Raw genomic sequence first — 72,089 nt, forward strand, 5'->3', positions numbered from 1 at the left:
GGTTTGCCTCCCAATGCTTGTCACTCTAGCAACAGCTAATGCACGGGTCACCGACTTTTCGCATGCTAATGACATCCCGATTGTGGACGGTGAAGTATTGGTGTTCGAACAACTATACTGCTTCATGTACTCAAGCAACCTTTCAGAATTCATCAGTATGGTAGATGAGATAGAAAAATATTCCGATTCTTTTCGCCAGTCATATATGCGTATGTTACTAGATTTCGATACAGATCATCTGCTTCCTGTTGTCCGTACTCAAAGTGGACCACATATTTGCGAGAAGCTTAGACTTTTTAGGGACAGCCTTGAAGGTGATTGCAGGCAAACCCCATGCCGCAGATTTCCTGAAGACCAAAATCACAGAGGCTCAACTAGTGGAGTCAAACTCTAGCCCAATAAACTTAAGTTCCGAAACGCAGAAACAAAAAAACATAGTAGCTGATACCATTAATAAGATTATCAATGCCCGAAAAAGCGATTTGGTTGACACCCCATATCTATTTGAAACACTATTACTAGGAAATAAAATTTTAAGTACAGAGATTTAAAATGTAATCCTCACCATTACCTTGGCTAAATCTAACATAGTAAATCTCATTATCGTTGATCATGCCGATCTGAAATCACTTATCGAACAAGACATTCCAATAGTTAGCTTAGTTGATGCTTATGGAATCAGAGTCCTCCAGTTCGAAAACATCATTCACATGCTAATAGCTAATCCAAGAGCCAAATTCAGATGCAATGAGGTTAACAACTAAGTATAATCATACACAAGTAGCTTTGTGCGGCTTGCCGCCCATGACTTTGTGGCGTGATGCATTGACGCTTAGGGTATTCATATACTTTGATATAATTTATGTAATACAAGGCCTCCGTCTTGGGAAAACGCCGAAAACTAGCCAATGAGTTATATTTCTTAGAGGCGCAAGAGGGCAAATATAATGCACAAACTACTAAACCATCTCCTCACCCAATAAAAAGCTTATTAAACAAGGAAGAGGTGCAAGTCGGGGGCTCCCGACTGGGGAATACCCTGAACCCTCTTATTCCAACAGCAAATAAATTAAAAACAAGTAAGAGGTACTTGTCGGGAGCTCCCAACTATGAAATAACCTGAACCCTCTTATTCCAACACCAGATAAATTTAAAAAAAAAGTTCCCTTGGAAGGGTTCTAACTCGCAACTGACCGCATTACTTGCAGTCGACTCTACTCAGCAGCCACACCAGCAAAAAAAATACCTTTCACGGTAGGCTCGAACTTGCGACAAACAGACAGCTATGCCTCTACTTAGCAACCACACCAGTAGTTAAGTACTTATGATAAAAGAGGAACTAAAATAGCATTACAGAAAAAAGTCGCAAATACCATGCTGTTAGAATGCGATAGAATGCGAAGCAGACGTGCATGATTGTGTGTGTGTTCATGTATACAGAAATCTTTAAGGCTTCTGCCCCATCCAACTGCGCAGTTGCATATAACTTTGGTTTTTTCTTAACCGATCTTGATGAAATTTTTCATTTAAATTGTGGCTTAAATTGGTTGGCAATAAAAGTTGGGTTAGTAACTTGATTTATAGCTCTAGGGTAGTAGCGGGGAGGTGGCGATAGGTATAAAATGAAAGGTACTTGACATATATATAATATTTTAGAAGCAACATATCATGTATGGTGACTCTAATTACCCAATTTGCTCAAAAAACAGGATGTCGATATGGATTTTTATCGATTGCTTAAAAACGGAGTAAGTTATCGATTATCGGAAACAAGCTCGACCTGCGCGGGCCCTAGGAGTACCTACATCCAAAATTTCAGATCTCTAGTTCGTATAGGTTCTGAGATCCTTGCGTTCACGCATACGGACAGACGGACAGACAGACGGACATGGCTAGATCGACTCGGACTATTGGTGCTGATCAAGAATACATATACTTTATGAGGTCGGAGATGCTTCCTTCTGCCTGTTACATACATTTGGATTTTGCACAAATACATTATACCCTTTTTCAATGGGTTCAGGGTACAAAAAAGAAACAAGCAAAAACACACTGCGGCGATTTGCCGTCGGCATATTTGCGAATGCAGAACATTGTTGATTAATTAACTATAACGATAACCGCTTCGGCAATTTATTTGCGGGCGGCCATTATAACTATAAAAGTAAAAAAAAACTATGAAATATGGTTTGTGGCAGTTCCCTAGATACGCTAAGAGGTGTGGAATGCTTCCAAAAAAAAAAAAAAAGCCGCCTTGTGTTCTGTGTGCCCCCGTACCTTAGAAGGCTTTGTTGCTAAAACGGAAGGATACAAACGACCGCGCTCAAGCCTAAGTAGTTAAAGAATACAATTTTCTAAGCAGCATCACCGACCGATGGAGGTGTTTTATTTGCCAGTCCGGCCAGCTGTGCCCCTTTTCATAGCCAATTTTGTAAGTGACGCTATTAGAGCCTACATCGAAGCAGAAGGTTGTAAGTAGGAAAAAAGTGTTCTTAAGTAAAATTAAGAATAATCTTAATTTGCTATATTAATAAAGAAAATACAATAAATATGAAAAAAGAAAGTAAGAAGATTGTTAATAAAGTAAGCCAATGTAAGTTAGATAAAGAGTGTTAAGTAGATAGGACAAAGAGAACAGTAATGGGAATTCAACGACCCGGTGGGGGAAAAATTTGTTTAGCCTCTCCGGCAAGCTATGCCCCTGGTCATAGCTAGGAATGGTCAGCGATTTCCCGAAGGTATCCTTAAGGCAACAATTTTATTAGGGGTAGAGAAAGTTCGGTAAAGAATACGTGTTGCAAACTATTATAATTTTTACATAGCACGCGAAAAGGATTGTGCATAGCGTAGTCTGTTGTGCACGTAAATAGGAATAAGGGCCGATAATTTTTGGTTAGTCTAGCCGGAACAGAGAATTGAAGACGCCCTAGCAGAAAAGCAGAATCTATGTCACCAATAATCAACTTATGTAGGACAACACCGAGAATTGTCTTACGGTTGGTTAACGACGGAAGGTTGAGAAAAAGCAATCTGCTGGAGTAGGATGGCAACCGAAGATTATTGTCCCAAATTAAACGTACTACGGCAAAATATAGAAATTGCTTCTGAAAATATTCAATACGATCCTAGCTATTGCTATTTTGTGGAGACCAGATGCAAGAGCAGTATTCAAGGATAGGGCGAACAAGAGAGATGTACAGAAGTTTTGTTATAAAAGAATCGTTAAACTCTTTAGACCATCGTTTAATGAATCCAAATACACCTTTTGCCTTATAAACGATGGTATCTATGTGAAGATTGAAACAGAGTTTAGAATCAAAAATATCGCCTAGATCCTTAACTGTTAGTATACGTTGCAAAGGGATATTGTCGATTGTATAACTGACAAGATAAGGTGTAGTACGATTAAATGTCATAAACATACACTTTGAACAATTTAGATGCAATTTTGGCCGCACACCAAAGTTGCATAACGTTCAAATCGTCTTATAGAAGAGAATGAAGGAGGGGATTATTGTATGATAGAATAAGCTTCACATCGTCCGCGTTCTTGAGTACACCGGCTTATGAGGGGAGATCATTAATAAAACGAGGAAAAAATAAAGGTCCACGATGACTACATTGAAGAACCCCAGAAGTAACGTGAACCTGTTTAGAGGTAGTCAGCATCAGCATTACTCTTTGGATCCTACCTTTTAAATAAGAAGTAATCTTTGCATTTTCGAAAGGAAAGCATCATTTACCAAGGAAGTAAACTCAAGCAGATTGGTCGTAGTTTACCGATTCTTTACGAATCCATGTTGAACAGGGGAAAAAACTGATTTACAGAAATTCTGCAAATTCGAAGTGATTATTTTTTCAAATAATTTAGGAATAGCGGACAGTTTTGCAATGCCCCTGCAATTTTGTATATCAGACTTCCCATCTTTCTTGTAAAGAGGAATGATATAAGATTCTTTCCAAATAAATGGAAAGACAGAAGTTTCAAGGGGTAGATTAAAAAGCTTAAGCAATGGAATATGGATAGTAATATTGTCCGGCCCAGGAAAGTAAGAAGATTTTAAAGAGTTTATAGCTAATAGGAGAGAGGAGTGTGAAATAATGGGAGGAGGTATAGAACTAGCGGAAGAAATATTAAAAGGGTAAGAATTAGTTTAGGACAGACTGAAGAGTAAGTTGATTGGAAAAAATTAGCAAAATCAGTGTAAGCAGAATCAGTGTTGTTGCTAGCTTTATCCATCCCAACAGAGAAAGAAGATGGAAAAATGGAAGATTTAAGCTTCAAGTTTACAAAATTTTAAGACTGTTACGGATTTTGGGCAAATTGCCTTTTACAACGAGTTAGATAATTCTCATAGCATTGAGAATTATGAAGAAAGAAATTCGACTTGGCTATGGAATATTTAGCCAAGTCTGTACACGAACCAGACTTTGTTAGCTTTTAAATATATTTAAATTTTTCAATTTTTAGATGTGATAATCTGGCAGTAAAGCAGGGTGGTTTTGAAAAAGTAGTCGAAGTAGACTTAGGAATACACACATCTAAGAGGGAGTTTTAGGGTGATATAAAAAAAATTAATGGCAGTATTTATATCAACCAAGTCATGTAAGAAAGACCAATCGGTTGCATAAATAAGCTGATTCAGCAAAGAATAATTACCTTTGCGAAAGCAACAGCGGGGTTTATTGGCTGATGAGCACGAAATGAAAGGATTACAATTGAGCATTGCTATCTCTAAAGTAGGATGATAGACATCCTCAGGAAGAAATAAAGGAGGGGACCTAGACACATTAGAAATAAGGCAGTCGTTAACAAATACAAGGTCAAGTGTTCTATTCAAATGATTAGAAATTGAATTGATTTGAAACAACGAAAGATCAAAAATGCAGTCTATAAAATCGTGCTGTGCTGAGGGCAGTAAATAATGACCAATAGATATTCGGCAAATTAAAATCACCCAACACCATTAATAGGTCATTATCACGCACGTGTGAAAAAACTTCTTTAATACAAGTAATATGTTTCATATAAACTTGAATATCAGAAGAAGGAGGGACATAAGAGTATGTTATATAGATATTCCGTGCAGGAGAAGACACCTTAACTGAGACAATCTCAGCGTTAGTAGGTGTTCTAAAACAGAAAAGTTCAGACTAATACCCCACCACCTCGAGTCGGCCGATCATTTCTAAACAAAATAAAGTTATTCGGTAAAATCTCAAAATCAGATATGGTTGAGTTTAACCATGTTTCTGAAAATGCTATTATATCCGAATCGAAGGAAGTGCTGGCCATGAAAAGATTTTTAAGCTTTGAAACGAGACGTCTAACATTCTGAAAGTTAATAAAGATTTGGTCAGAAGATGAAGCTAGTTTTTTGGGGCAGAAATGGTACCTTGTATTAAAGGTACTGGAAGGGTGACAGGCTGGTTTCGCTTTTTAGGCTTGAACTCGTGTGGAGGCCAAAATTTGGGATCACAAATGATTAGGAACATATCATCTGAAACATTTATTTTGAATGATGATATTTCACGAGGGGTAGAGAAATTTAATTTGATTATTGACACGCTAGGAGAAGATTTGCTAGCAATATAGGCTGCCAATGACTCAGAAGTGGTGTCCGACGAAAGTCGAGACACAAAAACTTGCCTACGAGGGGCAACTACCGTTAAAGTAGGGGCTGATGGGGCTGAAGGTAATACAGGAGTTGGAGGAGCTAAAGAGGCACAATGATTGTTTTGGGACTACTACAGGGGTAAAAACAGGGGTAATTGGACAGTTGCTTGGAGAAGACAGTCGCTTGGGGAAGAAACGGTTTCATCCGCTACAATCCCTGTGTCTAACGAACATACTAAAGAATTTGCTCGATTCCTCACTAGTGTATACATAGAGTAACGTTCGAGAAATGGGGCTAAGTTACACTTTCTTATCGATACCTGTGCAAATAAAAATGTTGTTAGCCCAAAAATCTCTGCCAGTTGCACTCCACTACCTACTCCCTTCTTTGTCCAATCTGCTGCTGGCGGCGTTAAAATTACGCATCGCCTCGTAGGTCAATTCTTCAAATTAATCGGGAACGCTACCGTTCTCACCTTTCTTGACCTTCCTGGTCTAACTTACTTTAATGGGAACATCGGCAATGATACTTTGAAGACTCTTGAAGCACTGATTGATCGGTGATACTATAACCCGGAACAAAATTACCACTCTAGCCAGACGTTCTTTAAGTGTGCACCCGTTGCTCGACATTCAACACCCGGATTATGTTAGGCAATCGTTGAATGCACTTGTTTTAAGGAGATACTAGTTTGCACCCCACTTCGGCCACTTTTATGTTTTATAAATTTTAATAAAAATCAAAGGAGCCTTTAGACTGCTTGTAATGCGTGATATACTTCTCGAACTTTCAACAATAACTATCGATAGATTATTGATGAGCAATTTACAATGGCATTTTATGGTGGTTTAATAGTATGTGACTTCAATATCTCGATTTGAGAAGTAAAGATATATTGTATTTCAGATATAATACTATTCAGAGGGCGTTATGCTGCAAACATGCTCCCCCGGTGGAAGATACAAGCTTTCAGCCGATGTGGTCTCGATTGGCAGAACGGATATTTTGGCAATGGCTCTCTTGACCAGACCATTTTGTGTACGAATGACTGCTACTCTCACAATGCCGTCGTCACCGGTGATGACGCTGTCGACTCGACCAAGCGGCCACCTGAGTGGTGGTGCATTGTCCTCCTTGAGCAAGAAGCTAGGCAATTGCGAACAATCTCATTGCGCTGGGGATCGCATATAAACAGGTCGCGCAGTTCCTTCAGCTCATTTCGAGCACCCACGAAATTTGTGGCGTTGTCTGTCCATATGGTATGCGGTTTCCCTCGAAGGCTGATGAATCTCTTCAAGGCAGCGATAAACGATGACGTGGACAGGTCTTCTACCAACTCTAAATGCGTTGCTTTCGTTGCAAAGCATATAAAAATTGAGATGTAGCATTTCGTTGGTGAGCGATTCCTGACCTCTGATTTGACGTAGAAAGAACCGCAAAAGTCGATGCCAGTTACGTGAAACGTCGGACTTGGTTGCACACGCTCAGCTGGTAGCGGGGCCATGACTTGCTCCTGTTTAGGTCGCATTCGAAAGCAGCACACGCACCTGTTCATGATATTTAAGACAGCCTTGGGACCTCCAATGGGCCAGTATCGCTGGCGGAGTGTTGCTAGAAGAAATTGCGGACCAGCATGAAGAAATTCCAAATGATAATATGTGATCATAGCTGCGGTGACTGGGTGGCGTTTAGGCAACAATAACGGATGCTTTGGTTCATATTCCAAGTTTGTGTTCTGAAGGCGTCCGCCGATGCGCAAGAGTCCCTCAGCGTCCAAAAGTGGGCAACATAAACGAAGTTTGCTTCTTGTTGGAAGCGGCCTTTTTAAGCGGAGTGCTTTGTACTCTTCGGCGAAGTGTTTGAAGGTTTGAAGGTGAATCTCGAATCCATGCAAGCGCTACTGTTGAGTCGGTCCAGCAATGATATCTGCATTCGAACTGAATGCATTCGGCAATGTTTCCTATGAGCTCTGATAATAAAAGTGCAGCTGCCAGCTCAAGCTTTGGGATTGTCAACGTCTTTAATGGGGCGACCGTTGATTTAGAGCATAGCAAATGTGGTGAAAATACCCCTTGCATTTCGGATCTGACAAAGACGCAAGCACCATAAGCGGCTGTGCTGGTGTCGCAAAATCCATGCAGCTCATACGTAGCCAGCAGCATTAATACAAAACGGGAGAATTTCAAGCTGCTGACAAATGAGAGTTGCGATATGAGTTTGATCCCTTCGAAGTGTAGCGACTGCGACAGGCATTCGTCCCAATTGAGCCTTTCCTTCCACTGTGCTTGGAAAAATACCTTTAACCTGGTAACGATGGCCGCGATCAATCCGAGCGGATCGTAAAATCTCGCTATCATTGATAATATGCTCCGCTTTTTGACTGATCCTTCGGGTATGATCTCCGCAAAGTTGAAAAGCAGGCTAACAGAGCTAGGGCTCCAAGCTAAACCAAGCGCCTTGGCAATGTTGGTGCCATCCTTGGACTCCATTAGCTTCTCACAATCGGATTCGCTTTCTCCTTTTAATGCATCAGGCTCGTTTGAGCACCACTCTCTGATTGGAAAGTGACCTTTAGCCAGTAGCAGTTTTACTTGCTGTCAGATCTGAATGGCTTCTTCTATAGAGTTCCCTCCAGAAATTAAGTAGAAGTCACATAGAAGTCGCGACAAACTATCTTTGCAGCTAGTGGAAAGGTTGGCTCTTCGTCGTGGGCCAGCTGCTGCATCGCTCGAATTGCTAGAAACGCAGCGAGTTTGGTTCCATACATTACTGTATCCAAGGTGTAGGTCCTTATGCTTTCGTTTTGGTGATCACGCCATAAGATGCATTGCAGAAATTGATCTGAATGCGTTATTCGGACACAGCGGTACATCTTACAGATGTCACCGCACATGGCAACCTTCGAAAAACGAAAATGAATTAGAATGTTGAATAATTTGGGTTGAATTGCTGGGCCTGTATGCAAAAGATCATTCAGAGATGCGCCTGATGTGGATTTGGCTGATCCATCAAAAACGACGCGCAATATGGTGGTTGAGCTATCTGGCTTTTCTACGCAGTGGTGGGGTAAATAGAATTGTGGGACAAGCTGCTGCTTGGAAGCCAAAGACATGTGGCCCAAGTCGATGTATTCGCACAGAGTAGCTCCCTTCAGCTGGTGATTTTTGTTCAATTTGTTTTCGAGTGACTTGAAACGTCGTAGAGCACGTTGATATGAGTCTCCAAGCGTGTCGAAGCTGAGCTTTGCTGGAAGCCTAACTGAATACTGCCCTGACTTTAGTCGCGTGTAGCCTTGGAGAAATAGCTGCTCACATGGTGCGTCTTCATCAGAGAGCGCAAGGGTTGTACCGCAGCAATTGTCGACTTCCCAGAATCGTTTTACAATATCAGACAGTGGATCCTCCCATGGATTAGGTTCCTTTTAAAGGGCTGAAAGGGATGGGTGTTTGTTGTGTACGCGAGAGGGTCCGCCAGACGCAATCCATCCGAGCTTGGTCTTTTGGAGCCTTTGTAGGTTATCCGCCATTTGAATTTGGTCGATATTGATACGGCAGCATGATGAGCTTTGAGTTGGAGCGGCTTTACTAGACGAGCAGTACTCAAGTTGAGTTGAGACCCAAAATCCAGTAATGCGCGGCAGGGTATGAATATACCTGAGTGGCTCTTGGCATATAAGATGGCGGTTGGAAGCAGCACATAGTCTACAGGCTGGGCATTCGTGGCTTCAGGTTCGAATTCAAGAGCAGTGCTGACGAGAGCTGAAGATGGTGGATTACTTAAAGACGATGCCTGAGGCTGGATCGTGATTGCAGCCTGCAAGCTTGGTGTACACAGGGCAGATGATTGAGTTGTGATGGGGCTCATGTGCAGCAACGAATGATGTTTTTGTTGACAATGCCTGCAGTGACCTGAGCGACATTGCTGCAAGCCATGGCCTTTGCGCAAGCAGTTTAGGCAAAGATGCAATAGCTTGGCCTCCTTGTGGCGCAAACTTGGGGACAGATTCAAAAACAACGGGCATTTAACAAGAAAATGCTGTTTTGAGTCGCAAAAATTACAATTATGCTGGTAATTGTTAGATGAAGATGCAATGAATGTATTACGATTCAATTTTTGTACATTTCTGGTAACCTGGTGGCTAGGCGTAGGTGCCGTAGCGCCTTTCAAGTTTTCCATCATGCGGCATCTCTTCTCTAAAAGAACGCCGATATATCTGTCCACCTGGGTAGCTTATCCGTTGCAAGCGCCTCCTGCCACATTTCCTGGGTGTGTTGGTCGAGCTTGTGCGATATTGTGTGTATGAGTAATCCGTCAGCCAGCTCCTCAGTTGTTGACATGGTGCTAAGCGCCCGAAGATACGAGTTAATTTTGTCACTCAACTCACGCAACGCTTCTGCTGATCTCTTTTCAACACCTGGCAGCCCGACTATAGCCCGCACTTGGCCCTGAAAATGTCGCAACTTATTATCAAAACACTTTATGAGGAACTCCAACGCATTATCGTAATTCACGTCGATAGGCTCTACCGATTTAATTGTGGAATTTCTCAATCTTACTTAGGTCCTCAATGCTGCCAATGACAGTCTTGTACATGGCGTAAAAATCCGGCCAATCCTCGTAGGAGCCGCTGAACCTGGGCAGCTGCAATTCCGGTAGGCGTGACTTACCGTTGAACAAGTAAGCAAATGTGTGCGTTATTTCAGCAAAGCGTGGGATAGTTGTTGAATTCTTTCCTGGCTAATAGTTGGCGTTGAACAGAAACACATTTGGCTTGTCACCAAAATTTACTTATGGAGAAGAGCTTTGCCCTTGACCACTGCGAATGTCACAGAGTGAGCAGTTCGAGAATGCGATTACCGTTTTATGTGTGCAGCGGCTTGTGTATGTGTATGTATCTAGATCAATTGTAGCGGCACTTGCATTCACATTCATATGTATGTATGTAAGTATGTAGGTATCAGCTCGACGGCTTCTTTTCTAAGCAAACGGTTGTGCTTAGCACTGATATGCTGTTTGGTGCATATCTTGGTTGCTTGGTTATAATAGCCGATCTACTAAATAACGCGATAAGATCGTTAGAGAGAAGCGCGCACTCGAGCCGGTGTACATATGTACATATGTACATATGTCTGTACTTGAGTTTAGTGCAGCTGACATCAGGATTCCATCAAATTTTTATGAAGGAATCCTACATTCCGCGAACGGTGTTTTCTACGTCTAATGGAAAATTCGATTTCCTACGTTATCTTCAGTGTAGATTATGATAGCCATTGAATCAATCCCCGTGCTGTTTTTGACAAACTCACACAGGCAAAACTGCATGTCATTCTGGAAAAATTGCGGTCTCTTTCAACCCACGTTGAATTCGTGGTTAGTTCGTCAAAGCAGATAGCATCAAGGCCGACGAGAAGAAAGTAAATGTGGTTATTAAAAGGAAACCCCCTACAAGCGTGAATGAATAAAAAAGTTTCCTGGATATGTCTTTAGACTATCGGAAGTGTATTCGTGATTATGCCAAACAAACAAACCTGACCCGAGGAGAATTTTTTGGAATTAAATCGTCTCAGTCAAAAAAGTACCCATCGAACTCGATGAACAAGCATTACAGGCTTTTAACGATTTGAAAGCCATCATTGCTTCATCCGAGGTGTTTGCATTCCCTGATTTCAGCAAACCCTTCCATTCGATCACTGATGCATCAAACATCGCCATTGGGGCAGCACTTTCTCAAGTCGATCAAGGCAATGACCGCCCTATTGCTTACATCTCTCGTTCTTTGAACAGAACGGAGGAGGGTTATGCTACTAATGAGAAAGAAATGATGGCGATATTCTGGGCATTGGATAATCGAACATCATATTTGTACGAAGCAGGCTCAATAAGAATATACACTGACCATCACCCGTAACGTTTGCCTTCGGCAATAGGAATTTCAACGCAAAATTAAAGCGTTGGAAGTCACGCATTGAAGACTACAACTGCGAGCTAATTTATAAGCCAAGAAAATCTAATATCGTCGCAGATGCGTTTTCGCGAATCACAACTTTCGACAACCATTTGGCTCAGATACAGCTACTGCCTCCAAAGCAGATTCGATTGCCACTGTTAACAGCACCCTTGAAGACGCTTCATATTGATACCACTCGTAGACACGCCCATCAACGAGTTTAGGAACCAATTGATGTTTGACAAAAAGCGGGTGAAATATTCAAGCGAGTACCCGCACATGGGTTATGTTCGACATTTCATTCCAATCAACAACGAAACAATTCCCAAACTATCACATTAGGAAAGTGTTTAAAACCTTCCATAATAAACGGAGTATAAAATCCCACGGTCTAATTCCCATTCTTCCAGACCACCTGCTTTGAAAATTTTAAGTTGGATAAAATTCGAATAATTTTCCCCAAAGGGTCGAGCGCAAAACGTACTCAGGTGTCGACTTGTAAGTGTTGTAAGCTTTCCAAATACGGGCGACACTCCATAAAGCAGAACTACAGCCAACCCCTATTCCAAACTATCCGTGTGAAATACTTCATATTGACATATTCACACTGGAGAAAAAGGTGTATTTGAGTTGTATAGACAAGCTCACGAATGCTTGAATCAAAATCATCGGTTTAGTTGCGGGAAAAGTTATTAGAGGCTCTCCATTATTTCTCAGTCCCTAAGACAATGGTTTCTGATAACGATAGGGGCCTCTTAACTCCCACCGTTCTGAATTATTTGAGAACTTTGGAAATTGAGTTATTTAACACTCCGACTCTGAAGAGCGGGGTCTATGAGCAAATTGAGAAATTTCATTCCACATTTTTAGAAACTTACAGGTGTTTGAAAAGCGAATATCCTACTTTCAAGAATACTGACCTGGTGCCTATAACCGTGGACACGTACGACAACCCTGTTCACTCGGTGACAAATACGAAACCAGTGGATATATTCTTTAATCGTTCAGCAAGAATAAATTATCAAGGCTTAGCTAATTTTAAAGAAAAGCTAGAGTGTTAATTAAGCACAAACAATTATTGACTAATCTCTTTTGTAATAAGAAACGAGCGAAACCTATACAGGGTGATAAAGTTTTCAGCGCTAACAAACAAATAAAGTCAAAAGCAAAACAACGTTTCAGGCCTGGGGAGGTACAGAAAACGGGAAAGTGACAGTTAAGACGAAATCAGGGAAGGTATTTCACAAGTCCAATTTGGGAAATTAAAAACATATGAAGAATAAAGAGTAATGGAACCGTATAAAAAATCGCCTACACTTTTACACATTTTTGCACTACATATAAGAAATATTTAGAACAATTTAAAATTTACCTAATAGTAAAAACACATTCCTTTACAAATATACTTAAGTTAAGACATACCCAACACACAATTAAACATAAACATTTTTACAAAATAAGTGTTCTTAAAACATTGAATAAAAAAAATTATTTTCTAATTTCAGCGCTTTTACACGTTGCAAGCATATCCCTGATCAACACGATGGGAGCCGTGCACATCTTCAAATACGATGCGCCTATCGTTCCTCTCCAACAGGGACGTGTCTAGCGCGTCAATGGAATATTTAAACTGGCCCATGTCATCGATCTTGAGAACATTCAACGAGTCATCGGGGAGATAGTAAAAGAAGCAATACGCGTGGCCAACCCGGAAATCAGTACCCTGACATTGCACTACTTACGGGAGGCTACGGTGGACATTTGCGCCACTACGAAGGCCGCGATCCATAGACTGGCAGGGATCAGCTTGGAAATAAGTCGCAGAATCACCGGATACGTCAGATTGGGACGCCATTCTCAAGTCTCAGGAGAACATCGTTCAAAACAATAATTAACAAATCAGAGCCAATACGCTACTCTTCGACGCTACACACGAGTCACTCCAACGAGTCAAGTTATTGGAAAGGTCAACGCAATCGACTGTAATATGCATGCTACAACAGCAATTCTACATAAAGTGAACGAGAGCATAAGGACACATCAACTCTCAAAGGCCGGTGTTGTCAACTCAAACCTAGTTGATCACGAAGATATGTACAAACGATATTGACAGAAGTGGAATACTCGCCGTATTAAACGTCGTCGAAACGATAGAGTTCTCTCGTTCCTCAATTCCCATGAACAGAACATCACTCCTTCACGTCTTGCCAAAGGTCACAGAAGTGGAATAAAGCCTGATACACAGTTTTCCCCCAATAACCAATAAAATGCAAGCGGTGTTGAATTTCGACACATTGGCAATGGATAACCATGAGACATACGCCGTCATCGGACGCTGCCTATCCATCGGCAACACCTTAGTTTGCCAGGAAAAGGATCTGAAGAAACTGGAGGAAGATAGTTGCATTCCCAGAGGAGGACACGCTTCGCGCAATTATCTGGAAAATAAACAAGAGATAACTCTGGTGGATACGGGCCCACTAACCAACCTCAATGAGATAGTAATCGCCGCGACAAAAGAACACCACTTGGTGGGAACGTTTCTCATCCAACTTGATAACGACACCGTAACGATTCACGACAGGAACTACAGCAGCTATTCGTCAACCCATATGATTCACCAAAGTAACCGCCACGGGTTATGAGCCATCGCTAGGGAATGTCCACGACTTCACCATCAGAAACTTGAATAGACTAGCCGACATGTCTAGCAAGTTACTGGTATCCTTCTTTACGGAAGCAATGATAATCCTAATCGTTGCAGTTACCCTCTATCTCTTTTGGAAAAAAACACGTCAACAAAAGCCAACTCGAAACCAGACGACATCGCTACGCAGTTGGAGTCGCATACAGGACGTCAAAGACATAGTGATGCAGGACGCAGATCTTGTGGTACACCTAGCACTGCAGCCCCTCCCTCGCACCCAACACTGCCCTCCTTGACGACCCTGACTTCCAATGACGCCGTTCCTGAATGTACGGCGTCAGCTTCTGCGCCCGAGTCACATTGCCCACGAGCACGCAGCGCTGGCGTGGCTACATTGTTGCAGAATATCCTACGACGCCGAAGTTATGCCTACGCCGCAGATTTGCTCGCCCAACAACATAACGAACAATATCCACAACGCTGACGCTATGCCTGCGCTGCAGAATGGCTGGGCTGATTGCAAAACATCCGCAGCGCTGGCTCCACCGGAAATCTGACACCGCACGACGTTGGGTCAGTCGATCTCCAGCAGAGAGGCTTGCTGCCGTTCTGACAAGAGCCAGAATTTCATTCCATTTCCGGAGACGAATCTGACCAGATGATTATCAATAAATCTTCTTAAACTAAACCTCTAACTCAAACAATCGAGGCATATTTATTTCGTCACTAACTGTATCCCTAGGACGCTGTTCACATTAAAAAGGTGACCCTCATTGCCAGCATGAGGGTACTTAACTTATATACATAAAAGAATTGGTTTTCCATACGCAAAATAATTAACCAAGAACGAGGAGAAATAGAGCAGAGTAAAGAGACAAGAACCAGCAATGACCCACAATTTCAAGTAAGAGAACTTTAATACGAATACAAGTCCTTTGATTCACTGTTCGAAAACAGTAAAAGGCATTGTTCTGAGATCATTGCCATATGTTTCGGCTAGAATAGTCACCGAAGAAAACATAATACTGCGACCAACAACAACTCAATGGTGCGATTATATAGGTAAAAAAAAATGTAAGCATATTATTATAAAAAGTTATGGGATGATCAGCACTAGCGAGACAATTAAATAATTTTGAAGACAAATTTGAAAAGCCTCATAAATGCCTGTAAATATACATACAAACTTGAACGTGTTGTTATCCACTGCTCTGGATGGCCAAGAAATAAATTTTCTTAGTTTGCTAGCATGAACTATCCCAAATTTGTGTTAACATATGAATACAAGTTTTGTGCTGAGATTGGCTCCGTAAAAAATATGTATTTTAAAGTCCATGCAAATATTTACATATAAAATTCCTTTAAATTTAATTAATTTCCAATTCATATTCTTTCCCGTCAAATCTGGGTTTTTTGAAAATCTGACTGCGAGGAAAAAATATAAATACTTTTTAAAGTTCAGATTTTCGTTCAGATTTTGTTGAATAAAATTTAGCTGTTTTACACTTATTTTTAAAGCAGATCTAGGTTTTTTGGTTGCTCAATAAATGGCAACACTGGTCAGCATCAGCAAGCCGCGGCTTTGGCATTCGTAAGTAAAATATTGTAAGCTTGACATTTGCAAATGTAAACTACAGAGTGTTCCTTTTAATTTCATAAAATTTATTTATAACACAAATGGAAGAAGAAAGATGCATTTTTTATTTACATATCACAAGTTAATTATTTAAACTTTGAAACTTCAGGTCAATTATTCAATAATTTTTTATTTCAAGCCTTTAAAACGGAGGTATTATTCACACTCCATACTCATATCTCTTGGTCCACCATGGGAGTAATAGACACTAAGACGGCGGATTTCACTGCCAACCTTATTAATAAAGTTTAGGCGGAAAGAACAGACTTAAGAATAATAACAGTTCTCCTTGTAATTATCGTAGTGCTGATGTGCATTACCCTTTTCTTCAAATTATACAAAGTGCACAATAGGTGCCTAAATAAAAAGTATATGAATCGTGCAAACAATTGAGATAAAATATAGGAAAAAAAAAACGATTATTACTTTTTACTTTTGACCTCTCTTAACTACTCAATGACTACGAACAAAGCGATAGCTGAAGTTTATTTACGAGACTCACATTATAGGTTAAGAGTTCAGCAATAAGTAAGTGCAACTCCAATAAGTATATACGCAAAACGGAATAGAATTAAATAATTTTCCTGGTATACAAGTGAAATCAGTAATTAAAGAAACCCAATATTAGGTAGAACGTTAAATTTTGTAGCATTAAAAAAAACACACAACAATTAGAACACCCTATTTTAGGACCTACCGACATTATTATTGTGCGTTTGTACAGATAAATGAAAAATGTCTATAAATGGAATGGACGCAAATCGTTACCATTCTTTGGAAATAACGCGAGGAGCTTAATAAATCTTTCAAGTGTTTTAACAAAATTGCACTTGTCTCAAACGAGACAAACTGAAAACACGTTTAAATTTTTGTAGATTCCTACAATATCAGCCGTCAACTTATAAGTGACAATGCAACAAAACTAAAAGAAAACTAAACATTTAACACAGGCAGTTGAGGCATTAGGCACGTTAAGAGAAAAATATTAGATGAATTTCGGAAAGGCATAATATAACAATATTTGTTAGACTCACTAAAAGAAGATCATGAAGCGAGAGCTGTCAGTCTTATAGACAAAACTAAAATACCATGCACGAAACTTGAGAAGCAATGAAAAAACAATCACCAAAATAATAATATATCAAAATTATCAAGAACGGTAAAAAGAGAATCAGTTATCAGCTTATCAGAATCAGTATTATCGGCTAAACTCCTAAGCCTACAGCAAAATAGCAGAGCTGCCAACATTTATGCACATGAAGTTGAGCAACTGGCAAAATTTCTAGCAGGTGCTTATATTAATGATGGCTTTAATTCATATTAAGCCACAAAATATAGCAAAGCCCAAGCTGTGAAGGCCATGACCAGGAACTGAGCTATAGATAAAAACTTATCATGCAGGCAGACACATTCCATAACATATCCAAATTTGTCAATAGTTGCACAGACGCAACCGAAAAAAGTAAAACTGTCCTTTATTACCAAAATTACTCTTATCGTGGTGGAAACCGTGGTAGAGGTAATTATTATATAACTATACAACCATAGAGTAATAAGCAGATAAAGAGCGGAATATTCACTCCGAGCTTTTATTACCGCTTAAGACTGGCGCAAGGTGGTTAAGGTTGCTCAGGAAACTCAACAAATAAAACCCCTTTAACATTGGAAGCAACAACAAATCAGTTTCAAAACAACAACAGTGCGCATGAAACCCAATTTTTTCTAGTCGTCTGTTTTGATCGCTGTAAAGTTGGTGCAAGATTTCTAGAACATAGAAAACTCAGTGTTAAGAAAAGGGACAGATAATGCTACTGGTTAGTTGCTGCTTTCCATTGTTCCTACAAGGTAGTGCGTAGAAATAACAACAACTCAATTTGGGTACTAAATTGTTGTTGCAGAGCCTAGTCTCGCAAGTATCAAATCAAAGGGTTACGCGCACGGCGCACCAACATGTTATATTATGTATGTATATATAAGAAGGTTTCTGCTATTTAGTTGCATCACTTATGAATAGTTAAAATACCCTATTTTGGGAAAGGGTGCCTTGCTGGTCGAATAATGAAAAATGATTCAAATCTGCCGAGCTTGCAAGTTGAAAGCGAGTGGAGAAGACGAAGACATGCCTTTGCGAGTTATAGACATAGCAGTGCTTAGAAACCACAACAATGAGTAAGAAGGATGCAGAAGCTAAAATAAAGGGCTGTAGCTTCAAACAAAAAGGGATAGCAAGGACAGAATTTGTGATGTGCTTTTTTCATTTTAGATTCGTTTGTTTGGATTATGGTTGTTATTGGTTCTTATGGAAAATGTTTTTTGAAATTGAATTGTGTGCATCGGCAGAAGTAGCTGCAGACAGCCGTGTGTTGTGCTTGCAAATTTTGTTTGCAACCTCGTTTTCGCTTAGGAAAGATTTCTAAAAGGACCATTTGATCCAAACGACTGCCCTTTCTCTTTATTACTCAATGCCATACAACAGAGGCGGCTACAGAAATAACAATAAGAATGGTAACAGACACAATAATAACAGAGGCAATCCTCGAGGCGGCTCATATGGATGCGGTGCAAACAGAGGACCCAGACAGCAAAAGCAGATCCGACAATCCCCCTTAAGCAATAATGAATAAAGCTTTTGCATATAATCTAAGTCTGAGAAGTCTCATCAAAATACACAATGGAAAAAATAATATGCCATTAACTTTCCTAGTTGATACAGGAGCAAATGTTTTAATTTTAAAGAGCAAAAAAACAGATTCAAATATAAATCAAGACTACAAAACAATTATCACAGGAATTGGTCAAGAAATTTTAGAGTCAATTGGACAATCCAAAATTGATTTACATTTCGATTACTTCGTAATCAGTCACAATTTCCAAATAGTCCGCAATTAATTTCCCATACCTTGCAATAGATTCAATTGACATGGACTCGACTTCATCAAAAAATTCAATTGCATAAAAGATTTCATCATGAAACCAGAATTATTTAATTATGAAATACATGTGCCGCTTTAACACAATTATATTGACAGCTCAATCAGATTTAAAGAGAAAAATTACGCTTCCGGCAAATGAAGATACAGTTCTTATACCAAACGAGTGGGGTAATAATAAGTAGCAAACAGTATCGTAACAAGTAATATCGCAATAGTCCGGATTTTAAGTACAACTTGTCAACATATAAAAATTCAAAATCCCAAAATCCCATTTATGTATGTATGTACTAAATGCTGTGAGATATTTAGTCTAGAAACAGAAGCAATTTCAACCAATAATTTTTATAAATTTTATATATTTGCAATAAAGAATCCTTCTTCAAAGCTGACAAGAATGAGATTGGACTTAGAAGAGTATCAATTAAAAGTTGAATACCTAAAGGACAAAAAAGTAACCACGTTATGCATTATCTCGACTTAATACAAATAAATATAAACATTTTGATGGTCCAAATAAGATCGTCAAAAAGACAGGAAAACATCTGCGCAGATGAAAAAATTAAAATGAATGATAAAATATATGAGCCCAATGTCTAAAAGCAATAGCGACGTAAAGAAATTTCTAAACATAATAATGAATAATCTCAAATGTATACTCAAAAGAGGAAACCAGATTATTTCACTATTTTCAGTTAAAGATTTATAATCTAAAGAAAAATGCGATTTAGGTACATTTTTTCAAAGGCTTATTTCAGAAGCCAGGATACACAATATCATTAACTTACAGATGTCATCAATGGAACAAAATTTTGAATTTGTCACGCTAAATTAATTTCAAAATGAGGGCAACAAAAATTTACTAAATATAAAAATAGCAGCGATTACGCGTACCCTATCAGAAATAAAGAAACTCTACTGTCGGCCAAAAATGACACAAACCATAAAAAAAACTATGTAAATGTGAGCTTAGACTGTGAAAGAGCTAAAACTACAACACATACAAAAGCCCCAATGATTATAACCAACACCCCAAACACAGCTTTTTACACTGTTTTAATTGATACCATCAGCCCATTACCTCGAACTGAGAATGGCAATGAGTATGCAATAACTATAATATGCGACCTTACAAAATATCTAGTTGCAAATAAAAGCGCAAAGACAGTATCCAAAATAATATTTGAATCATTTGTACTAAACTACGGTCCTATGAAGATGTTAATATCAGACAAGGATACTGAGTATTAAAATTCACAAATTAATGACCTGTGCAAATTATCAACATCACATCAAAACCAGACTTTAAGAACAGTAGAACATACATACATCGAACATACAACGAATACATTCGATTGACAAAATTGATTGGGACGAATGGTTGAATTACTTTACACATTGTTTTAACACCACTCCATCAACGGTACATGATAACTATCCGTATGAGCTTGTTCACGGTAGATTACCAGACAATTCAAAGAACTCAATACTTTAACGAAAATAGAGACAGAGTATATACAATTTAGATGACTATGCAAAGTAGCTCAAATTTAAATTACAGTAAGCTTATAAAAGATATTCATGATAGAAATAGAAAAACAAAACCGTAAAATAGAATATCATAAAAAAGTTAATGCCTTACTTAAGAAAGTTTGAAAAAAACACGTTTGTTCGCTCGCAGGTTATTTTTTCTTCTGTTCTATATTTTCAGAGTACATTACAATGTATTAGTATAAGTGAGGTGAATTTCATGTTCCATGTACTGGTTCCGGAGTTACATGGCGGTTGGATGGCGACTGCCGAGTACACTTCTTGTGTGAACATGCCGCCCGCCTTGCAGTATTGCAAAAAGAAAAAGGGAGAGGGAAGTGGCTCTGTTCCTACTGGTGAGCGCAGGAGCCGGAAAGTATCCACCCGAAGACCGTGTTTTGGGCCAGTGGTGCGCCGCCATGGCTCGGGAGGACGCCTTGGAGAATTAAGTCTGGGTAGATATTCGAGCTTGAAACCAGATTGGAGATTTTCGGCTGGAACCAGCGATCGTCTGCCAATCGAACGTTGTTGAAAGGCTCGTTCAGTTTCTCGCTGACGAGCATCGTTGGAGTTCGATACCGGAGATTTGCCATCACCTGCAGGATGACATCTCGCTGAAAGCTAGAGGTCCTGAAACTTATAATGGCCGAGCAAGCGTTGTCTTTACCGACGCGGGTGACGGATAGCCCGGAGGCCTTAGCCAAGGATGCGTCGATAAGACTTTCCGGACAGCACGGGTCTAAAAGTGCCCGAGTGTCGTGGGTCGCCTTGCCATTTCCAAGTCGGATGAGTGCTCTCGGGAGCACGGTTGTTCTTTTGTGTTCCATTAAAGTCGACAAGGAGATGGAACCAGCGGATGAAGGCGGAGCGGAGCATCGCGCTTCGGCCTTGGTGCTGCGCATAGTTTGGGATCGCTCTGGAGATCGCGATGGCATGCGACGCGCTTCTTGGAAATGATGCAAGGTGTGATGGTCGCCCTGGCACTTGCGGCACTTGTCCTTGGACTGGACTCCCCGGAATGTTGGTGATCCAGGCAGTTTGGGCAGTATTTGTTGACCATAACTGCTCGGAGTCTCTTCTCTGGAGATAGTCGCATGAACCGCTGGCACTTTCGCAGCGCGTGGACTCGGCATACTCGGCATCGGAACGATATCGTTGCCGGTCGGCTCTTGGATCGGCCTTGTTGTTGGCGTGGAGCCATCGTGCTGTTACGTGAAGAAGGTTGAAAAAAAAAAAACATAATAGACATTACTGATGCGGCTTTATACGGATGGTCCGCAGACCTATGGATCTAGGATTCTAGTCTTTACTGGAGATTCTACTGGATGGAGAATGGAGAGTAGATTCTATCGGAAACAGGATTAGCTTAGAGATAGGTCTCTTGGAGACACCTCGGGCTGTTAACATGACATAACACGACCACTCGGACTCTTTGGTCGTCGCCAGTCATTAACTGGAAGATTATCTTCTTTAATGATGGCTTTATCGTCCCGTTGTAAGTCTCGCGTTGGAGTTTGCCATTTGTTTCTTTTGTGTAACTCTAAAAGATACTCATGTTTCCAACGGAGACAGAACTGTTGTTGCAAAGCCCTCAAGCGCTGCCAGCGGTTGATGATGGACGCGACGTTTTCCTTGATCTCTGGCTCTGTGGCGGAAAGTAGAGGACCGCCGACTAGAAAATGACCGGAAGTCAGAGCTAGGAGATCAGTAGGATCTTCTGACATTGGAGATATCGGTCTTGAATTCAGGCGTGCTTCAACTTTGGATAGGAGCGTGGAAAGCTCTTCGAAGGTGTATTTGGAGGTCGATGTAGACTTATAAAATAGATTTTTGACTGAAAGCCGTCATTCGTGAGCGGGGACTTGAAGACAATTGCCCTAGCTTCGCCGCTGGTTTTGGAATTTAGATGAAACAATTTTTCCACCGGCGTCAATCTTGGATTGTTAATATAAACCGCTGTAAACAAGTCTCGGAAAGTAGGTCAGCGTAGGTAATCCCCACTGAAAACTTCAGTGTCGCATGGCGGGAGACTGCAACCCCTGGACATGGAGAAGTTGTAGGGGGTTTGCTCAGCTTGTCTATTTAAAGCCGTGGCTCTTTCTATTTTTGCACTTAGTTTAGCCGCACGGAGTACGAGTAATCATATTTAGCTTGCATAGCCACCAGGTCACTGCTGCCGCAAGCGCCTTTGTTGAGAGCTTTGGAACATAACTCGTACTCGCGTTCTACCTTTTCCCATAAAGTCTTAATCTGATCTCGTCGGACTTGGAGAGTGAACAGTGACACGTCACTGTCCGCTGCGTCATTGATCTTCACTTCAAACTGGCCTAGTCGGTCAGTTATAGAAACGAAGTCGTTCAGTGCCATTTTGCTTGACTTCTGCATTTTTTGTCGAACGAGTAATTTTTGGGGTAATATCTCTTGTTGGAATCGGACTCACAGTCTTGCGGACGGTTGTGCTGGTACTCTTGACCTTGAGTTTCCCGAAAACTGCTCTAGGTGAGGTTAAAGGTCGCTTTGACTCCTTAACGGACGGTGCTGTGAGTCGCTTGTGGCTGTTTTGATTACCGCCGATTGGCATACTACTTCCCAGAACCAAAAATTGTAATAACCAGGTGAAATGTGATCAAATACAAATAATTTGAATCAGCCGAGCGAAAACGGAATAAGAAATGGCACAGGAACGATGGAATCGAGATATCAGAATAAAATGGAATGACCGAAATGGTGTTCCCTATTGTCTCCAACGAAATCGGAAAATTGTGTTAAATTAATTATTTTTCTAATAATTTACTAAATTGATGCTTATTTAGCTTCCTTTACTTGAGAAACAATCTTATTATTTCTTTATTGAAATACCAGAGAATTAATTCTCTTTTGACAAGGCCGCCGTGTAGGGGAAACGGATTACGCAAAAAAAATTGATGCTTATTGCCTATTACTTATTCTAAACGCAGCTCAATGGAAGGTTTTTTGTCATAGAATTATTTGTATAAATTGTTATTTTTAAGAAAAATCGCACGGATATTCGATTTATTACGCAACTTGGAAACGTCTTAACTTATTATTATGATTCATAAATTTTTATAAGCATAAGAAAAGTAATGCATATGTTTGTATTTTATTAAGTAAACGCAGCTCAATGGCAAAGTGGAAACATACAAATATATAAAAGTTTCTCAGAATCAGTTTATCGAAAACCGTTCTTGATACTTTACAACCCTGATGTTTGTTTACCTTTTGCACTTGCCAATTAATTGGTAAAATTAAATATATAAATTGATCTTGAAGCTGCTGTGGAGGAAAAATAGCAAACGATACACATATAATATGATGTGCGTGTGTGTGTATACATGCAGTTGAATTTGCACAGTGTGGTTTTAATTAACTAAATACCAATCAGAATTGTGTGTCTTTTTTTATATATAGGTATGTGATTATTTGGTGAAGGTTAGAATGGAGCAGCGCATACACTTGTTCGACGGAGCGAAAGCCTGTGTGCAGATATGTCTTGATGTACTTGCATACATCAATATGGCGATCGGTTAAATATTTGGGTATGCACTTGTACATATATGTATATACATACATATGTACAGACACCAATATGGCGACCATATCGGAGTCACTTTCTGTTTTATTTGTTTTAATATTTGTCACTTTTTAGATGCCCTTATGAATACGAACAATATTTTATTTGCAATTTTTAATTTTTTAAATACAATTGCCACTCGCTTTAACCACGGACAATGTGAAGCAAAAAAATATGTTCAGACGCACAAATATGAATTAATCGGCCTGGAGTTGCCGGAAATTTGGCAATGGACGAGTTGAGGTAGGTGCACTTCTACCTTGTTTGAATTTGTAGCTGTTCCTGGAACCTTTTATTGCAGATCCACCAATGCCTGCTGGGGCGAACTGGATATGCCAAATGTTGAGAGATCCGGCTCGAAGGACTAAATGATGTAGTAGGGCGTCCGCAGGGCTTCCAGATGAACTTTACGAATTTCTGTATCGTTGGGGGAGCGTTTCTGCGCTGCACAAATTTACTTAAAAAGGTTTGAAAAAAAAAACACATTTCTTCGCTTGCAGGTTATTTTTTCTTCTGTTCTATATTTTCAGAGTACATTACAATGTATTAGCAAAGACAATATAAACACTAAGATGAGTAACGCCCATACATTTGAATGCGACTCAAAATTTCTAGCCTGGCCTTTGAGGCTTCGTACGGCATGCCTGCCGACTGGTTGTTCGTTCTCCAAAGACCAGACGAACGAATGCCGAAGTCGCGGCTAGCTGATGCTGACTCGAGCTACGAAGTTTGTCGCCAGCCTGCATTCAGCAAAGCTGGACGATGCTACTTTGCGTCGCTTCGTTTTCGAAGTACATTGAGCGAAAAAGTTTAGAGCTTACGATCGACGCAATGTGCTTGTGCTTTATCCATGAAATGCATGATTTATTTAAATTATATATTTTCCTATATATTAACAAATAATTTTACAGGAAAATTTAAGAACTTTTATAATTTTTACACAAGGCGCTTCTTGCGCAATAACTATGTTAAGAAAATAGCACACATAGATTGATTTCACTTTTCTTTTTGGACAGTGTATGCTCAAAAAAAGTTCTTGTCTCAGCCAATAGCGTGCGTGCACCTTTCGTTGTATTCGTGAATTATACATGCATAAGAACTATAAAGTATTATGTATGTGTTGTTATTCATTGCTGTGGCTTTAGCTGGCAAGAAATTAATTTTGTTAGTTTTCTTACGCAATTTCATTACCTATCCCAAATTTGTGTTGATATATGAATGCATTTTGTGTACTGAGGTTGGCTCCGCAGAAAATATGTATTTCTAACCCGTTTTTGCCTCGATGCACGCAAGCTCAATAATTCGACGGTGAAAGACGCGTATCCACTACCTTGTATAGAAGGCATCCTATCAAGATTAGACCAGACCCACTACATCTCCAGTGTGGATCTGAAGTTCGCATATTAGCAGGTCGAACTAGACGAAAAAAGCAAGCCCCTAGTTTCGCGTCATGCCGTTTGGTTTATGCAATGCAGTCCAACGTCTAGTTCATCTGATGGACAAGGTAATTCCCAACGAGTTACGGTCCAACGTCTTCCTGTACTTGGACGACTTATTAGTTATTTCCCCTGATTTCCCCACGCAAATGCTTGAGCAGCCAAACTCTCTATTGGACTGCGAAAATCCAGATGTTGCTTCCGGGCATTAAAATACCTAGGATTCATTATTGGTGGTGGCACGCTTTGCATGGACCCCGAACGGGTTATAGCTATTAAACGAAGCCCCGTGCCTCGGTCACGCAGAGGTTCGCTTTTTTTTGGGTACAGCAGGTTGGTACCGGCGCTTTATGCGAGATTTCGCGGCAATGGCCGACCCACTGACTAAAATGTTAAAAATGGATAGCGGAGAGTTCGTATTGAGTGACGAGGCAACACGAGCCGTTGAACAATTGAAGATCGCCCTGATCACGGCCCCAGTACTGGTGCACGCGGATTTTTCCAAGCCGGAGCCGTGGGAAAGGTTACGGAAAACCTCCTCGAATTTGAGACCACGAGTACGTTCGAATCAGGACAAACTACCGGATCTGAAGGTTGAAGGGAATTTACTTTTCAAGCGTTTGGGGTTCGTCCACTTGGTAGACGAGTTAAAAGGCACCGTGTGGAAGTTATGGGTGCCAAGCTCGTTGACAGCTGGCTTAATAGGCTCAAGTAGATGAGACGGCTGGTCATGGGGGTGTCGTGAAAACGCTCGAAACTTTACGTAGGCGGCTTACTGGTCCGGCATGGGTAGTCAGGTAACAGATTGGGTGAGACAGTGTGTGACATGCAAGGAAGGGGTAATGACCGGTAAAGTATATATTGACTTTCTGGGAAAGTACCCACTTCGTAGTAGTCGCCCATTTTTCAAAATTCACTTTCTTGAAAGCGATGCGGGAGGCTACGGCTCTTAACGTGGTTGAGTTTTGGGTCAGCGAGGTTTTTTATAAGATTGGAGTACCCGAGGTCATCCACTCTGACAACGGATGACACTTGATGTCCAGTGCATTCCAAAACAAGACAACAACATCTCGCACATGCGCCCTGGAGGCTACGCACCACAGATCTATGCGAGCGAGCGAGTTAATCATACCGTGTGATCCCCTTCTTTGCTATTTTTATTATTGAATTGCAAAAAAAAATTCCTTAACTGTTAACGTATTGCAAAAAGCAATAGTACACAAGAACAATAATACACCGTCGTGCGGCGCTTAAAACAACAAGAAAAGGGGTACTCCATTAGAGCAACCGCAGCCATTTGGTGGCAGACAACGTCTAAATCCAGCGCCGGAGGACGTTGGCCAGATCAACCCAGATATTTGCGGGCCAGATTTTCCAAACACGGCCAGACATCGACGGCGAGACGAGCCATTACGGACGGGACTCTAACGACGAGAGGCGGCCATAGACGAGACCCCGCCTACTTCATCACTGAGTGAGTCCGTTCCACGTCGTTCTTCCCTCGCCCGAATAAAAGGGAGAGGCCGAAGCAGACCCATATTTGAGGGTCTCTGAAAGAACAGATTTTTTTAAAATTGTTAATTCTAGTCACGACTAGTCGCAATTAAGTAAATTTACGCATTATACGTATGTATATACGTATACGTATATATATATATATATATATATATATATATATATATATATATATAAATATATGTTATGCTCAGATGAAGAAGACACCTTATGATCGCCCCACCCAGAGAGCTCTTTAGGCAGGCACGGTAATCTAAACGCTTTTGACGAACATAACGCCTTTTGTTGGAAACAGATATGTATACATGCATTTATCTTAGCGGGTACTTGCTCCCTGTTGGTGTAATAATTACCTGTATTGATATGTCTCCCCTTGTTTTTCTTTCATTTGTTGACTGGCAATAAGTTTTGACCGTGTTTTTACCTCCTGTTCCGTACAAACGTTGTAAAACAATGCGTTCTGTACTAAATTTAAGATTTTAAAGATTAATATAAATTGTCACGAATATGAAATGATGCAACACGTTAAATGCACCTGTTGAAGGGAAGTTGCGAGAAATGTTATATATATATTCTGTAACAAAAAAAAAATTGGAATCAAAAATTAATATAACTTGTTCTAAATATAATAATATACCAACTTATCGTATGCACCTGTTTAAAATGCCCGATCTGTATCCTGCAGGGAAATAAGAAATAAGATTAAGTGTTAATCGCGATAAGGAATGCAAACAATTACATACCGTACCGTAATAGCCGGCACAGGCTGATGCAGGCCATATAATGGCCAAAATGTGGGAGACAAGTAGGTGATCGTCTCATGTTAGGGCGGGTACGCTGGGTCCGGAACCGGGACCCGATCTGGAAGAGTAAAATGGATTAATAGCGTTTTCATTATTTGTTAGTTTATTTTAACGTCTCACCGTTGTTGTTTACATTTACTTATCGTCACAGCTGTTTATGTTGTTTATCTGTAAGATGCTCCTATTGTTTAGTGTTATCGATTTGTGGTTCGTTTTGCATAGTGTTGTGTAAGTCTGTTTTGCTGTAGCTTTGTTGTTATCGATTGTACGGACTGCGGGCCAGGGTTGGGACTACACCCAGAGAAACCGAGGAGCCAGCCGGCGCGGCCCAACCAGAAACAAGCAGTTTCGTAACACTCTATTGAAATAAATGTACTCTCTATGAATAAAAACAAAACATTTATTAAAATACATAGATTAATAATAACTTTATAAATTTACGATATTTTTCAAAAAGAGGTAGGTGTGGTATGCACATATCGAGAGAACACTGTGCTCAGCAATATGTCCAATATATACTCTATATATACCAATAAACATAAATATTTGAATGCAACGACACTTATTCTCTGTTGCATAAACATATGTCATATTCAGTGCAGTGCATATTCAAGTACAGTACCGAAATATGATCGGCTACGCGTGTCTCGACTATAGACCAGCCGCGTCAGCATGTGTCCCATGCAGTGACCGCTTGCATAAGATATATATGTGCACAACACGCTCTATCCTACCAGCGAAGTTTTCGCTGTTGCATAAATGCTACATATATTCGTTTCATATGTTATATATAAAACGACTTATTTGCAAAGGGCAGCGCTGCCACCAGGGACTGCTTAGCCTTAGGCTTAGTAATAGTTAATACCAAAATGTAAAAGCAGATTGATAAAAGTGTCTGGAGCGATAAGAACAGTCGCTCCCTCTAAATCTCGTAACTATAACTGGATTCATTAATTGTACAACGGATATAACCGACAAAACCGAACAAAGGGAAATTGTTATCACCGAACACAACAGACCGCACCGCTCTGCCCAAAAAAAAAAAATGTCAAACAAATATTGCGTGACTATTTCTTTTCTAATATGAACAGACTAGCTACGGAAACTGACCTTTTGAACAAAGTATGACAGAAAGAAAACTGACGACACTATTGATCTAATCCTCCTATCTACCATTGCAGATAAAAGGAGCATTCATTCCGTCACTAATAGAAACCCGATAGAAATAGTGCAATATAGTTAGAATCTTAAGTAAGGGAAAAACTCTAAAGAGCCCAAGACAAGAGCCTTGAACAATCAAATAAAGATAGGCCACATGCGGAATTCCAAAGAGGAGAACGAGTATGGCTAAAAGCAAACAAACGACGGTACAAAATCACACCATTATGTACGAAAGAAACGATCATCACTGAACACGAAGGTTCTTATTAAAGAGGGGGTGGTCTATAAAGACAACCTCAAGTAACACGATTAAAGATACCTCTAATATTTAAGCAAAAACTTTTATTGCATTTCTTCCAAGATACATTTACTCCCTTTAGGCTTATGCGTTCTTTAATTCTGATACCAACTTACGACTACGACCCTATAAGAATAAGTATTCAACCAGGAACACATCGGTGATATACTGACTACAGATCTTTCATATATCGATACATTAATAACAACAAGTAAGAGGTTCTAGTTGGGAGCTCCCGACTAAGGAATACCCTGAACCCTCTTATTCCAACACCAAACAAATCAACAAAAAAAAGATGCCTTGGCAGGGTTCGAACTCGCAACTGACCACATTACTTGCTGTCGACTCTACTCAACAGCAACACCAACAGCTACTTGGTTTAACAGGGTACTACAGGAAATTTGTAAAAATCTACACGACTATAGTAAAACAACTCACTTAATTGTTACGGGGACATAACGGTATGGTTTCAAAACATGTGTCCAAAAAAACAGAAATATCTCTAGACGAAGAAGCAATCTCTGCGTTTGAAAACTTAAAATCAAACTTGATTGCAAACATCGAACTAACTCAGCCAGATTATACAAAAAAGTTCGTCCTCACCACAGACGCTTCCGACATCGCCTAGGCGCCGTCCTTTCACAGGAAAACAAACCAATCACCTTTGTTTCAAAAACCTTAAATAAAACAGAAATAAATTACGCCACAAATGAAAGGGAATCATACGCCATTGTATGGGCATTAAAAGACCTTAGGAACTACTTGTATGGTGTTATAAATTTAGAAATCCAAACAGACCATCAACCACTTTCTTTTGCAGTTTCTGCACGAAACCCTAACTCACAAATGAAAAGATGGTATGCTTTCATAGAAGAATTTTCCCCTAAAATATTTTACAAACCAGGATCTACCAATGTCCTCGCTGACACGTTATCAAGGGTAATGATCAATCATATTTCCAACGAAAGTAATCTCGTGTCCGAAGAAGAACCGTCGTCCGATAATGAAACTATTCATTCAGCCGACAGTAGTTATAAAAGCGTAATTGAAGAAACACACAAACCATTGAACCAATTTAAACAACAATTACTTGTTTCTAAAAACAACATAACAATTCATGAAAAATATGAAGTTTTCAACAAAACAAGACATATTATAGAATACGACACAGTACACAATTTAATAATCATACTTAAAGAATTTCTTCAACCAAACCAGAGTTCATTGCAGTCTCGAAGATTTACACGAAATCCAAAACTCATTAAAAAACACTTTTAACAAATTTTTATTTACTAAAAAGTTTGCCGTAGACATCGAAAACAAAAATAACCAAGAAATTATAATAGAAGAAACACATGCTCGTGCTCATAGAGGCTTACACGAAAATCGTAAGCAAATTCTCAAATACTATTATTGGCCAACACTAAATAAAACCCTTTAGCAACACATACGCTACTGCGAAATTTGTAATAAAAATAAATATAACAGAAACCCTAAGCAAATTCCTATTTCTAAAGCCCCTATTCCGGAGAGAGAAGGTGAACAATTACATATTGACATTTTTTATGCTCAAAAATTAACATTCTTGACATGCCTAGACGCATATTCTAAATTTTTAGTGATTAAGGAAATCAATGACAAATCAGATATGGCAAACAAAGTGTTGGAACTTATCCAAACTTTTCCTTTCGCTAAATCCATAATGATGGACAACGAACCTACGTTTTCCTCGACACAATTCAAATCGTCAGTGTCTCGTTCAGGTATAGCGATCTATTATGCAGACCCCAGACACAGTTTAAGCAACGGTCAGGTAGAAAGAGTTCATTCAACAATTATCGAAATTTCCCGTTGCATTCAAGAAGAATACAATATAATGGATCATTCCGAAGTCGTATACCGAGCAGTTAAAGAGTATTACAACACAATTCAATCGACAACTCAACAAAAACCATGTGACATATTATTTAACAAAATAGAACAAAAAACATTTGGGCTTGGGCTGATTTTAATTTTTCTGACAATTTAGGGTGTTCTATTTTGTTAAATAATATGTCACATGGTTTTTGTTGAGTTGTCGAGCCAAAATGTTTTTTGGCTTGGGCTGATTTTAATTTTTCTGACAATAGAGTACCATAACAAAAAGAGGTCTCCAAAAAATTGCCAAGTAGGTAAAATAATTTATGAAAAAAAAAAACATGGCGAACGAAACAAACTACAACCTAGATTTAAAAAACAGGTAGTTAAAGAAGACTTAGGAAATATAACCAAAATAAACAATAGGGATCGTATTATTCACAAAGACAATATCAAATTCTAACCTATTTTATGTTTTTTTTTAATGTATTTTTAAAATGCACATTTTATGTATCTTATCTCATTTACTGCCGTTTTGCGGTGCAGACATTATTAATTATTCAAATGATGACAATGTCCTACTTGAGGATACAGATAATCTTTTTTATACGAAGCATACGGAAGCATACTAACCTAAGTTTATATAACGATATTTTTGAAAAAGAATTAAATTTTCTTAAAAACAAAAACAATACAATTGATTGGGAAGTAACCTTGGAATTGAATTTAATCAAAACACTCCTTTCTGAACTTACACCTCACAAAATTGCCGAACGTAGTATCAATGAACTAGGCTCAATTTTTAAATGGATCACAGGAACACCAGACCATGATGACATAATAACTATTCAAACTAAAATCAATGAACTTGTTCAAAACAATAAAATGCAAAATCAAATCAATTCTGCAATTTTCAAAGAAGTCACTAAAATCACAAATCTTTTAAGAGTTATTAAATTTAATCAGGAATTATTTATGAAAAAATATCGACTTAAGTTGTTATCACTGTACCTACAAAATCTGCTTGATACTAACACATTTTCCAAAGCCGCAATATTGAATCCAAAAATCTTAAATAAACAAGACATGATAAATATATTATAAAATATCATAAATATCAATAAATACAAATAAAATATCAATATAAATATCACTCTAATCGATCTTGTAAAAATTTCCTCTTTTTCGATCGTTTCATACCAAGGTTTAATCATAGTTTTTATAAAATAGCCTACAATTAATTACAATTGTAAGTTATATCACGCTAATGCCATATCCCAAACAGATGGAAAATTGTTCGTTAACGACAAAATTGCTAAATGTAATAACACGTTTTACCTCATTGATAACTTTAAAAGAGAAATTTATAATAGTTTTGCCCACATTCATTTAAAGTTCTTAAGTTCTTAAGCATATGTAATTCACGCATACAACCAAAGGTGCTTGCACGCTATTGGGTGAGACAAAAACTTTTCTCGAGCATACACTGTTCAAAAACTAAAGTGAAATCAATCTAAGTGTGCTATTTTCTTATCGAAGTTATCGACAAGATGCGCCTTGTGTGAAAATTATTAATTCTGAAATCTTCCTGTTAAATTTATCGTTAGTATCAATGGTAATATATCATTTAAATAAAGCATGCATTTCATGGATAAAGCACAAGCATTTTGCGTCGATCGTAAGTTATAAACCTTTTCGCTGAAAGCAGGCTAGTCAAGCAAGTTAGTCGCCATAACTTCGTTGCTCGTGTCAGCAAGCCGCGACTTCGGCATTCGTTCGTCTGGTCTTTGGAGAACGAACAACCAGTCGGCAGGCATGCCGTACGAAGCCTCAAGGGCCAGATGAAAGGCCAGGCTAGAAATTTTGCGACGCATTCAAATGTATGGGCGTTACACATCTTAGTGTTTATATTGTCTTTGCTTTTGGTCTCTTGACAGTTGCTCAGTAACAGTCTTGTATCTTAACAGTTGCTCACTAACAGTCTGGTCTCGTAACAGTTGCTCAGTAACAGTCTTGTCTCTTAACTGTTGTTGACTACCAGTCTGGTCTCTTAACAATTTCTCACTAACAGGCTGGTCTCTTAACAGTTGTTGTTTATTGCAACCTTGTTGTATTTCATTATCCATCTTTTCGGTTTCTTTCGCCTCAACCAGGCTTAGGGTGTTTAGATTTTTGGTCAGACCACATGCACTCATGAAATCACTGCCCAATACTACATTATGACTCATCCGCAACAACAATTAATTCAAAATAAACTTTTATTGATTCTTTGAAAATATAGCACGACGTTTTTTCACTTACATTAAGTCGGCTTTTATTAAGTCCAAAATATAAATTGACAACTGCATTTAAGGGATTTCAGTAGGTATATATGCGCTGCCGGAGTCTATGAGGCATTCTGTTATAATTGATAGTTTAATGGTATGACTAAAGTACATTTTTAAACACCTAACGTAGTTGTTGTCGCACATTGAGCTACAAAATGGTCCATCTCACCGCATGCGTAACAAGATCCAGGGACCCTCTTTGGCTTGCGGCAATCCTTCATGAAATGACCACTGAAGTTGCAGTTTCTGAAACGTAGGCTATTGTTGACCAACACCTTTGTTGACGCCCGCTATTGCTTTGTAAGAATTATGTTGGCAAACGCCTGACGCATCTGCTCAGGATTAGCGAAACACTGTACCCGCGATTGGTAGCTGAACGTTTCGGACGGAACTCTCTTGATGATTTGATCCAGCAGTTCGTATTCGTTCATATTGATAGTCTGGGCTAGCATCATCTACTCTTCAAAATAAATTGAAAATTTTTCTTGTGGTTGCCACTTGCGCTGTTCAAACTTGCGTCGCATGTCCGATTTTGAAATTTTTTCTCCGAAAGCCACGATCAGCTAACGTCGCCTCTTTCGCGAGTGCAATTGTTGCAGATGATACGTGATTCGCTGTAGCTTTTTCTCTTTCACGCGCTTGTAGAGTCGTATTCTGCTGCTGCACGACAGTCACAGTCGAGTCACATCGTCGGCATTTAAACCTGGGCCACTGCCGCGTACAATCCGTGGAAACTTGTTTAGACGAGCTATCAATTCCACCTTGCTGCCTGTTGTCGGTGCTCCTAAGACAAATAGCCAATATTTTGATTGGATGACCGTGAAAATGTTCAAATCAATATTTTTTTAACGCTAGGTTGAGCCACCTCTGAATTTGTGGGAGAGAAATGTCGCTCGTATTTATTTCGGTACGTCTTCTTTTTTCAAGGAGAACTGACAATCAATCAATCAAACATGTACATGCGAGACAAGGAGTGATTAGACTTGTCGAGCTCTTCTTACAAGAATTAGAGTACAACAGGAATGTTAGAGATAAGCGAACTTAAGACAAACAGGAGATTTTTGCGTAAATGGCCTGACTATGTGTCTGACTGTATGTATGTCTGTCTGTATGGATGTATTTATCCTACTATCATATTCTTATCATCAATTAAGAAATTGAGGATCGAGGTCGCGAGGTGAACATTCGTAAAAAGGCACCGGCTTTGTTTCTCGTGTCCACGTTGTTGTTGGCTACAAAAGAAGAATCTGCAATAGGGGCAACGAATGCCAAGTTAATGGATGCCTGGAGAGACATCATCGACTTTTACATGATCATGATGCAATGAGTCACAATGCACCGCAGCCAGCAGGTGATAGAGTGATGAATACTGGACGGATGACGCAGACAGCGTATCCTCACACAAGGGCACCGCAGCTCAATCGTCGCAACAAATGAACTTTAGTTGTGTCGATTCGGAACTATTCCTATTCGCCTACTATTCCGCATACTGCCATTGACGTTGTCCGTGTCCAATCTGAGCTTACCAATGCAAAGCCTGCATCGACGTGACATCCAAATGTCGGGCAACGGCGTACGGCTTCCAATGAAACCGTATCTTGGGGCGGTACCAAAACTTCTGATTGGACTTGACCATGCGCATCTTGGACTACCAATGCAAACAAAAAGATTTGCACCACAGGGACCATATGCCGCAGCCACCGAACTTGGATGGGTGGTTTTTGGACCGGTAAGAGGTCAACCGACGGCAACGTCATCAAAGTCATGCCTCCAAGCAGTGCCGCAGGAGGATGCAATCCAAAAGATGGTAAACGACTATTTTGATATCGTAAGCTTCGGTGTGAAACTTACGCCATCAGTCGCAGGCAGCGACGATGCACGAGCACACTAGATACTCGAAGACACCACGGTGAAAATACGATAACGTTACCAGACAGGTTTATTATGGAACCGTGATAATGTTGAGTTGCCACGAAGCTATGGAGTTGCCACAAAGCTATGGAATGGATACAAAAGATTGATCAACATTGAGAGAAAGATGAAGCGTAACGATCGGATTAAACAAGCCTATATGAAAATTATGGACAATTATGTTCATAAAGGTTATGCTCGAAGAATGAAGTAACATGAGGTCGCTTTAGCTAACAGCGACAAATGTTGGTATCCTCCGCACTTTGGAGTTGAAAGGCCCACGCCCGGTAAGATATGACTGGTGTTCGACGCGGCAGCAAGAGTTGGTGATAGTTCATTGAATTCGGCATTATTCAAGGAGCAGCAACACTATAAGTCGTTGCTGGCTGTTCTCTTCCATTTTCGGGATGGTGCCGTTGGCGTTTGTGGAGACATCCGAGAGATGCTCCATCAAGTGTTAATTCGATCGCTGGTTAGATGCGCCCAGCGATTCTTGTGGCGAAACGGCGATGATCGCGCGGTTAAAGTTATTTTTGAATGACACTATGTGGACGACTATGTGAATAGTTTTGATAGTGAAGGTGACGCCATCACCATATTAACAAGAATACGAGAAATACATGCAAATGCTGGATTTGAATTGAGCTACTTTACTTCCAGTTCGCCTACTGTAGCTGACGTGCTGGGCCAACATGGGGCTGCTAGGAGCAACGGATGGGGCGAAGCTGAAGAAAAGATTCTGGGCATGTGTTGGCAACCAGCCACGGACAATTTCATATTCAACATGAAGTACCATAAAGTACCCCATAAAGTAAAAGGAAATTCTTGGGCTTGAACATGTCAACATTCGATCCTCTGGGATTTCTTACCCGCCTCATGATAACTGGAAAGTTACGTATGCGTGAGATTTGGCGACGGAATGTGCAATAAGATGAACCCTTGCCAGACGAGATCGCCCGGGCCTTTAGCAAATTACTTCAGGATATGAACAACGTGGAAGGATTTCGGAGCTGTGCGGGCAATACAGCTGCACGTTTTTGTCGATGCTAGACAGTCAGCATTTGCACCTGTGACTTACTTGAGGGTCACCTACGCTAACAAGGACGTGCAAGTATGCTTCGTATGTGCCAATACGAAGTGTGCCCCAATGAAGACGATGTCTATTCCACGACTGGAATTGCAAGCAGCCGTCTAGGAATGAGGCTGATGGGCACTCTCAAAAAGGAGCACAGTATAGCGATCAGCGATGCTATACTATGGACTCACTCCAAAACAGTGCTGCGTTGGATAGGCAGTACCCACCGTCGATATAAGCAGTTCGTCGGAAATCTTGTGGGAGAAATTTTGGAGTCAACAAAGGTTTCCCAATGGAGATGGGTACCTTCTGCTGAAAATGCAGCTGACGACGCAACGAGGCCGCATTGCCACGGAGACCTCAGCCAACGGTTACGATGGTTAGACGGGTCAACATTTTTGCTGGCCGCAGTCCGAACCGGGCATGGAACACTCATCCTACGAGGATGAACAACAGATGCCAAGTGAATTTGCCTTAGTTGGAGCAAATAATTTTTTCATTTAATTTCAGAGATTCTTTAGCTACAGTCGGCTGGTTAGGATGGCGGCTTGGTTTTCTGACGAGGCTCGAGCCTCATACAATGAAGAATCAGTATGTCATTGAAGCGACATAAGAGGTCTGGCGCCTTACTTGGATGACAATGAAATTCTTGCGTGCATATAGCACGATCGATGCCGCACTGTGTATACCGCATAGTGCGAGACGGCCAATAATCTTGTCACACCGACACGTGCTGACGGAACTGATTGTGTATTACTACCATGTGAAAATAAAGCATCAAAACGTGGATGCAACGATAGGCCAAATCAGGACCACATTTTGGATAACAAAGCTGCGTCGACTGTTGCGTACAGTAATATCTCGATGAAGTGTGTGCAAATTACATAGAGTGCAGCCAGCGTTACCTATAATGTATCCTCTGCCAGAGGACAGACTGGAGGCCAATGGATGGCCATTTTAGTTTACGGGTCTGGACTATTTTGAACCACTCCTTGTGACGATCGGACGTTGAAAAGAAAAGATATGGGTCGCCTAGCTTACGTGTTTAAAAACAAGGGCCATACATTTGGAGCTGGCACATGACCTGTCAATTGATTCCTGCATAATCGCGATCAGGAATTTTCTTTGCTATCGCGGACCTATACTGAGGTTGCGCAGTGACAACGGAAAGAACTTTGTTGGAGCCGACAGAGAAGCCAAAAGGCTTATAGATGTATTCGAGCCGGAAAAGATTCAGGGGGAGTTATCTTCTAGAGGCATTAAATGAATCTTCAACTGCCCAACGAACCCACCTGATGGAGGAGCCTGGGAAAGGATGGTGAAGTATGTCAAGAGAGTGCTACGCCACACAGTAAAGGAGGTGGCACCAAAGCAACACGTACGAAGAGTTTCCTGATTCAGGCCGGAAACGTTGTGAATTCTCGCCCGCTTACAGACTTGCCGGGGTCTGTGAACCAGGAAGCCCCCCTAACACCGAACGATCCACTCAAAGGAGTGGCCAATCTGCAATCTGCCTGCAACGCCCGCTATTCACGAGCAGCCGAACGAGAGATGTGCCACTCATTATTGTCGTGAGTTCGAAGGCCGTAGAAGGAAAGATTTTAAGGGAATATATATATTTAACTTCTAACATATGTAATCCGTTCAGATTAAAGCACTTGCACTAGCACGTTTTGCATTACGCCGGGGGCCAGGCGTACACCTTGCAGTATTCAAATTGCAATTCCACCTGCGTTTGGCACGCGACATGATCTTTTATTCACAGTTCTTATTGTAAGAATCTGCAGGGGCGACTTGCGCTGGAGACAAGACGTGGTGTAACTTTGGAGTTACAGTGTGTGTACATGGACACAGCACAGGCAGGGTCTACACCCAGTTAAAGAGTCAATATTGTTACGCAGCCAGCGTAAAATATAGTAGAAACCATCTCCGAGCTGAGTAGGATGTCACAACGGTCACCCAGGAAAAACCCACGCTTGAACGATGGCCAGCAAATAGCTACCACAGCGAGTGGGACGCACCCGATGTGGACAAGTAGAATGGTGAGCACTATATCACAAATGCAAGTTCCTGCTGTTAGTGCATCACAAAGCCCCAGCACCGAGGATGTAGGCACAAATGTACAACCTACCGGCACTGTGGCTGTGGGAGCCAGTGCACGAGCCAGCATATTGACATGAGCGGCAACCCCAAGCACCCAACTCTCAAGTACGCCAGTCATGGATTTGATAAAGAGAGTCGCTGCGCTAGAGCATGAGTTACAGAGGTCAAAAACTGGTCAAGCACATGTGAGTACAGTTACTGGAGCCATTGTCGAGTGGAAGTTTGAGTGAAACTGCAACTATGAGTGCAGTCCCAAATCCAAGAGTAAGTTTAAGTGAAAATGCAATTTTGAGTGGAACTGCTATTTTGAGCAGATCGCCGTCTTTAAGTGAGGCCTTGCCTACGTCAATGAGTGGAAATTTGGGAACACCGTTGTAAACGGTAGAGCGGGCTACAGCTATGGATAACTGCTCTACAACATCAAGCCTCTCGACTCCATATTGATCCGCAGGCATTGCACAGCTAACGCTCAGCCACACTCCGGCATAGGAGAACCAACAAGCGAAAATTTGGAGCCAACGCAGGAAACTGAGAACTTTGCATGGACGACTGCCAGGAACGATGTGAACAACGTAATGGAACAATTACGTTTCCGGTATGGCCGCCCAGAACAGCTAAATAAGCAGCCAGCTAGTTAGTATTCGAGAGTGCAGGCAATTCAGGAGCACAGTATTGCTAAAATCTTGCCATATGCTACACGCTTGGGTAACCTTGCCGCCTTTCTACAATCGGCTAACGGATAGCAGCATTTAGCGAATCCTACACTGATGGAGGATTTGGTCGCTAAGCTACCACCAAGCAAGAGGGTGGAATGGGCCAGATATGCAGCTACGATTAGGCTTTTCTCGACTGTCGTATATTTAAGCGCGTGGTTAACAGACTACGCCAATGTGGTATGTACGATTGTGGACGTCGATAGTAAGGAGAAAAGACGTAAACTGCTGCATGCCAACATTGACCAGAATAATGAAGGGCGTCGCCGAGGTCGCGCCAAACAGTGTCCAATCTGTAATGGACAACACGCAGTCAGCGACTGCAACGAGCTTAACTTAGCCTCTCCGCTAAAAAGGTGGACAGTGGTAAAAAGGCACCGGCTTTGTTTTTCGTGTTTACGAGGTGGCCACATGGCAAGAGGCTGCAATAGGGCCAACGAATGCCATGTTAATGGATGCCGGAAGAGACATCATTGACTTTTACATGATCATAATGCCATGAGTCAAAATGCACCGCAGCCAGCAGGTGATAGAGTGATGAATACTGGACAGATGCCGCAGACAGCGTATCCTCACACAAGGGCACCGCAGCCAGTGGATGCTCAATCGACGCAACAAAGGAACTTATGTTGTGTTGTTGCACGGGGCCAATAAGTGGATACGCTCTTCTATGAGGGCTCATCTGTTACGATGATCGCGCCGAGCTACTGCGCGATCTACATATCAAAGGGGAATGCAGGCAACTAAATATACAGTGGTTTGGTGGAAGACCAACCAGAGAGCCGACCACAGTGGTAAGCATGGAAGTTAGTGGAGCGGACAAACGCAAATGTCATGTGTTGCGAAATGTGTACGCCGTGTCCAATCTAAGCTTACCAATGCAAAGCCTGCATCGAAGTGACATCCAAATGTCGGGCAGAGCCGTGTTAGCCGGCTGATGGACACTGTCAAAAAGGACCACAGTATAGCGATCAGCGATTCTATACTATGGACCCACTCCAAAACAGTGCTGCGTTGGATAGGCGGCCCCCACCGTCGATATAAGCAGTTCGTCGGAAATCGAGTGTTAGAAATTTTGGAGTCAACAAAGGTTTCCCAATGGAGATGGGTACCTACTGCTGAAAATGCAGCTGACGACGCAACGAGGCCGCATTGCCACGGAGACCTCAGCCAACGGTTACGATGGTTGGACGGGCCAACATTTTTGCTGGCCGCAGTCCGAACCGGGCATGGAACACTCATCCTACGAGGATGAACAACAGATGCCAAGTGAATTTGCCTTAGTTGGAGCAAATAATTTTTTCATTTAATTTCAGAGATTCTTTAGCTACAGTCGGCTGGTTAGGATGGCGGCTTGGTTTTCTGACGAGGCTCGAGCCTCATACAATGAAGAATCAGTAGGTCATTGAAGCGACATAAGAGGTCTGGCGCTTTACTTGGATGACAATGAAATTCTTGCGTGCATATAGCACGATCGATGCCGCACTGTGTATACCGCATAGTGAAGAAGGCCAATAATCTTGTCACACCGACACGTGCTGACGGAACTGATTGTGTATCACTACCATGTGAAAATAAAGCATCAAAACGTGGATGCAACGATAGGCGACATCAGGACCACATTTTGGATAACAAAGCTGCGTTGACTGTTGCGTACAGTTATATCTGGATGTAGTATGTGCAAACTACATAGAGCGCAGCCAGCGCCACCTATAATGGGTCCTCTGCCAGAGAACAGACTGGGAGCCAATGGATGGCCATTTAAGTTTACGGGTCTGGGCTTTTTTAAACCACTCCTTGTGACGATCGGACGTTGAAAAGAAAAGAGATGGGTCGCCTTGTTTTCGTGTCAGATCAGGAACTTTCGTGATCAGGAACTTTCTTTGCCATCGCGAACCTGTTCTGATGTTGGGGCCGACAGAGAAGCCAAAATGCTTATAGATGTATTCGAGCCGCAAAAGATTCAGGGGGAGCTATCTTCTAGAGGCATTAAATGGATCTTCAGCTGCCCAGCGAACCCAGCTGATGGAGCAGCCTGGGAAAGGATGGTGCAGTATGTCAAGATAGTGCTACGCCACACAGTAAAGGAGGTGGCACCAAAGCAATACGTAGGGAGAGTTCCTGATTGAGGCCGGGAACGTTGTGAATTCTCGCCCGCTTACCCACTTGCCGGTGACTGTGGACCAGGAAGCCCCCCTAACACCGAACGCTCTACTTAATGGAGTGGCCAATCTGCCTGACACTTCCGCTATCCACGAGCAGCCAAGCGAGAGATGTGCCTCGAGGAAACAGTGGCACATAGTGCGGCTGTTACGAGACCGTTTTTGGAAGCGGTGGGTCTTTGAGTGCCCACCTACTTGTGCGACGCGTGAAATAGTGTACGTGCGTTGAGCAGATACGCCATGGTGATATGGTGTTTATATGTGACCCGGCCGTGCCACGCAGAGAGTGGCGAAGGGGCATAGTGGAGGAGCTCTACCCTGGACCAGATGGAGTTTCTCGAAGCGCCAGCGTGCGCATGGCGGACAGCAATCTAGTAGGACTGATAACTACTTCCCGTGGCTAAACTAGCCATACTGGATTAGAGTGAAGCAGGGCCTTCACGTTTCGCGGATGTGGAGGGAGGAATTAAGTCATCGATTGCTTAGTATTAAGTATATCTTAAAAGTATGTATTTTTGCCCTCTGAATGACGGGCACTTGAATGTTAAACTCATTATTGTCGTGAGTTCGAAGGCCGTATGAGGAAAGATTTTAAGGAAATATATATATTTAACTTCTAACATATGTAATCCGTTCAAAATAAAACACTTGCACTAGCACGTTTTGCATTACGCCGGGGGCCAGGCGTACACCTTGCAGTATTCAAATTGCTACTCCACCTGCGCTTGGCACGCGACATGATCTTTTATTCACAGTTCTTATTGTAAGAATCTGCAGGGGCCACTTTCGCTGGAGACAAGACGTGTTGTAACTTTGGAGTTACAGTGTGTGTACATAGACACAGCACAAGCAGCGTAAAATATAGTAGAAATCATCTCCGAGCTGAGTAGGGTGATACAACGGTCACCCAGGAAAAACCCACGCTTGAACGATGGCCAGCAGATAGCTACCACGGCGAGTGGGACGCAGCCGAAGCGGAAAAGTAGAATGGTGAGCACTATATCACAAATGCAAGTTCCCGCTGTTAGCGCATCACAAAGCCCCGGCACCGGGGATGTGGGCACAAATGTACAACCTGCCGGCACTGTGGCTGTGAGAGCCAGTGCACTAGCCAGCATATTGACACGAGCGCCAAGCCCAAGCACGCAACTCTCAAGTACGCAAGTTATGGATTTGATAGAGTCGCTGCGCTAGAGCATGAGTTACAGAGGTCAAAAACTGGTCAAGCACATGTGAGTACAGTTACTGATCCCGTTAAGTTGAGTAATGCTGGCGCGAGAGGTAAAGCTAACCTGCCACCATCTTTGATCGGACCTTTGCGTGAAGAGCCATATTCGAGTGGAAGTTTGAGTGAAACTGCAACTATGAGTGCAGTCCCAAATCCAAGAGTAAGTTTAAGTGAAAATGTAATTTTGAGTGGAACTGCTATTTTGAGCAGATCGCCATCTTTAAGTGAGGCCTTGCCTACGTCAATGAGTGGAAATTTGGGAACACCGTTGCAAACGGTAGAGCGGGCTACAGCTATGGATAACTGCTTTACAACATCAAGCCTCTCGACTCCATATTGATCCGCAGGCATTGCACAGCTAACGCTCAGCTACACTCCGGCATAGGAGAACCAACAAGTGAAAATTTGGAGCCAACGCAGGAAACTGAGAACTTTGCATGGTCGACTGCCAGGAACGATGTGAACAACGTAATGGAACAATTAAGTTTCCGGTATGGCCGCCCAGAACAGTTAAATAAGCAGCCAGCTAGTTAGTATTCGAGAGTGCAGGCAATTCAGGAGCACAGTATTGCTAAAATCTTGCCATATGCTACACGCTTGAGTAACCTTGCCGCCTTTCTACAATCGGCTAACGGGGAGCAGCATTTAGCGAATCCTACACTGATGGAGGATTTGGTCGCTAAGCTACCACCAAGCAAGAGGGTGGAATGGGCCACATATGCAGCTACGATTAGGCTTTTCTCGACTGTCGTATATTTAAGCGCGTGGTTAACAGACTACGCCAATGTGGTATGTACGATTGTGGACGTCGATAGTAAGGAGAAAAGACGTAAACTGCTGCATGCCAACATTGACCAGAATAATGAAGGGCGTCGCCGAGGTCGCGCCAAACAGTGTCCAATCTGTAATGGACAACACGCAGTCAGCGACTGCAACGAGCTTAACTTAGCCTCTCCGCTAAAAAGGTGGACAGTGGTAAAAAGGCACCGGCTTTGTTTTTCGTGTTTACGAGGTGGCCACATGGCAAGAGGCTGCAATAGGGCCAACGAATGCCATGTTAATTGATGCCGGAAGAGACATCATCGACTTTTACATGATCATGATGCCATGAGTCACAATGCACCGCAGCCAGCAGGTGATAGAGTGATAAATATTGGACAGTTGCCGCAGACAGCGTATCCTTAGGGGCACCGCAGCCAGTGGATGCTAAATCGACGCAACAAAGGAACTTATATTGTATCGATTCGGATGGAGAGCGCCTACTATTCCGCATATTGCCAGTGACGTTGCACGCGGCCAATAAGTGGATGCGCTCCTCTATGAGGGCTCATCTGTAACGATGATCGCGACGAGCTGCTGCGCGATCTACATATCAAAGGGGATACAGTGGTTTGGTGGAAGACCAACCAGAGAGCCGACCACAGTGGTAGGCATAGAAGTTAGTGGAGCGGACTAACGCAAATGTCATGTGTTGCGAAATGTGTACGCCGTGTCCAATCTGAGCTTACCAATGCAAAGCCTCCATCGAAGTGACATCCAAATGTCGGGCAAAGGCGCACGACTTCCAATGAAACCGGACCATGCGCATCTTTGACTGCCAATGCAAACAAAAAGATTTGCACCACAGGGACCATATGCCGCAGCCACCGAACTTGAATAAGTGGTTTTTGGAAAAAGGTCAACCAACGGCAACGTCATCAAAGTCATGCCTCCAAGCAGTGTCGCAGGAGGATGCAATCCAAAAGATGGTAAACGACTATTTTAATATCGTAAGCTTCGGTGTGAAACTTACGCCATCAGTCGCAGGCAGCGACGATGCACGAGCACAGGAGATACTCGAAGACACTACGGTGAAAATAGAAGAACGTTACCAGACAGGTTTATTATGGAACCGTGATAATGTTGAGTTGCCACGAAGCTATGGAGTTGCCACAAAGCTATGGAATGGATACAAAAGATTGATCAACATTGAGAGAAAGGTGAAGCGTAACGATCGGATTAAACAAGCCTATATGAAAATTATGGACGATTATGTTCATAAAGGATATGCTCGACGAATGAAGCAGCATGAGGTCGCTTTAGCTAACAGCGACAAACGTTGGTATCTTCCGCACTTTGGAGTTGAAAATCCAAAGCCCGGTAAGATAAGACTGGTGTTCGACGCGGCAGCAATCGTTGGTGAAATTTCATTGAATTCCGCATTATCCAAGGAGCAGCAACACTATAAGTCGTTGCCGGCTGTTCTCTTCCACTTTCGGGATGGTGCCGTTGGCGTTTGTGGAGACATCCGAGAGATGTTCCATCAAGTGTTAATTCGATCGCTGGTTAGATGCGCCCAGCGATTCTTGTGGCGAAACGGCGATGATCGCGCGGTTAAAGTTATTTTTGAATGACACTATGTGGACGACTATGTGAATAGTTTTGATAGTGAAGGTGACGCCAGCACCATATCAACAAGAATACGAGAAATACATGCAAATGCTGGATTTGAATTGAGCTACTTTACTTCCAGTTCGCCTACTGTAGCTGACGTGCTGGGCCAACGAGGCGAAGCTGAAGAAAAGATTCTGGACATGTGTTGGCAACCAGCCACGGACGATTTCAAATTCAACATGAAGTACCACAAAGTACCCAACCTTTAGCAAATGGCTTCAGGATATGAACAACGTGGAAGGATTTCGGAGCTCACGCCAATACTTCGGCCAAACACCTGTGCGAGCAATACAGCTGCACGTTTATGTCGATGCATCAGTCAGCGTTCGCACCTGTGACTTACTTGAGGGTCACCTATGACGACAACGACGTGCGAGTATGCTTCATATGTCCAAAGGTGAAGTGTGCCCCAATAAACACGATGTCAATTCCACGACTGGAATTGCAAGCAGCCGTGTTAGGAACGAGGCTGACGGACACTGTCAAAAAGGACCACAGTATAGCGATCAGCGATTCTATACTATGCGATTCTACCCATTCCAAAACAGTGCTGCGTTGGATAGGCGGCCCCCACCGTCGATATAAGCAGTTCGTCGGAAATCTAGTGGGAGAAATTTTGCAGTCTACAAAGGTTTCCCAATGGAGATGAGTACCTACTGCTGAAAATACGGAGACCTCAGCCAATGAACCGGGCATGGAACACTCATCCTACGAGGATGAACAAGAGATGCCAAGTGAATTTGCCTTAGTTGCAGCAAATAATTTTTTCATTTAATTTCGGAGATTCTCTAGCTACAGTCGGCTGGTTAGGAAGGCGGCTTGGTTTTCTGACGAGGCTCGAGCCTCATACAATGAAGAATCAGTAGGTCATTGAAGCGACATAAGAGGGCTGGCGCCTTACTTAAGTGACAATGGAATTCTTGCGTGCATATAGCACGATCGATGCCGCACTGTGTATACCGCATAGTGAAGAAGGCCAATAATCTTGTCACACCGACACGTACTGACGGAACAGATTGTGTATTACTACCGTGTAAAAAAAAAGCATCAAATCGTGGATGCAACGATAGGCCAAATCAGGACCACATTTTGGATAACAAAGCTGCGTCGACTGTTGCGTACAGTAATATCTCGATGTAGTGTGTGCAAATTACATAGAGCGCAGCCAGCGTCACCTATAATGTATCCTCTGCCAGAGGACAGACTGGAGGCCAATGGATGCCCATTTAATTTTACGGGTCTGGACTATTTTGAACCACTCGTTGTGACGATCGGACTTTGAAAAGAGAAGATATGGGTCGCCTTGCTTACGTGTTTGAAAACAAGGGCCATACATTTGGAGCTGGCACATGACCTGTCAATTGATTCCTGCATAATCGTGATCAGGAACTTTCTTTGCCATCGCGGACCTGTACTGAGGTTGCGCAGTGACAACGGAAAGAACTTTGTTGGAGCCGACAGAGAAGCCAAAAGGCTTATAGATGTATTCGAGCCGGAAAAGATTCTATTTTCTAGAGGCATTAAATGGATCTTTAACTGCCCAGCGAACCCACCTGATGGAGGAGCCTGGGAAAGGATGGTGCAGTGTGTTAAGAGAGTGCTACGCCACACTGTAAAGGAGGTGGCACCAAAGCAGCACGTACTGGAGAGTTTCCTGATTGAGGCCGAGAACGTTGTGAACTCTCGGCCGCTTACCTATTTTCCGGTGTGTGTGGACCAGGAAGCCCCCCTAACACCGAACGATCTACTTAAAGGAGTGTCCAATCTGCAATCTGCCTGCCACTCCCGCTATCGACGAGCAGCCGAACGAGAGATGCGCCACGAGGAAACAGTTGCGCATGGCGCGGCTGTAACAAGACCGTTTTAGGAAGCGGCGGGTATGCGACCTGCCCGTGCCACGCAGAGAGTGGCGAAGGGGCATAGTGGAGGAGCTCTTCCCTGGACCAGATGGAGTTTCTCGACGCGCCAGCGTTCGCTTTTAACTTAGCCCCTTATAGTTTGGGCCTCGAGAAGGCAACCTCCACGGAACACCTAGAAGAGCCCTTGGCAATGACTATGACATACTATGCGGAAGGGCACTAATAAAGTGAAATTGAGCCAGATTCACGGGAGTTGTCTCTAGAAGAAAGGATAGAGTTGGAGGCGGTAAATCAGGGGTTTTTGTCTTTTGAGCATAGTGGATTAGGAACGACAGACTTAGAGAAGCACACTATCGACTTAGTGAAAGGGGCCCAACCGCTCAAAGATGGACCCTACCCATTATCGCCACCGATGCAGAAAGTAGTGGATGACGAAGTAGACAAAATGTTGAGTTTGAAGGTTATAGAAGAGGTCAACAGCCCATAGAGTAACCGCACAACCGTAGTGCGAATACTGGGGAAAACCCGTTTTTGCCTCGATGCACGCAAGCTCAATAATTCGACGGTGAAAGACGCGTATCCACTACCCTGTATAGAAGGCATCCTATCAAGATTAGACCAGACCCACTACATCTCCAGTGTGGATCTGAAGTTCGCATATTAGCAGGTCGAACTAGACGAAAAAAGCAAGCCCTATACCGCATTTATCGTACCAGGTAGGCCGCTATACCAGTTCGCGTCATGCCGTTTGGTTTATGCAATACAGTCCAACGTCTAGTTCGTCTGATGGACAAGGTAATTCCCAACGAGTTACGGTCCAACGTCTTCCTATACTTGGACGACTTATTAGTTATTTCCCCTGATTTCCCCACGCAAATGCTTGAGAAGCCAAGCTCTCTATTGGACTGCGAAAATCCAAATGTTGCTTCCGGGCATTAAAATACCTAGGATTCATTATTGGTGCACGCTTTGCATGGACCCCGAACGGGTTATAGCTATTAAACGAAGCCCCGTGCCTCGGTCACGCAGAGGTTCGCTTTTTTTTGGTTACGGCACGTTGGTACCGGCGCTTTATGCGAGATTTCGCGGCAATGGCCGACCCACTGACTAAAATGTTAAAAATGGATAGCGGAGAGTTCGTATTGAGTGACGAGGCAACACGAGCCGTTGAACAATTGAAGATCGCCCTGATCACGGCCCCAGTACTGGTGCACGCGGATGCCCTTTTTCGTGCAGTGTGATGCGTCTTAGTTTGGTATTATTTCAAAAAGACACTGAAGATCAGGAACGACACATAGTCTTCTTTTCAGCCAAGTTGAACAAGCACCAACGGAATTATTCCGTCACTGAAAAAGAATGCTTAGGGTGAATACTGGACATAAAAATGTTCAGACGCTATATAGAAGGGATGCCGTTCACCTGTATCACGGACCACGCCAACCTAAAATGGCTGATGTCCATAAAGGACCTAAGCGGGAGACTAGCACGTTGGGCATTGCAGCAAGGCTACGATTTAAATATCGAGCACCGTAAAGGCAGTGAGAACGTAGTGGCCGACACCTTATCGCGGAGTATCGGAGCCGTGGGAAAGGTTACGGAAAACCTCCTCGAATTTGAGACCACGAGTACGTTCGAATCAGGACAAGCTACCGGATCTGAAGGTTGAAGGGAATTTACTTTTCAAGCGTGCCAAGTTTGTTGACAGCCGGCTTAATAGGCTCAAGTAGATGAGACGGCTGGTCACGGGGATGTAGTGAAAACGCTCGAAACTTTACGTAGGCGGCTTACTGGTCCGGCATGGTTAGTCAGGTAACAGATTGGGTGAGACAGTGTGTGACATGCAAGGAAGGGGTAATGACCGGTAAAGTATATATTGACTTTCTGGGAAAGTACCCACTTCGTAGTAGTCGCCCATTTTTCAAAATTCACTTTCTTGAAAGCGATGCGGGAGGCTACGGCTCTTAACGTGGTTGAGTTTTGGGTCAGCGAGGTTTTTTATAAGATTGGAGTACCCGAGGTCATCCACTCTGACAACGGACGACACTTGATGTCCAGTGCATTCCAAAACAAGACAACAACATCTCGCACATGCGTCCTGGAGGCTACGCACCATAGATCAATGCGAGCGAGCGAGTTAATCATACCGTGTGATCCCCTTCTTTGCTATTTTTATTATTGAATTGCAAAAAAAAATTCCTTAACTGCTAACCAATTACAAAAAGCAATGGTACACAAGAACAATAATACACCGTCGTGCGGCGCTTAAAACAACAAGAAAAGGGGTACTCCATTAGAGCAACCGCAGCCATTTGGTGGCAGACAACGTCTAAATCCAGCGCCGGAGGACGTTGGCCAGATCAACCCAGATATTTGCGGGCCAGATTTTCCAAACACGGCCAGACATCGACGGCGAGACGAGCCATTACGGACGGGACTCTAACGACGAGAGGCGGCCATAGACGAGACCCCGCCTACTTCATCACTGAGTGAGTCCGTTCCACGTCGTTCTTCCCTCGCCCGAATAAAAGGGAGAGGCCGAAGCAGACCCATATTTGAGGGTCTCTGAAAGAACAGATTTTTTTAAAATTGTTAATTCTAGTCACGACTAGTCGCAATTAAGTAAATTTACGCATTATACGTATGTATATACGTATACGTATATATATATATATATATATATATATATATATATATAAATATATGTTATGCTCAGATGAAGAAGACACCTTATGATCGCCCTTACCGCCCCCACCCAGAGAGCTCTTTAGGCAGGCACGGTAATCTAAACGCTTTTGACGAACATAACGCCTTTGGTTGGAAACAGATATGTATACATGCATTTATCTTAGCGGGTACTTGCTCCCTGTTGGTGTAATAATTACCTGTATTGATATGTCTCCCCTTGTTTTTCTTTCATTTGTTGACTGGCAATAAGTTTTGACCGTGTTTTTACCTCCTGTTCCGTACAAACGTTGTAAAACAATGCGTTCTGTACTAAATTTAAGATTTTAAAGATTAATATAAATTGTCACGAATATGAAATGATGCAACACGTTAAATGCACCTGTTGAAGGGAAGTTGCGAGAAATGTTATATATATATTCTGTAACAAAAAAAAAATTGGAATCAAAAATTAATATAACTTGTTCTAAATATAATAATATACCAACTTATCGTATGCACCTGTTTAAAATGCCCGATCTGTATCCTGCAGGGAAATAAGAAATAAGATTAAGTGTTAATCGCGATAAGAAATGCAAACAATTACATACCGTACCGTAATAGCCGGCACAGGCTGATGCAGGCCATATAATGGCCAAAATGTGGGAGACAAGTAGGTGATCGTCTCATGTTAGGGCGGGTACGCTGGGTCCGGAACCGGGACCCGATCTGGAAGAGTAAAATGGATTAATAGCGTTTTCATTATTTGTTAGTTTATTTTAACGTCTCACCGTTGTTGTTTACATTTACTTATCGTCACAGCTGTTTATGTTGTTTATCTGTAAGATGCTCCTATTGTTTAGTGTTATCGATTTGTGGTTCGTTTTGCATAGTGTTGTGTAAGTCTGTTTTGCTGTAGCTTTGTTGTTATCGATTGTACGGACTGCGGGCCAGGGTTGGGACTACACCCAGAGAAACCGAGGAGCCAGCCGGCGCGGCCCAACAAGAAACAAGCAGTTTCGCAACACTCTATTGAAATAAATGTACTCTCTATGAATAAAAACAAAACATTTATTAAAATACATAGATTAATAATAACTTTATAAATTTACGATATTTTTCAAAAAGAGGTAGGTGTGGTATGCACAAATCGAGAGAACACTGTGCTCAGCAATATGTCCAATATATACTCTATATATACCAATAAACATAAATATTTGAATGCAACGACACTTATTCTCTGTTGCATAAACATATGTCATATTCAGTGCAGTGCATATTCAAGTACAGTACCGAAATATGATCGGCTACGCGTGTCTCGACTATAGACCAGCCGCGTCAGCATGTGTCCCATGCAGTGACCGCTTGCATAAGATATATATGTGCACAACACGCTCTATCCTACCAGCGAAGTTTTCGCTGTTGCATAAATGCTACATATATTCGTTTCATATGTTATATATAAAACGACTTATTTGCAAAGGGCAGCGCTGCCACCAGGGACTGCTTAGCCTTAGGCTTAGTAATAGTTAATACCAAAATGTAAAAGCAGATTGATAAAAGTGTCTGGAGCGATAAGAACAGTCGCTCCTTCTAAATCTCGTAACTATAACTGGATTCATTAATTGTACAACGGATATAACCGACAAAACCGAACAAAGGGAAATTGTTATCACCGAACACAACAGACCGCACCGCTCTGCCCAAAAAAAAAAAATGTCAAACAAATATTGCGTGACTATTTCTTTTCTAATATGAACAGACTAGCTACGGAAACTGACCTTTTGAACAAAGTATGACAGAAAGAAAACTGACGACACTATTGATCTAATCCTCCTATCTACCATTGCAGATAAAAGGAGCATTCATTCCGTCACTAATAGAAACCCGATAGAAATAGTGCAATAAAGTTAGAATCTCAAGTAAGGGAAAAACTCTAAAGAGCCCAAGACAAGAGCTTCGAACAATCAAATAAAGATAGACCACATGCGGAATTCCAAAGAGGAGAACGAGTATGGCTAAAAGCAAACAAACGACGGTACAAAATCACACCATTATGTACGAAAGAAACGATCATCACTGAACACGAAGGTTCTTATTAAAGAGGGGGTGGTCTATAAAGACAACCTCAAGTAACACGATTAAAGATACCTCTAATATTTAAGCAAAAACTTTTATTGCATTTCTTCCAAGATACATTTACTCCCTTTAGGCTTATGCGTTCTTTAATTCTGATACCAACTTACGACTACGACCCTATAAGAATAAGTATTCAACCAGGAACACATCGGTGATATACTGACTACAGATCTTTCATATATCGATACATTAATAACAACAAGTAAGAGGTTCTAGTTGGGAGCTCCCGACTAAGGAATACCCTGAACCCTCTTATTCCAACACCAAATAAATCAACAAAAATTAGTTGCCTTGGCAGGGTTCGAACTCGCAACTGACCGCATTACTTGCTGTCGACTTTACCCAACAGCTACACCAGCAATAAAAAAAAACATACTTTCCCCGGTAGGACTCGAACTCGCGACAGACCGCACAACTTGCTATGCCTCTACTCAGCAGCCACACCAATAATTAAGTACTTATGATAAAAAAAGAAATTAAAAATCATTACAGAAAAAAGTCGCATTAACCATGCTGTTCGAAAGACGCGCATGAATGTGTGTGTGTGTACATGTATACAGAAATTCTTAAAGATGCTGCCCCATTCAATTGCGCAGTTGCATACAACTTTGGTTTTTTCTTAACCAATATTTATGAAATTTGCTACAGTATATCTTATTGTACCATAGAATATTTGTGTATTCTGAAAAAATCAATTGCATTTAAATTGTGGATTAAATTGGGTGGCAATAAAAGTTGGGTGATTAACATACTTCATAGCTCTATGGTGGCCGCGGGGAGGTGACGATAGGTATAAAATGAAAGACACTTGATAACATTATAATAATATAATATAATATTCTAGAAGCAACGTATCATGATTGGTGGCTCTAGCTCTTATTATTTACCCAATTTGCTCAAAAAACATGATGTCGATATCGATTTTTATCGATTGCTTGGAAACGGAGTAAGTTATCGATTATCGGAAACAAACTCGATATGCGCAGGCACTAGGAGCACCTACATCTAGCTCTTAAAGGTTCTGATATTCTTGCGTTCATACATACGGACAGACGGACAAACAGACAGACGAACATGGCTAGATCGACTCGGCTATTGATGCTGATCAAGAATATATATACTTTATGGGGTCTGAGATGCTTCCTTCTGCCTGTTACATACGTTTGGATTTTGCACAAATACAATATACCCTTATAAGCATTTTTAATGTGTTCAGTGTATACAAAGTTAATCATGGACATCACAGTATACATCTTTTAGGAACAGGTTTAAAAGCAGTAGCAGCGACTCCAAACGTTGACAATTAGGAGCAAATAAAGTCTAGTCAAATGCAGTTAATAGATACTGAAACCAGACAAATAGAAATAAATACGAAGCTACAAACAAAGCTTAACGCACTAACAAAGACCTTAAATTCGATACATAAGACTGACGGGACCTCTACAGATCACCTCTTAGAAACACTTTTGGCAAAACATAGAATGATAATAACAGATTTACAAAATTTAATCCACGCTATCACTCTGGCAAAAATAAACCTGATCAGCCCAGCAATATTGGATGAAATTGATATAAAAGAAATGATCTTCAAACACTTTAGAAATGTTCGTGTAGCAGACATATTTCAAGTAGCTAGAATTTAGGCCTTTCAATATAACGATATATTATTTGCTAATTAAATACCCAAATCCTGAATTAGCCTATAAGAAAATCAACATTTTTTCCGTCCAACATTCTTACCGTCGGTAAGTGCGATGCAGCAGTGAGTACAACGTTCTGCAGGAGGCTACGATCACCGAACTGTGCTCAGCAGCTCATATCCGGAACTCTTGCAAAGATGCGATTGTCACGATCACGGACAATGCTGGCATAACAACAACAATATATTTTCGCACTTACCTAGCTACCTTCGTTGAAATCAAGATAAATAAGACCACATTGATCAACAGCTATGGTGTCCTTAAAACAAACCAGTCCTCCGTCACTCAGATCAATGTTACCGAATTTTGGGAACATCTGAATCTGCCATCACTGCATGAGTTAAGCGTGATGAACCTGCAACACATCGGCCACCTACGGTCTAAGTTCGTGTCGGAACCAATCATCAGAACCAGTACCACCCCAGCCCTTAGCTGAGGGAGGAGTTATCCGACTGAGTAACCGGATACCGTCGCAACAATGTTGCGATATTTGTAGAAGACGTTGACAGTGGAGTGCCGGCCGGTCAACGGCCAACCCATAGAAATATGATCCCGCGAATGCACTCGCTGAATTTTTGCTGAAGAACGGCACGAGGCGCACTGTCAGCGATCTGCCTATGCCGCTTCTGGAACGTCGCGGCGTCATTATAACCTAAGATATCATTGTAAAATCAGTTTTCTCATATCCACGGTACAATCCAGATGGATTTGCGAATAAATAATAATAATCAAACGTTTTTATTTTAATGTAGATACCGCCCATCTATATAAAATGCTACTAGCGAGTAACAGAATATTAATTATAGGTATACAAAACCTAATGCTCACTATCACACTCGCCACTTCCAATTAAATAAATTCCGTTATTTTATATCACAATAATTTCTGTTTTGGCCGAACAGCTCGCAGAGGTCCCTAAAGTTAATGGTTGTATCTAAGAAGTAGTATTTCAATCCAATAACATTATTTACATATTAATCCACTATACTTAAGTTAAGTTATCTGTAAGAAGGCCATAATATTTCCCGCGACACACAACAACACTGTACTGCAAATGCATGTCAACGTAGGATTGCGACGATGGGACAAGTGCACTACAACAAACTATGCGACCTTCTGCAAACCGGCAACCCATGAAACCTGTGTGAGCGGAATATGTGCAGGCGTATCATTTGTATGCCACAACCCAGTCACTTGGAGCTGATTACGCTAGTGAATGAGGGGTAATCATCGTCAACGGACAATTCGCAAGAGTCGACATAGATGACATGCTAACAACAAAGGGGCTCACCTCGTCACATTCGATCGCATAGCTATTATAAAAAACACTTAATATTTGAACCACAACAAAGCTGTTAGAAAAGTCCCAGGCACCGCAGCGTTACCCTTGCACCCAGTATTATATCAGCGGGGCAGACATAATAGAGGCAATAACTATCGCAATTACCAAAAAGGCAAATTTCACTAACAATAACAATGGTAGACATCTCAGAGGAAATGTCCGTGCCCCAAGCAGACCTCTTCAGGTATTCAAAGCAACTAAAATCTGTAGTCACAATTAATATTAATCTCTGCATATTTATAAAAATTAATAATTAAAATAAAAGTAAGAATTTACCTTATTAATAGAAGTTAACGAGCGTCACTCCCAAGAAGACATTAAAATACCCTCGCATGCTCGAGCGACAAAACTATAGAGCAACCCACGCTCATATACCGTTTCGTATGTCACAATGCAGGTTGCGCCCGCTTATGGCGAATTTTGCTGAGTAAGCTACTATGGAGTTGTAGGAGGAGTCGCTTGCCAGTACTTTTCCGCTGGACATTCTTAGCTTAAGTTCTGTGTCTTAGTTCTTTAATTTTCAGTTTTGTATGAATATTTCAAGAGGATTTGACAGTGACGATAGCGAAAGAGCAGCCAGCTGCTAGACAATATATAAATTGAAATGAGCCCCGAACAAATACACTGAACAAGAGCAGCGCTTAAGACAACAGTTTGCGGTGGAACTAAGCGTAGTCAAATCCCAAGTATATGCACTACAGATATAAGCGGCTTGTGTCGAACCACACTATAAAATTACAATTGATCCAATGTTAAATGTGCGAAGTAGATAAAATGTTGAGTTTGAAGGTTATAGAAGAGTGCAACAGCCCATAGAGTAACCGCAGAACCGCAGTGCGAAGACCGGTGAAAACCCGTTTTTGCTTAGATGCACGCAAGCTCAATAATTTGACGGTGAAAGACGCGTATCCACTACCCTGTATAGAAGGCATCCTATCAAAAGTAGACCAAACCCACTACGGTTCTGATATCGTGGCGTTCATACATACGGACAGACAGACAGACGGACATTGCTAGATCGACTCGACTATTGGTGCTGATCAAGAATATATATTCTTAATGGGGTCGGAGATGCTTCCTTCTGCCTGTTACATACATTTGGATTTTGCACAAATACAATATACCCTTATACACATTTTGAATGGGTTCAGGGTATACAAAATTACATAAATATTTGCATCGACTTAAAAATACATATTTTGTACGGATCCAACGTCAGTACACAAAATGCATTCATATATCAACAGAAATTTGGGGCTGGTCGTGTTCTGCGATAAAAAAATAAGAAAATTGTTTTATTTTTGCCAGCCAGACCTTTACCAGAGCAGTGGATAACAACACATTAAAATAAGCTGTTATGTATGTATATTCACACGTATACAAACATAATTGCTTTCACGGCCCCCATAGAGCCGAAGCTGAGAGAGCGTAATGCTACAGATTTTGTTTTCGTTCTCAATTTTCTCAATAAAGCTACATAGTAGCATTTTGTTGTATGGGCAGAAAACTAAAACTGCGCTAGAAAACAAAAAAATTTCTTGCCAGCTAAAGTCGGAGCAGTGAATAACAACACATACATACATACATACTTTAAAGTTCTTAAGCATATGTAATTCACGCATACAACCAAAGGTGCTAGCACGCCATTGGGTGAGACAAAAACTTTTCTCGAGCGTACACTGTTCAAAAACTAAAGTGAAATCAATCTATGTGTGCTATTTTCTTATCGAAGTTATCGACAAGATGCGCCTTGTGTAAAAATTATTAATTCTTAAATCTTCCTGTTAAATTTATCGTTAGTATCCATGGTAATATATCATTTAAATAAAGCATGCATTTCATGGATAAAGCACAAGCATTTTGCGTCGATCGTAAGTTCTAAACCTTTTCGCTGAAGGCAGGCTGGCGACTTACTTCGTTGCTCGTGTCAGCAAGCCGCGACTTCGGCATTCGTTCGTCTGGTCTTTGGAGAACGAACGACCAGTCGGCAGGCATGCCGTACGAAGCCTCAAGGGCCAGTGAAAGGCCAGGCTAGAAATTTTGCGTCGCATTCAAATGTATGGGCGTTACTCATCTTAGTGTTTATATTGTCTTTGCTTATGGTCTCTTACTTTGCTCACTAACAGTCTTGTCTAACAGTCTGGTCACTTAACAGTTGCTTAGTAACAGTCTTATCTCTTAACTGTTGTTCACTAACAGTCTGGTCTCTTAACAGTTGCTCACTAACATTCTGGTATCTTAACAGTTGTCCACTAACAGTCTGGTCTTTTAACAGTTGTTGTTTCTCGCAACCTTCTTGTATTTCATTATCGATCTTTTCGGTTTCTTTCGACTTAACCAGGCTTAGGGTGTTTAGATTTATGGTCAGACCACATTCACTCATGAAATCCCCCTCCAATACTGCATTATGACTCGCAGACTCATCCACAACAACAACTAATTTAAAATAAATTTTTATTAATTCTTTGAAAATATAGCACGACATTTTTTCACAAATGAGATTCCGCTGCCGGAGCCTATGAGGCTTTCTGTAATAATTGATAGTTTAATGGTATGACTAAAGTACATTTTTAAACACCTTACGTAGTTATTGTCGCTCTCGCTTGCGCTCTTCTTAATTACACATTGAGCTACAAAATGGTCCATCTTACCGCATGCGTAACAAGATCCAGGGACTATTTTTGGCTTGCGGCAATACTTCATGAAATGACCACGGGAGTTGCAGTTTCTGCAACGTAGACCATTGTTGACCAACACCTTTGTTGACGCCCGCTATTGCTTTGTAAGAATTATGTTGGCAAACGCCTGACGCATCTGCTCAGGATTAACGAAACACTGTATCCGGGCTCGGTAGCGCAATGTTACGGACGGAACTCCCTCGATGATCTGTTCCAGCAGTTCGTATTCGTCCATATTGATAGTTTGGGCTAGCATCATCTACTCTTCAAAATAAACTGCAAATTTTTCTTGTGGTTGCCACTTGCGCTGTTCAAACTTGCGTCGCATGTCCGATTTTGAAATTTTTTCTCCGAAAGCCACGATCAGCTGATTGCACAATATTCCTATTGGTTCCATGCAACCTGTGTTGCGCTTTTCCTTTCAGCTTTCTGATAAACAACATGCGCAATTAATTGTCTTCCAAATCGTAGATTCGCGCAATATTTTTGATTTGATTGACCCACATGCGTGTACAACCGTTTTCATCGAATTCTAACGTCGCCTCTTTCGCGAGTGCGATTGTTGCAGATCATACGTGATTCGCTGTAGCTTTTTCTCTTTCACGCGCTTGTAGAGTCGTATTCTGCTGCTGCACGACATCTACGCTGTTGCTTCTCGGTCGAGCCACATCGTCGGCATTTAAACCTGGGGCACTCCCGCGTACAATCCGTGGAAACTTGTTTGAAGAGCTATAAATTCCACCTTGCTGCCTGTTGTCGGTGCTCCTAAGACAAATAGCAAATTTTTTAATTGGATGACCGTGAAAATGCTCAAATCAATATTTGTTTTTTAACGTTAGGTTGAGTCACCTCTGAATTTGTGGAAGAGAAATGTCGCTCGTATTTATTTCGGTACGTCTTCTTTTTTCGACCGTTCGATCGCGACTGACTCCACGTTCGTTTCATGCTTTCAGACTTAAGGAAAACAGACAATGAATCAATCACATATATATAAGCGAGACAAGGAGTGATTAGACTTGTCGAGCTCTTCTTACAAAAATTAGAGTACAACAGGAATGTTAGAGTTAAGCGAACTTAAGACAAACAGGAGATTTTTGCGTAAATAGCCTAACTATGTGTCTTACTGTATGTATGTCTGTCTGTATGGATGTATTTATCCTACTACAATACTACCAGCCCTTGCCGAAGTCGTCCGTCAGATTAAAATATCGTCAGTAACATATCATATTCTTATCATCAATTAAGAAATTGAGGAAATAATGAAGGGCGTCACCGAGGTCGCGAGGTGGACATTCGTAAAAGGGCACCGGCTTTGTTTCTTGTGTCAACGTGTTGTCTACTTCGGTGTGAAACTTACGCCATCAGTCGCAGCCATCGACGATGCATGAGCACAGAAGGTACTTGAAGACACCACCGTGAAAATAGGAGACCGTTACCAGACAGGTTTATTATGGAACCGTGATAATGTTGAGTTGCCACGAAGCTATGGAATGGCATACAAAAGAAATTATGAAAGATTATGTTCATGAGGTCGCTTTAGCTAACAGCGACAAACGTTGGTATCTTCCGCACTTTGAAGTTGAAAATCCCAAGCCCGGTAATATATGACTGGTGTTTGACGCGGCAGCAAGCGTTGGTAATGTTTCATTGAATTCGGCATTATCCAAGAAGCCGCAACACTACAAGTCCTTGTCGGCTGTTCTCTTCCATTTTCGGGATGGTGCCGTTGGCGTTTGTGGAGACATCCGAGAGATGCTCCATCAAGTGTTAATTCGACCGCTGATTAGATGCGCCCAGCGATTCTTGTGGCGAAATGTCGATGATCGCCGGGAGCCTGATGTTTATGAGATGAAGGTAATGATGTTTGGAGCACCGCCATTACTTCGGCCAAACACCTGTGCGAGCAATACAGCTGCACGTTTTTGTCGATGCTATCCAGTCAGCATTCACACCTGTGACTTACTTGAGGGTCACCTATGACAACAACGACGTGCGATCATGCTTCATATGTGCCAAGCCGAATTGTGCCCCAATGAACACGATGTCAATTCCACGACTGGAATTGCAAGCAGCCATGCTAGGAACGAGGCTGATGGACACTGTCAAAAAGGACCACAGTATAGCGATCAGCGGTTCTATGGTATGGACCCACTCCAAAACAGTGGTGCGTTGGATAGGCGGCCCCCACCGTCGATATAAGCAGTTCGTCGGAAATCGAGTGGGAAAATTTTGGAGTCAACAAAGGTTTCCCAATGGAGATGGGTACCTACTGCTGAAAATGCAGCTGACGACGCAACGAGGCCGCATTGCCACGGAGACCTCAGCCAACGGTTACGATGGTTAGACGGGCCAACATTTTTGCTGGCCGCAGTCCGAACCGGGCATGGAACACTCATTCTACGCGGATAAACAAGAGATGCCAAGTGAATTTGCCTTAATTGCAGCAAATAATTCTTTCATTTAATTTCAGAGATGGCGGCTTGGGTTTCTGACGAGGCTCGAGCCTCAGACAATGAAGAATCAGTAGGTCGTTGAAGCGACATAAGAGGGCTGGCGCCCTAATTGGATGACAATGGAATTCTTGCGTGCATATGGCAGGATCGATGCCGCACTGTGTATACCATACAGTTCGAGAAGGCCAATAATCTTGTCACACCGGCACGCACTGACGGAAGTTATTGTGTTTCACTACCACGTGAAAATAAAGCATCAAATGCAACGATAGGCGACATCAGGACCACATTTTGGATAACAAAGCTGGGTCGACCGTTGCTTACAGTAATATCTGGATGTAGTGTGTGCAAACTACATAGAACGCAGCCAGCGCCACCTATAATGGGTCCTCTGCCAGAGAACAGACTGGGAGCCAATGGATGGCCATTTAAGTTTACGGGGGTGGACTTTTTTAAACCACTCCTTGTGACGATCGGACGTTGAAAAGAAAAGAGATGGGTCGCCTTGTTTTCGTGTCAGATCAGGAATTTTCGTGATCAGGAACTTTCTTTGCCATCGCGAACCTGTATTGATGTTGGGGCCGACAGAGAAGCCAAAAGGCTTATAGATGTATTCGAGCCGAAAAAGATTCATGGAGAACCTATCTTCTAGAGGCATTAAATGGATCTTCAACTGCTCAGCGAACCCAGCTGATGGAGGAGTCTGAGAAAGGATGGTACAGTATGTCATGAGAGTGCTTCGCCACACAGTAAAGGAGTTGGCACCAAAGCAACACGTACGGAGAGTTTCCTGATTGAGGCCGGGAACATTGTGAATTCTCGCCCGCTTACCCACTTGCCGGTGTCTGTGGACCATGAAGCCCCCCTAACACCGAACGCTCTACTCAATGGAGTGGCCAATCTGCCTGACACTTCCGCTATCCACGAGCAGCCAAACGAGAGATGTGCCGCGAGGAAACAGTGGCGCATGGTGCGGCTTTTACGAGACCGTTTTTGGAAGCGGTGGGTCTTCGAGTGCCCACCTACACTTGTGCGACGCGTGAAACAGTGTGCGTGCGTTGAGCGGATACGCCATGGTGATATGGTGTTTATATGTGACCCGGCCGTGCCACGCAGAGAGTGGCGAAGGGCCATAGTGGAGGAGCCCTACCCTGGACCAGATGGGGTTTCTCGAAACGCCAGCGTCCGCATGGCGGACAACAATCGAGTGCGAATGATGACTCTTCCCGTGGCTAGAATACCCATACTGGATTAAAGTGAAGCAGGGCCTTCACGTTTCGGGGATGTGGAGGGACGAATTAAGTTATCAATTGATTATTATTAAGTATATTCTGAAAGTATGTATTTTTGCCCTCTGAGTGTACAGGCACATTTGGCTTGTTGCTGCCATTACTTAAATGTGAAACTCCTTTTTGTCGTGAGTTCGAAGGCCGTATGAGGAAAGATTCTAAGTGAATATATATATCTAAGTTCCAGCCTATGTAATCCACCCAGAATAAAACACTTGCACTAGCACGTTTTGCATTGCGCTGTCTCTATTAACATCGAAGTAACATGGCCGGGGGCCAGGCGTAAGCCTTGCAAATTGCAACTCCACCTTCGTATGGAAACTACAGACTAAGACTAAGACTTAAAGATACTGAGCCAACGTACATACAAAATTACAGAATTCCTTATGCTTATAAAGGAGAACTTTATTAAGTTGATTATTATCAAGTCAATAAACTTATCTCGTATTATTGTATTCCCGCTTGTATCGGAATATAATAGCCCTATATTATTTGTCCCAAAAAAGGAATTACCTGGTTCAGATACCAAAAGATGGCGATTAGTAATAGACTATCGTCAAATTAAGATAAAACTCTTGTCCGACAAATTTCCACTTCCAAGTGTAAAACTCTGCTCTTTTGGTTTTTATTTCACAATCCTTTATTTTTTTTTTGTCCGAACCTAAGTCTCGATCGCACCAAATCAATTCAAAAAGTGCGTTCTTTCGCTGTCATGGCTATCAATATGTATTCATTACGTCGATAGACTTATGGTATTTTATAACATAGGCTTATTTCTAATATTTTATAACAATTGCTTATTTCTAGTATTTACATTCGGCCGACCTGACTATACCCATCGAAAACGATCCGTAATGCTTCGTTTCTATTACTCTACTAAACTCAATTCCAAATAAGTCGGGTGTAGTGTCTATTCCACGTAGTTTTTTTTTTCAAGATTCCATTTTCGGCGGTGAAGCTTAGCTTCACTGTGTATCTTATTATTTGAAAGCAATTAAAAGATGCCGATAACCCAGTAGCAGCACGATTGGGAATACTACTTAATGATGATTTTCAGAAAGTTTTAACTTTCGTCAACGCTTTGAGATGAGCGAATAAGAGCTGCTAACTATCGATGATGAATCATTGTGTATTTAAAGTGTATGTAATTAAAATACCAAAACTACTATTTGCATTTGTAACAATATTTTTTCAATAACTAAATTTATAAGTAATTGTAAAATAAATGTAATTTTAAATGTAATTGATGTAAGCTTCTAAATGTTGTTCTATAATAAATTTCAAAATAATATAGAGTATATAAAAATGTATAAGTTAAGCGGGGTCAACGAACGGTTGGCCAGAATATGACTCCGACCACAATTGCTTAATAAGCATTGGGCCGGATGTCGTTGCATAGCCGGCAGACACAGCATATTTACGTGGCCGCTATGAACGAGGAAATAATTTAAGAATCATATTCGGTTAGCTTTAAGCCCTAAGAATTGTATCGCATGTTTTTAGTTCTGAAATAAACGTCGTTAGCTCAACACGTCAGTACTCCGGCACCAAGTCGTCAGCGTAAAACATAATTGCCAAACGGGCAATAAATAAATATCACTTAATCAATACACCCAAAAGACTCATAATTAAATCGTTAGCGTAAAACATAATTGCCAATCGGGTAACAAATAAATATCACTTAATCAATACACTCAAAAGACTCATAATTGGCGCTTACCTAGTGGTAGTTACGATTACCCACGCGATTGCAAAGGAAAAAATTCTTACAAAGTGAATATTAAGTCGCGGTCACACCAACAGCGCCGCGCAGTGAACACTACAAAAATAAAATAATAAAAATAATAAGCTTATCACTAATAATAATAATAGTGACAGTGAGTTAACAAATGCAGTTGCGCAGTGAACACTATAACAAGAAACAATAAGCTGCAGTTACAGTGCATTAGCGATCATAATATCGTGATTCACAAAGGTGCGCTCAAGCGCAGTGCGATTTACATATATTTTTACACCGAAGCCGCTGGAGCTCTTCGGGCAGCGGAGACTGCGGCGAAGGGAGCGACTACGAATAACAAATGCGTGACAAGGCGTTGGACCTGCAAACGTGGCTGGTGTAGTGACTAAATTAAATCATAAAAATCATGTAAGTGAGAACTTTACCCAAATCAGTTATTAAACCTGATCGAATTAAAAAAAAAAAAAAAAAAAACAAAAGAAACAAAGAGAGGAGAAATCTTGCATGCGTTATATCTTTCTATCAACAAATCATCTGCTAGAGTAAGAACAAAAGTGTTTGAGAATTCGATTTGACAGCAGTAAACAAATTTTGTAAAAATTACTCTGTGTTACTTTTTATGCCACTCTAAAAATTGTGCTGCGACGGCACATACTTTCTTGCTTATGCGCTTCTCGTGATTCAGAGCTGAAGCGTAATTCGACCCATCTTTCGACTTTCTGTTTTGTTTTTGCGTCCGCTAGACCGCACGTGCATTTATTTGTTTTTGCTTTATTGCCCATGAAATCGTCTTTCGGTCAGTATAGGACCCCCCGCAAGAACTATAGCGACTCGGACTGACTGTGACAACCGCATCAGAATCCCAGTTCCACGACTTGCCCGTACATTCACCCCAACTTCGAGCAAAATGGATTCAGAGCAACTTAGAGAGATAATTCAAACGGCCATAAGCAATGCCCTAACAGAACAAGCCAATGCAAACCAGCAAAGAGAGCAGCTATTAGTGCAGAGAATTAATGAATTATGCAAACAAATAGCAGCAGCAAACGTTGCTGCCCCACAAGTAATAGCGTATGCTGCTATTGAGATTATAAATGACATTCGCTGCGACGAGCCACTAGACGCCGTCAAATGCTTACCTGAGTTTGCGGGAATACAGGAATCTTATGTTTCTTGGAGGCAAGCGGCATTAGCCGCCTACCACATTTTCAAGCCATATAATGGCAGTTCTCGGCATTATCAGGCCGTTATAATTATAAGAAACAAAATAAGAGGCCCCGCGGATGCGGTGCTGGCCTCATTTGGCACTGTGTTAAATTTCGATGCGATAACAAATCGCTTTGATTTCACATACAGTGACAAAAGGCCGAACCATGTAATTGAACAAGAGTTAGGCACCTTGAGGCAGGGCGGCTTGCCCCTAATCCAATATTTTGACGAAGTGGAGAAAAAACTTACCCTACTGACCAGCAAGGTCAATATGTCTTACGAGCCCGTTATGGCAAAAGGTCTTTGTGAGAAGTTCCGTGACGAAGTGTTGTGCGTTTTCGTATCGGGGCTTAAGCGCAATCTCACGGATGTGCTCTTCGCAGCCAAACCTAGAGATCGGCCTTCGGCACTGGCGCTTGCTCAGGAGGTGGAGTTAAACCACGAAAGATATGCTTTCGCGGCTAATTTTGCCAAAAGCTAAGAAGACAAAGAGCGTAGGCAAGATAGACATTCTGAGCCACAGACAAATGACGCAAAAAACCCTCATTTCAACAAACAGCAGAAACAACAGGGTCAGTCCGATCAACGAAGTGGTCGGCAGCAAAACAAAATTGGTCGACAGGAACCCATGCAGGTAGATCCTTCATTTTCAAGGATCCTCTAACCCACACAGGCACCGGGGTGTCTGAATAGAAAACAGGCAACATCTAATCACACGGGCTTTCAAAAAAGGCAACAAAGGGTGAATCCTGTTACGCAGGGCGCGGAACAAGGATCCCAAATGTATGCTAATGCCGCCTCTAGCGCAGAGGCGCAAATTGAGGATGACGTGAGCGCTAGCTATGATTCAGATGCTGTTAATTTTTAAGGGGTAGATCCCTGTTACTCGTCATCGAGCGCAGAGTAGCAGGGGCCGATATGAAATTCCTCATAGACACGGGCGCGTCTAAAAACTTTATCAGACCACATGAAGGGTTAAAAGGTGTCCGACCAGTAGATTGTCCATTCACAATCCACTCGATTCATGGTACAAAGAATCACGCAAAAATGTTTTGTCTCAATATTCAACATAAAGGCAACATTTTTTCTTTTATCTGACCTGTCAACTTTCGATGGAATAATAGGCCTCGACCTGTTAACACAGGCAGGGGCATCGCTTTGCTTAGCGTCAGGTCAGCTTAAATGGGGTTCAAAAATTGAACAAATTTCTTTTCACGCATGCACTAATGTCAATTTCACTAACGTAGATTGCTCAGATGCACCTCCTTTAGAAAAGAACAAATTCCTGAAATTGCTAAAAGACAGGAAAAGGGCCTTTGCAGACCCCAATGAGGCCTTACCATACAATACGGCGGTGGTGGCCACTATAAGAACAATAAATGAGGAACCTATTTATGCAAAGCTTTACTCATATCCTATGGGAGCAACTGACTTCGTCAATAAAAAGTTTCAAAACCTGCTGCAAAATGGCTTCATACAGAAATCAGTATCTCCCTACAATAATCCTATTTGGGTTGTGGATAAAAAAGGTACAGATGAGGCGGGTATTCGAAACATGCGATACCCGATAAATATCCCATGCCAAATATTTCAATGATATTGGGAAACTTGGGAAAAGCGAAATTTTTCTCGACGTTGGACCTCAAGTCTGGCTACCATCAAATCATGCTCACAGAACGCGATCGTGAGAAATCTTCCTTCTCAGTAAATGGGAAGTATGAGTTTCGAATACTCCCGTTCGGTCTGAAAAATGCAGCCAGCATCTTTCAGAGGACCATTGACGATATCTTGCGAGACCAGATCGCCAAATGTAGCTATGTCTACGTGAATGACGTGATTATCTTCTCTGAAGATGGAGAGTTACATGTCAAACACGTAGACTGGGTCCTGAAGAGCTTATATGAGGCAAATATGAGGGTGTCAGTAGAAAAATCACGCTTCTTTAAGAAAATTGTGAAGTTCCTTGGGCTTATAGTCACTTGCAACGGTGCGACAACAAACCCGGAAAAGGTAAAAGCCATACAGGACTTCTCAGAGCCGAAAACGCTTTTCGAAGTCAGGTCATTTTTGGGTCTCGCAAGTTATTATAGATGTTTCATAAAAGACTTCGCAGCAATAGCAAGGCCTATTTCGGAAATTCTAAAAGGGGAAAATGGAACAATCAGTAGACGAGATCGAGGAACATTCAGGTGCAGTTCTCCGAAACGCAACAACGTGCGTTTCAAAAGCTATGTAATATTTTGGCATCATAAGATGTCATGCTGAGGTATCCCGACTATAAAAAACATTCGATTTAACAACCGATGCTTCGGCCTATGGCATAGGCGCAGTTCTTTCCCAAGAGGGGCGTCCGATTACAATGATTTCACAAACATTGAAAGACAGAGAAGTCAATTATGCTACCAACGAGAGGGAGCTGTTGGCTATTATATGCGCGCTTGCCAAGTTGCGACATTACCTGTATGGGGTCAAGGACATAAACATTTTCACTGATTACCAGCCGTTAACCTTCGCAGTATCGGAGTCAAACCCTAATGCGAAGATTAAACGATGGAAAGCGTGCATCGATGAGTCGAATGCGCAGATTTTCTACAAACCTGGCAAAGAAAACCTGGTTGCAGACGCTTTGTCCAGACAACAACTCAATGTTGTAGAAGGACAATAAATCGAGTCTTGTGCGGCAACGATCCACAGTGAGGTTTCTTTGACTCACACCATTGAAACAACAGATAAGCCTCTGAATTGCTTTCAAAATCAGATAGTATTGGAGGAGGCGCGCTTTCCTTTGAAGCGCAGTTTCATACTGTTTGGGTCAAGAGGCGACACTCGATAAGCTTTACATGCAAGGAGTCTTTATAAGATGAGCTGGGAGACATAATCATACCAAGAGGTGTAAACGCTTTTCACTGCGAGTTGCACACTCTTGCGATGATACAAGACGAAGTGGATCGAAAATTTCCAGCTAAAAAATTCTGCCACTGCAAGAATCGTGTGGTTGACATATTCGGGGTTGGGGAAAGAAGAGAAGTCCTCACAGCTGAGCACGATAGGGCACACAGGTCTGCTCAAGAGAACTTGAAACAGGTTCTCTCCGAAAACTACTTTCCGTAAATGGCCAAGGTAGCGAACGAAATTGTGCAAAACTGCAAAATGTGCCCTAAGGCCAAATACGATAGACACCCTAGAAAACAAGAGTTGGGTGAAACACCAAACCCGGCGCATGTTGAAGAGATGCTACACATAGACATCTTCTCGACTGACAAATAATGTTTTCTTACTTGCATCGACAAGTTTTCAAAATTCGCTGTCGTACAGCCTATCTCTTCAAGGACCTTTGAGGACCTGAAGCCAGCATTGCTTCAGCTCATGAAGTTTTTTCCAAAAGCGAAATCGATATACTGTGACAATGAACCAGCATTGAATTCACAGACAATTTCAACCATGCTGTACAATAATTTTGCAGTGAGTATGTCAAACGCGCCACCTTTGCATAGTGTGTCGAATGGACAAGTAGAGCGCTTTTATAGCACGTTGTTAGAGCTTGCCAGATGCTTAAAAATCGTCGAGAACATAAGCGACACCGTTGAGGTAATTTTACTGGCAACTGCTGAGTACAACCAGTCAGTCCACTCGGTCATTAACAAAAGACCAGTTGACGTTGTTCAAGCACATCCGGCTGAGCCTTAACAAGAAATACAACGCAAAATCAAAGATGCACAGATCGCGCTCAGAACTAAAGAGAACGCCTCCCGGCAGAATAGAGTCTTTGAGGTCGGTGAAAAGGTTTTAGTCAAGTCCAACCGAAGGCTTGGAAATAAACTCACGCCATTGTGCGAGGAAAGAACTGTACAAGCGGACCTGGGGTCCACGGTCCTCATTAATGGGAGAATGGTCCAAAAGGATAATTTGAAATAATTCCAGTAAACGAGTCCTTGCACATATTTTTATTCTTTTATAAGCCACTTGGCGCATTTCTTATTTAATATAAGTTTCATTACATTTTATATTAAGTCGCTTATTGGTGGTAGGATATGGCTTTTTAAACTAAAAATAGCTGAAAACGAACACTTCACTTCGCAGGTTTGGATTTGTCCTTCTCTTCTTCCTATCCTTGACTTTGGCACGCATCACGGACTACTCTCAGTCCAAATACATTCCCATTGTTGATGGCCCTGTCCTAGTATGGGAAGAATACGCCTACGTTAAACATTCAGCGAATCTCTCAGAATATTGACATTGTCTTAGTGTGCTTTGTTGTTTTAGCTTTTTAAAATTTCGGACAATTACGCACGTACCTTGTTATATGATGTGTGATATTTTTCCAATAGTAATGTCATTTTATTTTTGCTACCGCTTTTGAAAAGCCTCTGTAACCACCTTGAATAGGATCATCATAGAATGTATGCATTATTGCTTGTTTTTCTTTTTCTTTATTTATTTGGGTTACCGGCCTGAGTAGCGCTACTCTTAAGTTGTTAAAATATATATTGCCCATATTATTGAAAGTATCTATTAAAGTGTTTTCAAAGATCTTTCGCTCGGTACCACTTAAAGTTGGCTGATTCCCAATATACCGGCTTCTTTTTCAAGCCATTGGAAAAATTGACCTAAATCGATAGTTCCATTAGCATAAAGGTCCCTAATCTCAATTCTTGCAACAACCTTTTTACCATGTTTTAAATACATAGCATATTAGTTATGTGTAAGGTTACTATTTTTAGCATATCGTCGTTTTTAATGACGTCGTATACATGGGACTCAGAAGCCTTTATCAAGATTTTGCCTTGGCAAAATTTTTTGTTCATTTCCTGCGCAGGATTTATTTTGTCTTCTTTGTTGTCTTGTAGTGACTTTCAAGACATTTGCGTTAGTACTTTTTAATTTTTTGATGGTTATTCTTCATAACGCATCTGCCATAAAATGATCTTTTCGCTTAAGGTATTCTACAGTGAACTCAAACTCTTCTAAATCTTGTCTCCTTCTCGTTAATTTTCAACTTGGAGTTACCATTGAAAACAGATATGTCAATAGTCTCTGGTCTGCTTTAATTGTGAAATGTTGACCATATATGTATGGTCGAAAATGCGTTATTGCCTAGTGGATACCAACTGTTGTTCGGAGGTACTTATATTGCTTTCTCCTTTTGTAAATAAACGAGAAGCATATGCTACAGGCAATTGTTTATCTCCATACGTTTGAGTCAAAACTGCTCCGCAAGCTAGTTTACTGGCATCTGTTATGATGCAAAATTCTTTGCCAAGATCTGAGTATTTTAGTAAAGTGGGCTTAATTTTTTTAAATTTTCTAAAGCTTTTTGGCATTCATCGGACCACTCAAACTTTACAGTCTTTTTACATAATCTTGTAATGTGAAGTGAATAATCTGCAAAGTTTTTTATAAAACGTCTGTAATAATTGCAAAATGCAACGAATCTTCTAGCGCTATCAGCGTCCATAGGGACTTGATATTTTTCAATGACACCATATTTTTTGTCATCTGAAAAAATACCTTGATCAGTACACTTATGATCTAGAAAAGTCACTTCTCTGGATGTAATTTAAGGTTGTGTTGCCTACACAAGTCAAAAACTTTTGTTAAGTTTTCAATCATGTGGTTTTCGGAACAACCGATGACGATCAAGTCATCCATGTACAAGAAAGCTTGTGAAGGTTCTAATCATCATTTTTTGAAAAGAATTAGGCACTATTTTTAGACCATATGCTAATCGTGTAAAACGATAGGAGCCATTGTTCGTTGGAAAAGACATTATATTTATATAATTTTCTTCTAATTATATTTAGTGAAAACCGGACATTAAATCTAAGCATGAGAAATATTTTGCTCTGCCTAGTTGGTCAAGAATATCATCAAATCTTGGGAGTGGAAATTTGTCAAACAAGAGTTTTATGTTAATTTGACGATAGTCTATAACTAATCGTTATCTCTTGGTATCGAAACCAGGTAATCCCTTTTTTTTGGGACAAGAAATATAGGGCTGTTATATTCCGATACAGACGGTTCTACAATTTTATCCGAGATAAGTTTTTGGTTTGATTATTAACTTCCTCGTTATGAGTATGAGGAGTTCTGTAGTTCTTAATGTAAACTGGCTCAGTATCTTTTAGTCTTAGTTTCTGTTAATAAAAATTATTGGTTATGAGTATGAGTATGAGGAGTTCTGTAGTTCTTAATGTAAACTGGCTCAGTATCTTTTAGTCTTAGTTTCTGTTAATAAAAATTATTGGTTGGTTTGAATTCGGTTCGAGTCCAAATATGTCTGTATACTCGGTGCAGAGATCTTTTAGTTGTGTTTTGAATAATGGGGGAATGGTCTTTTTTAGTCACTTAGGTTTTGTACTTTAATGTCGTTAAGATTTACTATTTTTAATGAATTTGTTGTATTTAAAATTCGAAGAAATGTTTGTTGATTGTTGGAAATAGTATTTCCAATGAATATTCCCTTATCAATTTCTTGATTTGGAATGAAAATATTGTTTTCTGTCAGAACAATATTGATTTGACGGACTACTTCAGAACGAGCTGGAAGTATTGTGGCATCAGTATCACAAGTATGAGTTGTTGGTAGTTTTATTGGATAATTTAAATTATTTGGCCGAAGTATTAGAGAATCACATGTTTGTGTGAAATCAAATTGGCAATTATACTTTTTAAAGAAGTCTATACCAATATTGCCATCTCTGGGTATTTGGAAATCGTGTCCGATAGTCGGACAGTCGTGTGGAATGACATATTTTCCGGTAGATAATTCTACGAATGCTAAACCTTTAGAAAAAACTGAGCCTTCCCCGATGCCAGATATATGAGTTGATATGTTTAAATTAATGTTTTCAAGTGCATCAACATGTTCCTTTAATAGTGATATGTCTGCACCAGTATCTAACAATAGGGTAAATGCATTACCTGTTTTTTCGTTATTTATCTTAATGAAGATACTCATTTTTTTTGTTTATTTTTTTTTAAATATTGTTTATTTCCAGATCTGTTATCCTGTTACTCTATTTTAGTACGATACTGAGGTTTAGATTGACTGTGCGTACTTTGGTGTGTCTTGTTGCATATCTTAAGGGTTTTGTTGGTTTTCCGAGTTAGTCTGAGTAACTCGGACATTATTGTTGTGGCCTCGATTCGAGTTGCCACGGCCTTTAGAGTTTCCTCTATTTTGGCCTTCTGCCCTATTATAATTTATGTTATAACTTTGGTTATTGTTTCTGGGACCGTTGTTCTGATAATTACCTCTGCCTGGCCTGTTGCTTCCGTATAAATGTTGACAAATTTTGAAATGGCATCATTTGTGGTTTGGATTTGTCCTTCCCTTCTTCCTATCCTTGACTTCGGCACGCATCACGGACTATTCTCAGTCCAAATACATTCCCATTGTCGATGGCCGTGTCCTAGTATGGGAAGAATACGCCTACGTTAAACATTCAGCGAATCTCTCAGAATACATGCGTAGAGTAGAAGAAACGGTCCAATTGAATGTCATGTTCCCACAGTCGCAAATGAAAAAGCTTCTGAGCGTGGATGCAGATCACCTCCGAGATTTGCTAGAGGCGTTGGGCGCGCACCACACAGTGGCCAGGAGCTAAGACTTCTTAGGTTCCATGTTGAAGGTTGTGGCAGGCACACCGGATGCCGGCGATTTAGAAAAAACTCGGTTCATTGAGGCACAATTAATTAATTCAAACAATAAGCAAATAGAAATTAACACAAGAATCCAGGTACAAATTAATCAACTTACTTCTACAGTCAGTCAAATTCTCGGAACAGCTAAGGACACTCAAGCCGATACTGGCCATTTATATGAGACATTACTAGCCAGGAATCGAATGTTAATGATGGAGTTGCAAAATCTAATGCTGGCAACACCTCTTGCAAAGGTTAACATTGTTAGCCCAAACATTCTCGATCATTCAGATTTGGCATCAGTTTGGCTGGAGGAACCCACTCCCATAGGGGATCTTATGTCCGTTGCGTCCGTGAAAGTTTTACAGTCCGTTAACATCCTTTAGTTTATTATTAAATTTCCGAAAATTAAATTTGCTTGCAAAAAGTTCGCTATTTTCCCGGTCACACATGAG

General features: G+C 41.4%; 3 protein-coding genes and 2 long non-coding RNA genes across 40 annotated transcripts in view; 2 read left to right on the top strand and 3 right to left on the bottom strand.

Annotated features, from left to right (window-relative positions):
* Positions 1-12,068: 12,068 nt before the first annotated feature.
* Positions 12,069-13,255, top strand: LOC116649919 (uncharacterized). Of its 2 annotated transcripts, none has more exons than XR_011417225.1 (2): positions 12,069-12,851; positions 13,071-13,255. It is a non-coding gene; the product is annotated as an uncharacterized lncRNA (long non-coding RNA). The 2 variants fall into 2 exon arrangements; XR_004302827.2 differs by having other exon boundaries at positions 12,069-12,801.
* Positions 13,256-20,377: 7,122 nt separating this feature from the next.
* LOC26530709 (uncharacterized) lies at positions 20,378-26,400 on the top strand. 4 transcript variants are annotated; one of them, XR_004302826.2, is made up of 5 exons: positions 23,494-23,643; positions 23,738-23,865; positions 24,066-24,143; positions 24,202-24,366; positions 24,431-26,400. XR_004302826.2 is itself a non-coding variant. In XM_070210863.1 (2 exons), exon 1 carries the CDS (start codon positions 20,951-20,953, stop codon positions 21,263-21,265), a length of 315 nt encoding a protein of 104 aa, XP_070066964.1. In that variant the 5' UTR covers positions 20,378-20,950; the 3' UTR covers positions 21,266-23,643; positions 23,738-23,865. The 4 variants fall into 4 exon arrangements, 1 of the variants encoding a protein (XP_070066964.1); XR_004302825.2 differs by having other exon boundaries at positions 23,516-23,643; positions 23,712-23,865; positions 23,976-24,143; XR_011417180.1 differs by having other exon boundaries at positions 23,976-24,366.
* Positions 26,401-26,475: 75 nt separating this feature from the next.
* Positions 26,476-27,929, bottom strand: LOC116649923 (uncharacterized). Of its 16 annotated transcripts, none has more exons than XR_011417178.1 (6): positions 27,775-27,929; positions 27,600-27,712; positions 27,506-27,530; positions 27,387-27,425; positions 27,205-27,316; positions 26,476-26,886 (listed from the first exon to the last, which is right to left on the bottom strand). XR_011417178.1 is itself a non-coding variant. In XM_032433202.2 (6 exons), exons 2-6 carry the CDS (start codon positions 27,671-27,673, stop codon positions 26,796-26,798), a joined length of 354 nt encoding a protein of 117 aa, XP_032289093.1. In that variant the 5' UTR covers positions 27,674-27,712; positions 27,775-27,928; the 3' UTR covers positions 26,476-26,795. The 16 variants fall into 16 exon arrangements, 4 of the variants coding, with proteins under 4 accessions (XP_032289093.1, XP_032289095.1, XP_032289092.1 ...); XR_011417172.1 differs by having other exon boundaries at positions 27,205-27,311; positions 27,595-27,712; positions 27,775-27,928; XR_011417173.1 differs by having other exon boundaries at positions 27,595-27,712; positions 27,775-27,928.
* Positions 27,930-48,932: 21,003 nt separating this feature from the next.
* Positions 48,933-50,418, bottom strand: LOC116649924 (uncharacterized). 16 transcript variants are annotated; one of them, XR_011417233.1, is made up of 6 exons: positions 50,234-50,416; positions 50,059-50,171; positions 49,965-49,989; positions 49,846-49,884; positions 49,664-49,775; positions 48,933-49,343 (listed from the first exon to the last, which is right to left on the bottom strand). XR_011417233.1 is itself a non-coding variant. In XM_032433207.2 (6 exons), exons 2-6 carry the CDS (start codon positions 50,130-50,132, stop codon positions 49,253-49,255), a joined length of 354 nt encoding a protein of 117 aa, XP_032289098.1. In that variant the 5' UTR covers positions 50,133-50,171; positions 50,234-50,414; the 3' UTR covers positions 48,933-49,252. The 16 variants fall into 16 exon arrangements, 4 of the variants coding, with proteins under 4 accessions (XP_032289098.1, XP_032289101.1, XP_032289097.1 ...); XR_011417232.1 differs by having other exon boundaries at positions 49,948-49,989; positions 50,054-50,171; XR_011417231.1 differs by having other exon boundaries at positions 49,664-49,770; positions 49,952-49,989; positions 50,054-50,171; positions 50,234-50,415.
* Positions 50,419-67,937: 17,519 nt separating this feature from the next.
* The window catches only part of LOC26530784 (uncharacterized), an 8,856-nt gene continuing 4,704 nt past the window's right edge, over positions 67,938-72,089 (bottom strand). Inside the window, exon 3 of one of the 2 annotated variants that reach the window (XR_004302864.2) lies at positions 67,938-72,089. This exon is cut by the window's right edge and continues 1,347 nt beyond it. This is a non-coding gene — a long non-coding RNA (uncharacterized lncRNA). The other variant, XR_011417224.1, reaches the window with a different exon arrangement.

The sequence above is a fragment of the Drosophila virilis genome, unplaced genomic scaffold, assembly GCF_030788295.1.
Source record: "Drosophila virilis strain 15010-1051.87 unplaced genomic scaffold, Dvir_AGI_RSII-ME tig00001479, whole genome shotgun sequence".
Taxonomy (NCBI): Eukaryota; Metazoa; Arthropoda; class Insecta; order Diptera; family Drosophilidae; genus Drosophila; species Drosophila virilis.

Excerpts from the sequence above, each read along its gene's own strand:
- LOC26530709 (XM_070210863.1), top strand. The coding sequence starts at position 20,951 with ATGGCCGAGCAAGCGTTGTCTTTACCGACGCGGGTGACGGATAGCCCG.
- LOC116649923 (XM_032433201.2), bottom strand. The coding sequence starts at position 27,673 with ATGAGACGATCACCTACTTGTCTCCCACATTTTGGCCATTATATGGCC. Across the intron at positions 27,426-27,492 it reads TAAACAGGTGCATACGATAA|AATATATATATAACATTTCT; the intron begins GTTGGTATATTA and ends TTTTTGTTACAG. Across the intron at positions 26,887-27,204 it reads GGGGAGACATATCAATACAG|AGACCCTCAAATATGGGTCT; the intron begins GTAATTATTACA and ends CTGTTCTTTCAG.
- LOC116649924 (XM_032433206.2), bottom strand. The coding sequence starts at position 50,132 with ATGAGACGATCACCTACTTGTCTCCCACATTTTGGCCATTATATGGCC. Across the intron at positions 49,990-50,058 it reads AGCCTGTGCCGGCTATTACG|GATACAGATCGGGCATTTTA; the intron begins GTACGGTATGTA and ends ATTTCCCTGCAG. Across the intron at positions 49,771-49,845 it reads TCGCAACTTCCCTTCAACAG|AACGCATTGTTTTACAACGT; the intron begins GTGCATTTAACG and ends AATTTAGTACAG.